The following is a 72,089-nucleotide window of genomic DNA, read 5'->3' as shown; positions in this document are numbered from 1 at the left end:
GCAGACTGACTGAAGAAGTACCTCGATCTTACAGAAGATCAAAGATCAAAGCTTAATAGTCTCAAGCAGTGTTGTGTTTCTGTGGTGAGTAAGGTGGCCGGACATCCTGGGAGGAATTACGAGTAGGGTCGATGATGCTTCTGGTTTTACAGGGGTCTACGCTAATCGCTTACCATCAGATGATTCGTACGCTTACTAGCCGACCTATTTGTAAAAAAAAACGTATTTCATATCCTTTGTTTCACTACTTAGACAGGTTTTTTCGCTATCAGAGAGATGTGCGCTGCGAGCGACGCAGAGCGGATTAACCTCCATATTCTCCTGGAACGTAATCCGATGTACCTGTCTGATATGTAAAATAAATAATATCAGTTATTAGAACTCATCCGAAAATTAAAAAAACAAAACAAAATTTTCGGTATTAAAGTGTAATGTTAAAAGAATTAATTATTCGTTTTTTTCATATCACATTCATTATCATATCAGCTGACGCCAGCGCTGAACATAGGCCTTCAAAATGCGCTTGCCATTCTGCCAGCCAACCCTAGGAATCATTAGTAAGCCCACTCAAATACGTTGAGTGTTTTTTAAATAATTATTATTTTATTACCCGACTGCCAAGGAAGGGTTATGTTTTTCGCGCGTATCTTGTATGTATGTATATTTGTATGTAATATTCTTTACTACCTCATATTTCCAGAACCACTGAACGGATTTACATAATTGAGGTATCTTTAGGTTCGTCTTAGCTGCCCAAGTGTTCTTAGATAGGTGACATTAAAAAAAAATCAAACATGGCGGCTGCGCGAAGCCATTGTAGTTAATGAAAAAAATTTTTTTTTCTCGAATACTACAATATGGGTATCAAATTGAAGGGCACAATACAAGGATTTTAAAAAGGTATATCATGATTATTATTACCGTAATACTAATAAAGAAATACAATATTAAAGTTTAAAAAATGTGGACTTTGCTCTTTCCCACGCCTATGCCATGCCAAACTCGCCTCCTAGGCGACGATCAACATCGGGGTGTAGCCTTTCTAATAAAATACAATGGTTAAAAAAACATACAATTAAAATTACAAATAAAAATTAATAAATGTCACACCAATTTACAATTACATTAATAAAATCAATAACAAATACATAATACCAAATACAAACAAATAATTTTAATAATAATTTCATTATATTAAAACTAATAGTTGTTGACTTAAGCAGTCACCTATTTGCTAAAGGTCAGGCTTACGTTGCTTTGAGCAGAGTGAAATCTTTCTCCGGGCTTGCTATCAGTTCTCTTGACCCTAAAAAATTACTTAATCAACCACATGATGTAAACTGTTTTAATGAATTGAACCGATTACGTAATTTGTCTGACTAAAAAGACATAAATAAAATAATAATTAAAAAAAAAACAAAAAACCCACCTGCGTGAAGAACAACTAATAGAAAAGCAACTGAAAAAGCTGGAACAAGATAAAAATTCAATATGCACACAAAGTCAGCGAAATAAATAGAAACAATATCAAACATTTTGTGCTGTACATTTAAAATATATTAATACGGTAGTCCTTCGAAACTTTATGCAACGTCGTAGATAATATGCAGTCGGAGGCATGAAATTGAAGGATAAGTCAAATCATTCTCTCTTTGTGAATGTCTCCGACAGCATGTTATGTACGACGTTGCATAAAGTTTCGAAGGACTACCGTATTAATATATTTTAAATGTACAGCACAAAATGTTTGATATTGTTTCTATTTATTTCGCTGACTTTGTGTGCATATTGAATTTTTATCTTGTTCCAGCTTTTTCAGTTGCTTTTCTATTAGTTGTTCTTCACGCAGGCGGGTTTTTTGTTTTTTTTTTTATATAATAAAGCGACTTAAGAATAAGCTTAATTTTAGTAAATAAATAAAAATCGTAAAAACGTTTTAGATGTCAAGTAACCTCTAAAATCTTGAAATCCATACCTTTTTCTTAGTGATAAAATCCTGTCTAATTTTTCCATTGTTAGACCTTTATAAAAGTGTAGAACTATTGTCCTTTAATTGAAACGCCTTTGAGTTCACAGCGCGCATGCTCAGAGCCGGGAGTAGCAATCACATCGGCTTTTCATTAACGTTCGAAGGGATTAAAAGCACCTGGTTGACCGACTTACAAGCTGGACTGTACTGAGTTTTTGCATGTTTTTAAAAATTGATGGTTTTTTTTTTCACCTGAACGTGTTTCGTATTTTGTGCCATTTTCATTACTGGTTTTGAATCTATTTCGTTTTTGAGTACATTTTTAAACGTTGTTCCTTAGTTGAAAAGTTTGTTTCATTTAAACTGTAGTCTCGAGAGTTATAAACCATATTCTGAATGTACTTCTTTTGATATATAGTTCTTTAATTGAAGAAAGATTTAAAACATCAAATAACGAAAAAAAAAAAATATATATATCATGTTAGTGATAGTATAGCTAGCCCGGCGCAGTTTGTAGTGACCCTGCTTTCTGCTCCGGGGGTTGTGGGTTCGATTCCCACCCCGAGTCTGGGTGTAATATGTATTTATTTATATATGTATTATTTATACGTAAGTTTATAAAAAAAATGTAGCTATAACAGTCGGCTGCTACCTATAACACAAGCATTAAGTTGCTTACTTTAGGAACAGATGACCGTGTGTGTATGTTGTAAATATTTATTTATTATGTATTTATATGTATATCGATACTAAGAGACCAACTCAAGGTATTGTTACGTGCTAGGGTTCGAAGGATTTGGAGAGAAAGACCTGCTGACTCTTTTCAAGACTTTATTCACAAGCACTAGGTCCAACACAAAGCACTAGGTTCAAATACTAAGCACTAACGATCACTAACGATGTCCTAAGTCGTAGCCAATGTCGTAGGTTTCGCTGGTACCACTCTTGATCACTAGTTTTCACTCTTGAAGTCGCCTCGAAGATCGCTCAAACTGAACCGTACTCGCTCGCCTCCCTGCGGCTATTTATATCGGCCGACACGAGGCCCAGACCATTCTGGAAAGTTCGCGCATGTGCCCGGTTTTCGAGACTATACTTCTATAAAGTTCCACAGTAGTTCCTCTAACGCCATCTAGTATTGAGTAGAGAGTTTCATGCGGTCTCTGTCTCTGTGTGGTTTCAATGGTTGCCGCTAGATGGCGCTAGTTTCTTCGAGTGTTCGTAACACTACTCCCCTCTTAGAGATGCTCGTCCCGAGCATCGTTGTTACTGCCATGGTAACGCGCCAAACGGTCTAGGTGTACCACTTTGAATGCCCCTCTTGGTTGCTTTTGAATCCTGTAAGTCACATCATTCAGTCGGGTAACCACTTTGTATGGACCGTCCCACTTGGTCTGCAACTTTGGAGATTTCCCTTTCCGGCGGGTTGGGTTATGCAGCCACACCAGTGACCCTTCCTTGAAGCCGCTCGCGTTCGATTTCCGGTCGTATCGGGTTTTCATGTTCTCACTTGACTGTAAACCATTTTCCCGAACCAAGGCGTGTATATAACGCATTTTTTCCCTTAAATCGCTGACATAGTCTTGTACGGTATTTGGTTCCTCCGGTGACCCTCCAGTCAATAGGTCTACTGGTATTCGTAATTCTCTACCGTAATTGACATACGCCGGGGTAGCTTTTATGCTCTCATGCTCGGCGGTTCGGTACGACAGAAGGAAGAGCGGTATATACTTGTCCCAATCCTTTTGTTTGTCGTCTACCAATTTCGCCAAATGCCTCTCAAGGGTCTGGTTAAATCTCTCAACCATTCCATCAGACTGTGGATGGTACGCGGTGGTCCTCGTCTTATGCATGCCCAAAATTCTGCATACTTCCTGGAATACTTGCGATTCGAAGTTCCTGCCCTGATCGGAATGGATTTCTAGAGGCACGCCAAAGCGACATATCACTTCTTCGACTAACTTAGAAGCGACTGTTGTAGCTTCTTGGTTTGGTATGGCGAACACTTCGGGCCATCTGGTGAAGTAGTCCATGACGACCATAAAATACTTGTTTCCCGATTCCGTTACAGGAAATGGACCCGCTACGTCAACTGCAATTCGTTCCCACGGTGCACCGACGTTATACAACCGCAGATTCCCACGGCTCCTGGTCTGTGGTCCTTTTACAGCAGCGCAAGTAGTACATTTGCGGCACCAATCCTGTACATCATCTCGACAATGCAACCAGTAGAATTGTTCTCGCACTTTTGTTAACGTCCTCTTGACACCTAGATGACCTCCTGATACGCCATCATGTATTTCACGGAGAACATCTGGTACTCTCGTTCTCGGGACAATTATCTGAAGATGGAACTCTCTGCCGTTAGTCTTCTCCCATTTCCGGTAGAGTATTCCGTTTTGAAGTATCAGACTGTCCCATTGAGCCCAGTACGCCTTAGTGACAGCGTCAGTGGGTGCAACCTCACTCCAGATTGGTTTTACGTCACCCCGTTTCTTCCATGTGATGATGTGCCGAAGGTCGTCATCTCTTTCTTGAGCTTCCCTCATAGCATCACTCTCCCAGATACCCAAAGGACTTGTTCTTGTGAGCTTTAATGTTACTTCATTAGATTCTTGCTTAACACAATGTTTACAGTCTTCCAAACACGGCCTTCGTGAGAGTACATCGGCATTCCCATGCATGTTTCCACTGTGGTGTTTCGTCTTGAACTCATACTCCTGATCCCGGGCAGTGGGCGAAGCCCCTTGCTTCTTCAGCTCCTCTATTTGTTCCTCGATCCTCTTCATCCTTGCTATCTGGGTCTTCTTCTGCGGACAGTTGAGCTGAAGATGGCCCCTCTCGCCGCACTTGTAGCACATGACTCTATAGCTTTTCTTCGTGGAAGCCTTCGCCTCTTTGACTTCCTCAGAAACCTCGCGGATCTTATGGGTCTGCCGTATGTCATGGCGAACAGCCTCGACCTCTAAAGCATGCGCCAATGCTTCCTTTAACGAGGTGTGGTGACGAAGCCTCACTGCAGCTCTGACCTCCAGGTCTTTGATTCCGTCAACAAATGCTTGAACAATATTCGTGTCTACCATCTTGGTATCTGCTCCTGGGTGTGCCTTTCTGACGAGTTTCTCAATTTCCAACGCCCATTGTTGTAGTCCTTCCCCTGAGCGTTGGACTCTGTCACGCAGTTGGGCACGGAATACGTGCTCCAGGTGTCGCTCCCCGTATCGGGATTCAAGTGCCTCCATCAAGTCTTGGAACCCGTTTCCTGTATGTGGCAGTGCTTCCAGAACCGATAAAGCCTGCCCTCTGAGCGCAACAGTGAGAGCGGTCAGGCATTGTTCTTCCGTCCATCCGTTGGCAATAGCAACAGCCTGGAATTGTCGACGATAAGCGTTCCACGAAGTAGTGCCGTCGTATGGAGGCACTTTCACTTTTGGTCCTTGCGCCACTACGGTAGTTCCGCTAGACATCACAATTGCCATGGTTTCAAGGCGTACTACTCTCTTCTGTAGTTCAGTGAGGCCGGTTTTCACATTTTCAAGGTCCAATCCTAACCCGGCAACTCGTTCTTCCACTACGTCGACATCTTTTCGAAGCTTAGTCACCGCGTCGCTAACATCTTTTACAGCCCAAAGCGTTTTTTCTTGGAGCTCTTTTTGTTGCTCTTGTAATTCTTGCAATTTGAAACTTGTTTGCTTTTGTAATTCTTGCAAAGCACCACGAATTTCAGCCTTTTGTTGCTCTTGTGATTCTTGCAATTTGAAACTTGTTTGCTTTTGTAGTTCTTGCAAAGCACCACGAATTTCAGCCTTTTGTTGCTCTTGTGATTCTTGCAAAGCACCACGAATTTCAGCCTTTTGCAGCTCCATTAATTTAATTAAACTTGCTAATTGAAGAGCCACTTGAGAGTCTGTAGAAGCTACGGGGTCAGCGGGCGGGGCTTGGTCCACGGTGGGTGGAGCTTGGTCCCCAGTAGGTGTGGCCTCCGCAGCTCGTTGTGCCCTTGTCCTGACGCCCTTGAAGTCCTTGGAGTCTTCTCTCGGAGTCAATGGCATCTCCAAATCTCACTTCCGACACCAATTGTTACGTGCTAGGGTTCGAAGGATTTGGAGATGCCATTGACTCCGAGAGAAGACTCCAAGGACTTCAAGGGCGTCAGGACAAGGGCACAACGAGCTGCGGAGGCCACACCTACTGGGGACCAAGCTCCACCCACCGTGGACCAAGCCCCGCCCGCTGACCCCGTAGCTTCTACAGACTCTCAAGTGGCTCTTCAATTAGCAAGTTTAATTAAATTAATGGAGCTGCAAAAGGCTGAAATTCGTGGTGCTTTGCAAGAATCACAAGAGCAACAAAAGGCTGAAATTCGTGGTGCTTTGCAAGAACTACAAAAGCAAACAAGTTTCAAATTGCAAGAATCACAAGAGCAACAAAAGGCTGAAATTCGTGGTGCTTTGCAAGAATTACAAGAGCAAACAAGTTTCAAATTGCAAGCACTAACGATCACTAACGATGTCCTAAGTCGTAGCCAATGTCGTAGGTTTCGCTGGTACCACTCTTGATCACTAGTTTTCACTCTTGAAGTCGCCTCGAAGATCGCTCAAACTGAACCGTACTCGCTCGCCTCCCTGCGGCTATTTATATCGGCCGACACGAGGCCCAGACCATTCTGGAAAGTTCGCGCATGTGCCCGGTTTTCGAGACTATACTTCTATAAAGTTCCACAGTAGTTCCTCTAACGCCATCTAGTATTGAGTAGAGAGTTTCATGCGGTCTCTGTCTCTGTGTGGTTTCAATGGTTGCCGCTAGATGGCGCTAGTTTCTTCGAGTGTTCGTAACAGTATCAATTATGGGATCTATCAGTATTTTTGAGGTATGGTACAGGAGTTCCTGCTCAAAATCTGGAGCAACCTGATAGAGGGAGTACCTCAATCTTACAAATAAGATCCTCGCTGTGCAAATTTTTGGATTAAATGATGTTTGTCAAGGTTTGATGACTCGTGCTTGTGATTTGTGTCTTTTGACTTACTGACTGAGGATAAGATCTTACTGGGATTCATTGTGTGACATTTCCTTATTTACTTCAAGCTGACCCGGTACACGTTGTACTGTCTTGAGAACTGTCAAACCTGTAAACATTGTATTTAGTGTTACGTTTACTAAAATTTGGCAATTTTCCTCATTTTAAATTTCGGAGAAAAAAAAATATTAGAAAGCTGGAATATTTAAATGAACCGAATCGAACAAACCGTTCTCGAGTTTTCACCTAACAATACATTTAAAGATGATTCTTTATTTACACATATGTACATAAAATAATTTATAAAGTTGTACACAAAATGTGTGGCCATCCATAAACATCAAGAATGAAATGTCTCACGTATATCAAGAGATAAATTGCAGTAATTTAAAAATGCAATGCACCGCGTAATATCGCTCTGAACACATATTTTTGATTAATAGCAGATACTTTCTACAGCACGGCGGACAAATTACTCGCTTTACGCTCATTTCTGCCCAGATACAATATTTTATAATACTTTCAAATTATATTATAAATGGTTATTACCGTAAATTACGGTACCTACAGAGGGTAGACAGAAAAATAAAATAATTTTGAACTTACTCTATGTGTATCATATCTTGTACATCTATACATATAATAAAATGGTAGGAAAGTCAAAACTGTAGATTGAATATTTTTTTTTAAAGAATCATCATCATCATTACAGCCTATACAGTCCACTGCTGGACATAGGCCTCCACAAGTTTACGTCAAAAATAACGTGAACTCATGTGTTTTGCCCATAGTCACCACGCTGGGCAGGCGGGTTGGTGACCGCAGTACTGGCTTTGTCGCACCAAAGACGCTGCTGCCCGTCTTTGGCCTGTGTATTTCAAAGCCAGCAGTTGGATGGTTATCCCGCCATCGGTCGGCTTCTTAAGTTCCAAGATGGTTGTGGAACCTTGTTATCCCTTAGTCGCCTCTTACGACACCCACGGGAAGAGAGGGGGTGGCTAAATTCTTTAGTGCCGTGCCGTTTAAAGAATACTTGGGGTGTAATCTACAATCGATACCGAAGCCAAAAATATAGTTTTTAGAATTTTTGTCTGTTTGTCTGTATGTATGTCCGGGATAAACTCAAAAAGTGCCGCATGGATTTACTTCAAATTTGGCACGAATATTATTAAGAAGTCGGTCTGTTGACCTACAGGCTACATACTATTCTACGGGGAACGAGCAGTGAACCTTTATTTCTTCAACGCATTCTGTAAAACGTGTAATCTAACGACGCATATTTGAATGTTGTTGTTATTATGTTAATAACCACGTTATAAGCTAGTTTCACACTATAAATAAAGACATTCTGTATATATATTTAGTATCAGCATTGCACGTCAACGCTGTCTTTTGTATCCGACCCTTGATCCAACAGTCAAGCGAGAGTTTTTAAGATGTTAGTCCGAATTCTTCGCTAATAGACCGTTAAACTAATTATTATTATTATTAATTGCTTAGTTTCGAAAACCTGACACAGGATATGCCTTCTATGTTTTGTATATATTTTTATAGATTTTTTTTTTAAATAACTGTGCATGTGATATCGATGTTGTATTATTTGAATAAAGCTTATAATTTAATTTAACATTTTAATTATAATACAATACAAATTCGATGGTTTAATATTATTTAAAAAAATTATATTTTTAGAATTCTACAATACTTACTATAATTTTCTTGGCGTATAAAAAATCTTTCTTTATTTTATTCCTGTGATATTTATATTTTTAAACATTGATATACTTATTTACTAATAAATTATTACAACCTTAAAGTTCCACACTTTCTAGGTTAAAAAATCGGCGGTCCTACGGTGGTCATGAATCAGTCAAGGCATGATATGTGGCCTGATAGCATCGAAGTCTAAATAAAGACTAGACTATTTTTGACGTGGGTACGTGTGATGATACCTACAGTAATATACGTATCATAGAGTAGAGAATTTCGATAAAATTGCTACATTGTCAAAGCAAATAAAAAAATTACATGTTTAGTGTAAGTAGAAGAAAATTTTTAAGATATTCATAAATTTTTCTGTAAAAACAGAAAATATCTCAAATTTATCATGGCGTCCTAAAGAACACACGACGGTACTTCACGTGAAACATACTTATTTATACATTTATGCACATGTGTGCTTGAGATCCTCATTAACTACACAACAAAAGAGTTTTTGCTACCTTCCGAACGCATGGAGTTACGGAAGCAAATAAGTCGGAATGAGAACATAACAATGGCACCCCATTTCATTCCAAAATCATTAATCAGTCCACCTTAATCACACGCCATTGTCACAATTCGACGCACGTGTCGCTGATGGGAACTTCTGAAATCAATTGTATGTGCTTCCGGCTACTGAATAAAATGCCGCTAACCATAAAATGTACAATTTTAAATTTGTCGTATGGAATACGTTCATTAACGTAGAAAGAACTTTCTTTTTGTTACGCAGTAACTAGATAATAATGTCTAAATTGCGGGAGTGCTTAACGGTATCGTCAAATTCTGAAGAGTCTGGTAATTTTTGTAATAATTTTTTCGAGGAGTTGGTAATTTAGATAGAAATGCTGAAGGTACGGCGTGGTCACTGTGAAGTGACCACGCCGACTGTGTGTCGAAGAGAATACATATATATATATATATAAATATATATATATATATATATACCGGGTGATTTTGAAAGCGTTTTGGAAACGAAAATTTTGAATTATTTATCAATAACAGAACCTATATATAACGTTAATTTAATAATATATGTATTTTTTTTTTCATCAAAGTCGATATTCATATCGTTTACAGATAAAAAGTGAGAACCAGTAGTAGCGCTACATGGTAGGTACATTCTAAAAATAGAAATACTATACGTTTTAATAGCGAGTCACAAAATCGTATTAGCCAATAAAAACAAAGCTACCGAGTTGCGCCGGAGTGGACCAATGACAGCGTTGCTCACTTGTCCTTGTAATCGTCGGCGTCCCGCGTCCCTGGCTTTCAGTCGGTCAGTAATACCATAGCGGTACATGCGTAAACAAGGTCAAGGACGTTTAAATTATTATTCGCCGGAGTTTGAAGATGTTCTTGAGTACTTCGAGCGCGATCCCTGGCGGAGGACAAGGATGGCAGCAAGAGAATTCGATGTTAGCCAAAACTTCGTACGGAAGATATTACGTACACAAGGATTACACCCGTATCATTTTCGTAAGGCTCACGTAATAAACAACGCACCGGAAAGAATCGCCTTTTGCCAGTGGTTGTTAAATAATACAAACGACAACATACTCTGGACGGACGAGTCACTGTTTACTCGAGTGGGACTATACAATGTGCACAATGAGCATTACTGGGCTCTAATTAACTCCCAGTTGATACGAGAAAACCATCACCAGGTTTGTTTCAGTGTGAACGTGTAGGCCGGTATTATTAACGACCAACTAATAGGGCCTATTTTTATTGAAGGTCATCTAACCGGCAATTCGTACTTAGAGATGTTAAGGAGAGTAATATCTGAGTTAGTAGACGATGTACCTGGACAGTGAGTTTAGTGATAGGTGGATAGGTCGAGGAGGGCCTGTGTCTTGGCCACCTGGAAGTCCTGACTTAACGCCCCTGGATTTTTTCTTGTGATCGGAAATAAAAAGTTATACACGTCAGTCAATATGAAAGCTGTGATGATTTACGCATTGCGATAGTGGACGCTTTTGATAAAGTGAAAAGTGATCAAGACACATTAATAAAATTAAAAGACAATTGTATTAAACGCGTACGTTTGTGTATTGAACGCAGCGGACTCCATTTTGAACAGTTGCTTCGATACAGAGAAGTGTAAATAGTGTAAATAAACTGTTAATAGGTATGTAAGTTAATTATTCTGTAGAAAACTCTGATTTTTTAAATACGCCTGAAGTTTATACCTACAGTCCGTTTATAAATTGATTTGTTGTGAAAAGAACAATCGTGGTTAATAATCGAAAAGAAGTTTAAATAAAATAGGTATTTCTGACGGTCCTAAGCCCGTGTAAAGTATGAAGGACAAACGAGTCTATCTACGTAAGTACTCGGCTAGCTCGCGCCTATAGGTATACTTTTATCAACCGAAACGCGCACGGACGTGTTTCATTCATATAAAATAATGAATGAATAATCAGTGCCTTACTACTTTCCAAGTCGATCGAATAAAAATGAATATTAAAATTAAAACTTTTTTTTAGTCAACATTACAATTGATTCATCCATTTTTATATGTACTATAGATGATTCCAAAGTAAAATATTTCGTTTCCAAAACGGTTATAAAATCACCGTGTATATATATGTATTATATTATATATTATGTATGTATATATATAAATATAAATATATATATAAAGAACATTTCAACGTACTTTAAGTCTTGATTGGCCTTAGGACTACTGTGTGTGTTTGTTAAACACAAAAAACAAGTTTTTTTTAATGGGCGGTAAATACACATTTCCTTGTAATATTCTAAAATAAATTGACTTAGCGGGCTTTTGGTCTCAAAATAAGCATTGTTAAGAGGCTTCAGGTCCTACAAAGGCGAGTGAAGGTCCACGGACCGTTCGCTTGCTCAGCACTCGTAAGAACAACTCGAAACTTACGTCTTCCCTTTGAATTATTTATTAGGAAATTAGAATTGTTAAGTGTTTTGTCTTTTGGTTGATAACTTTTACACTGCTTTATTCTTCGTTATATAAAATAATTTTTTCGATTTTCTGAAAAAGGTAATAAAAAATAATTTTACGTTTATTTAACTATCGCACGAACATTTTTTTTTAAATATATAGACTAGCGCTTGACCGCGATCTCACCTAATGGTAAGTGAAGATGCAGCCTAAGATAGTGCGCGCTTGCCTTGAAGATGCCTATTCACTCTTGATTTGAAAATACCCAAGTTGTAATTATTTGGAAAAACGGAAGCCGGAAGGACATTCCAAATTTTTGCGGTGCGTATTAAGAAATAGGAAGCTAAACGCTTATTGCGAGATCGTGGGATTTCAACCACGTAGCGGTGCACACTCAAGCGATGCCTAGCGGTTCGGTGGTAGAATGGTGATGGTGGAACCAAATTGTGCAGCTCTTGGGCACACTCTCCGAAATATATTCTGTAAAATACAGACAGACAGGCAACCTTACGCCGATGTTCAAGACATTAGAACATTTAAGGAATTCATTTCATGTCCTTGTTTTTTTTTTTTTTTTGTTTAAGGAAAATGTAAAGTTTCATTTTTTTTTATTATTTATTGAGTTATTTGAGTTTATAAAATTCCAAAAAGTTGTCCTTTTCTATGTATCCCACATTTAACTAATATTCGTTGCAGTGAGTGGTTCTCGATAGCAAATCTATGATGAGGAAATATAAGAGATGTATCCGTTATCCGTTAATAGCGTCCTCCATGATACATTCCCAAAGTTCTATCCGTACATTTAAATGCATACGTCGGTTTGTATCGCTTGTAACAAAGAATATAATTTACGTAAATACGTACAACCGCGCGCGCGGAACGCTGATTGTATCCTCGGTAATATCGTCTTGTTTTTAAAAGTGCCCACTTACTTTTGAACGAAATTCGATGGAATTTTTATGGGAAACCAGTTTTGTGCTACATGTGAACATTTTGTAATAAATTTTTTTGAAAGTATATTATATTATAAATTTTTCTTTTCGGTTTGGATGTCTGTTTCTATGGGTCTCCCCACCGTGCCTCGGAGATCACGTTAAGTCGTCGGTTCCAGTCGTTATCATAAATACCTGATAACGATTGTTACTCATAGTACATATCCGCCAACCTGCAGTGGAGTAGCGTGGCGGATTGAGCTCCTATCCTTCTCCTACATGGAGAAAGAGGTCTATACCCAACAGTGGGATATTAAAAACTGAATACAAGAATATAAAATTTTATTATTTTACCAGATATTAGAAGTAAAACAAAAATAATTTTAACACACTTGTTTCCGAGTTTTAATTTATACTAATATACTAACTTTTAAACTAATATACTAAGTTTTAAAAAGGTAACTCTAGTTATTTTGTTTAAATTAATTTTGGCTAAATTATAGAACTGACGAACTAATTCTGATAATTCTTTCACCTGTATAATGATTAAAATTTACAATTATAAGATATCCTTAAAAAAATGCACAAATATTTGAAATCATCAAACTCTACAAATATTCATTACTTCAATAGCCATCACAAATTCTGCTCCTTTGCAGTTAAACCATTTGAACTTTTGAGTTTTTAAGTTAAAAAATATTAAACTAATTCACTCCACGTCTCGGTTTCTATCAGTCAGTGCATTTTTTACCGAAATTATCGAAGAAAAGCGGTGTTGCAATTAAAAATCAAATTTTATTATATATTTCCAGTAACCTACCAACGCACTTCTGAATCACTTTAATTTATCCTGAGAAATGCTGGCAGTATCCTCGTCACAATTCTACGTGGACATAATTTACAAATATCTGTAAATAGTATTCTGAAATAAGTATGTATTTATGTATGACCCAGTCTATTAATATTTTTCTTCGACTCCGTGTAGGAGTGAGTTTCATTCGATGTCAGTCACCTGTCCCAAACATGTTGAATTATGTTTGAATCTCGAAGGCCTTCAATTTTATTTGAGCTTCGTATCATATTCCTAAGGCTATTATACTGTTTTTTATTCAATTTTTATTTCTATTTGTATTTTTCGACTGTTTGATATTCTTTTCGAGAGAAAGCTTAAATACAAGATGTTGTGAATAGCACATCAATTCTTTGCTTTCACATATTTTTAAAAGATCTCTTAAAATGGGATTAGGGTTCTCTAAAATTATGTCATCAGTTTATCCTTTTTCTATTTTGTGCTTATTGTTTAAGCTTATCTCTGTATTTGTATTTAATTTTTCCTTTATTGTGGATATTTAACTTACTTATATATCTTTAATATTTAGGTTGGCAGTTAGTTTACTATTTATTTATTTATTTATACAACTAGATCAGCAAACAAGCGTACAACTCGCCTGATGGTAAGTGACTACCGTAATATATAGACAACTGCAATACCACAAACACACTGCTTGAAAGCAGTATTGTTCAGCTGTGATCTTCTGTAAGGTCGACGTACTTCCCCAGTCGGGCTGCTCCATATTTAAGCAGGATATTACCTGCTGTGCCCCAGTTGTTGTTGTTGTTGTTGTTGTTGTGTGACTCAGTTGTTGTACATTGTTATATATATGTGGTTGATATGTCTTTTCCTACCATGAGCATAGTACTTCTAGAACAAATTTTTGTAATTGTTTTTGTTATTTACTATTATTGCGTATACCCTGACAATAAATATAAAAATATGAACACATTTAAAAGTCCTTGACATTAATAGCTTCGTGTATTTACGCTGACTGTACTATCGGTCTTACTGCGTCTGTGATTTTTATCACTAGAGTTCATATTAATTATACTCGAGGAAAGAGGCCTATGACCAGCATCGGAATATCACATGCTGAAGCGTAAATAAACCAGCATTGGAATATTACAGTCTGAAGCGTAAATAATTTTTGTATCATTTACTTCATTAATTATATTTGTTCATCTTTTGATATCTGTACTTTTAATTCGTAATTTTTTAATTTTACATTTCTCTTTGATGATTAATTTAATTTGTATTCTGATAATTAATTTGATATTTCGACTTTTCAAATGACATGGCTGTTTATTATTGTTAGTGGAAACTTTATTGATAAATGTTTTTTGTAAGTAATTCCATTCTATGTGATGTTTATATATATATATATATATATATATATATATATATATAAAATTTTTTGTTTTTCAAATAATTAAAATAAAATAAAAATTTTAACGAAAAAATAATAGCTGGAAATAATTCTTCTTCTTCTTCTTGTGCCTCTCCACTACTGGAGGTTGGCCGTCAGCTCAGCGAATTTTTCGCGGTCTCGTGCCAAGCGAAACAGCTCTTCCACGCTGGCGATCTTCATCCATTCGCGGATGTTGCGCAACCAGGACTTTTTTCTTCTTCCAACGCGTCGCTTGCCCTCTACTTTGCCCATCATTATAATTTGGAGCAGCTGGTATCGCTCGTGTCTCAAGACGTGGCCCAAATACTCGGCTTTTCTCTTCTTGACGGTTTGTAGTAACATCCGGCTAGTGGCGACGCGCTGGAGTACTCTCACATTCGAAACTTTCTGTGTCCAGCCAATACGGAGCATCCTGCGGTAACACCACATCTCAAAAGTTTCTAGGCGCTTCTGGGTGTCAGCTCGCAAGGTTCATGCCTCGCAACCGTATAACACTACTGGCCAGACATAGCAGTGGAGTATTCTTAGTCTGAGCTTTATGGATAGTTTGCGGCTGCACAAAACCTTCTCCATCCTTTTAAGGCTTGCTCGGGCAATTTCAATCCGGGTCTGAATTTCTTGCCCACAGTCCCATTCTTCATTTACCCAAGCACCAAGGTATTTGTACATACGCACCCGCTCTAGGTATTTACCTTCTACTTGAATTTTCGGCTCTAAACCCTTATCGCCCGACACCACCAGAAACTTGGTCTTGCTAATATTCATGCTCAACCCCGCCTTCACACTGCACTCGTTAACTCTGTTCACCAATGTCTGTAAGTCGTTTTCTGAAGAGGCGATAAGCACGGTATCATCGGCGTATCGTAGGTTATTCACGACTTGACCGTTAATCTTGACGCCCACTTCCAACCCTTCCAGAGCTTCAGACATTACAGCTTCCGAGTATATGTTAAAAAGCAGGGGAGACAATATACACCCTTGACGGACACCACGGCAAATTTCAACCTGATCGGTCTCCGAATGCTCAACTCTCACAGCCGCTCTTTGGTTCCAATACAAGTTCTTAATGACCCGTAAGTCCTTGCCATCCAGACCTATATCCCTCAAACGTTCCATGAGTATATCATGTCTTACGCGATCGAACGCCTTCTCATAATCAATGAAGCACAAGATAACATTGGTCTGCATGTCTTTGCATTTTTGTACTAGAACATTCAAGGCAAAGAGCGCCTCTCTAGTTCCCATGCCGGGTCTGAAACCAAATTGACACTCCCCAAGTTGTTCATCGCATCGAGGTCTTATCCTGTTTTGGATGATCGCCAGGAATATTTTAAGTACGTGGCTCATTAAGCTTATTGTGCGGTATTCTTCACATTTCTTTGCTTTTGCCTTTTTTGGTATAGTTATAAATGTGGATTTTAGCCAATCATCGGGTAAAGAGCCCGAGTTATACACCTGGTTGAAAAAGTTGGTTAGGGCGTTTAAGTGTTCTTCTTCCAACAGTTTGAGAATTTCTACTGGTATACCGTCAGGGCCCAAAGCTTTACCAGTTTTAGCAGATCTAAGTACTTGTTTCACCTCTGTTGTTAAAATTGGTGGTCCAGTGTCATCCGTGACGAAAACATTCGCGGAGCTCCTAGAAGCATCCTCAAACATTTTGACTATGTAGTCACTCCATAACTTTTTCTTGCTTTCCAGGTCATGAAGAACATTGCCCCGATCATCACATAGTATATTCAAATTGTGATTCCTATTAAGCCCCGCAAGTGTTTTGATCTCCTTGTGAAGGTTAAATCCGTCATGTAACTTTAAAAGGCCTTCGATACGTTCGCATTTGGTCTCATAGAACTTATCTCGAGCAGATCGAATTTTTCTAGCAATGAGCCTATCTAATTCGTCGTACCTCTTTGGGTCTGCGGTTTTATATGTTCGGCGTTCATCCATCAACTTCAGGATCTCCTCAGTCATCCATTGCTGTTTCTTGACCAGATGTTCAGGCTGTAGATAAGTCCGACAAATATTGCTGACCGCATCCTTGAGTGTTGACCACGCTGTCAAAGATGTTAATGGGCAGGTCAAGTGCTCATTAGCCCATTCGTTTATAGCGTTTGAAACTCTTGCTTTAACTATGGGTTCTTTCAACATATTTAAATCTATATATTATATATATAATCTATATATTATATATATAATCTATATATTTTATATTTAAATATTTAAATTTTTAATTGGAAATAATTAATAGGGCGTTATTTATAAGAAGAAGTCCGACACATATGTGGAACGAAATAAGATCACATGATGGGAGTATTATTTTCGTTAGCGAACGAAAAATGTTTACTCTCTACATTCAACAAAGCCCTTTGAAGTACCTTTGATAAAAAATAAATTGGGTTCGTGTAAAGCTATGTACGCACTGTTACGGTAAGCGCTTAAACACAATTTTATGCGAATGAAACTGCTATCTCGTACATAACGGTAACTTTTTATGTCTGGGTCTTCTGGAAGAAATGGATAATTAGCCTTAAAGTCCGCCCATTGTACTTCACTGTCTGTAACTGTCTTTATGCTTTGTTTGTAATATATTTGTGGTGTACAATAAAGTATAATATATATATATATATATATATATATATATATATATTGAGTTGTCTTTTATTCTCTTGTCATTGACTATTGCTTTGTTCCATAAATAATGTACCTATTTCAGTTTTATTGCCTGCATCTAATACGAGTATATAAATATATGTTAACTGTATTGCACGTGTTTCTGATACCTGTATGATGTAGTTTGTAAGTGTTTAGCTAAAATAAAGAATTATTTATTATTATTTATTATTCATATACAATGACACTGATGTACACCCACACACACACACACTCCCACTCAAACACAGACATTCACCATTTTGTTGCCTTAATTCTTGTATGTTCCAATACAAATTGTAAACTTTAAAAAGATGCCTTTTTGCTTAAACTAACGGAATCGTATTAAGCTAATGGAAGGGACTGGACCCCACGACACAGGGAATCCTAGTGTGGGGACCAAAGATATATTGTTTTTTTTAGTGACTAAATATAATTCATGTAATATGTGTTTATGTGATATGTTAATGTTTGAAGGAATAAAGATTATATATATATATATATATATATATATATATATATATATATATATATATATATATATATATCGGTATCCAACAGGCAAATGAGTATATATATTTTTATTTATGATTATTAATAATCTGATGATTTATTTGTTAGACATTTCTGATCGTAATCTGTAAATTAAAAAAGTCTTGAGTAGTTGAGTTTTTGTTTTACTTCCTCCTGATAAACACCAATAACTGTAACATATGTGTAGGATAAACTTAACCAGCAACTGGTAAAGAAGAACTTCAAAAATGGAGATTTACGTGGTATCAACCGCGTTCAACGCGCGCGAGTACCTACCGCCCAGGTAGATATGAAGTATCCGGTCTATCAGTTTGTGTACAGTCCACCTGTCTGAACATCTGTCTCTGGATTGTCTAAAATAAGATAAAGAAGGAACCTTCTCCTACATGGGGAAAGAGGTCTATGCCCAGTAGTTGGATATTACAGGCTGAAGCGTAAGATACAGGAGGTCACGTGGCAACTTTTGATGTGAAACATTTATAGGCGAGGGTAAACTTGATTGTTGGCGTGGCAACAGGCCGTGGGGACGCATCGCCACACTATACGTATGATGGAATATATGTACTATACTATAATATACATACTATAAAATAATTAAGTTGTCGCGATTTCACTGAAATTATTCAATTAAAAAATTTTGTACATAAAGAAAATAAATTTTTATTAAATGTTTCACATCTGCCAGACGTCACGTGGCGGCTCACATTTTTTTATCTCTTAATTCCCAAGGTTAAAAAAATAATGAATATGCAGATAGATTCTCCCACGCGAATCAAGTTGCGGGTGCAGGTGGTCTTGGTAAATAAGCCTATCACTCAGCTGTTACCAAAAAGACTGACATTAAATTGTACTTTTTCTTTCTAAGAATGTACGAGATCTCATCACGTTTAACCTATGGCTTAAAAAGTTCACCTTCGTCTCATGGCCGTGTAACACAGTGAGGTCAATGTAGGAGAACTCTCGAAGGACGTTTATTTCTCAAACTAAAATCGCTGTAATTAAATTTAATCTTTTAAATGATAAATGCCTTAAATGGTGGTATAAAATTGACTGTGCGATCACGATCGATCACGATTCAGCTTGTGACATCCCACTACTGTGTATAGGCCTCTTTCATTGATCCACCACGCTGCTCCACTGCGGTTTGGCGGATACATTCCCTACTATGAGGAACGATCACTATCAGGATTTATAAAAACAACCGGGGCCGATGGCTTAACGTGCTCTCTGAGGAACGGTGGGGAGACCCACAGGGACAGACATCCAAACAGAGAAGAAATATTTGTACAAATACAAATATTCATCCCAAGCGGGAATCAAACTCGCAAACAGCCGGTGTTTTTAGACAATCGCACCACTACACCAGACCGATTGTTAAATTTAAATTGGCTGTGCGTGTCTCTTAAATTACTGTACTAGTTGATACGAAGTACCGAACGCTACCAATGTTGACCTTCCCACATGCAATATAAAACCAGAAAAATTATTACACACGTAAATGTTATATTTACAATTACTTTATTATTCTCGCGAAATACAACTCTACGCTTAATACGAACATTGAGTCGAATTCTTAGAATAAAATAAAATGTAGAAATCAAAGAGAACTGCAGCGTATTTTTAAGCTTTTATTTGCGACGTCGAACTGTTATCTTAAAAACGGCTCAGCTCGGCTCACAGTGCTTTATGTGCACAGATTATCGGCATTGGGAAAAAGTGAATTTATTTTGTATTGTCACGGGAATCTTTGTATGGAAATTGTTATTTTATTGAGTCAATTATATTACGGCGTTCACGTAGTTTTTTTGAAAGATGTGTTTTTAATTTAATTATAATTTTCAATTCTATTAGCTCTAATTAGGAATTCAAAATATATGTTAGTAGTAGCTAGTAGACGTATTGAGCCAAGCAAAACAGGAAATATTTTGCTCAAAATCTAAAGCAGCGTCTCTGGGGAAGTAGCCCTTTTCTAACTAGGTCAGCAAACAAGCGTACGACTCACCTGATTATAAACGATTACCGTAGCTTATAGGCGCCTGCAACACCAGAAGCATTGCAAGCGCGTTGCCGACCCAATCTCCAATCTCCCCCCCCCCCGGAACTCCGGTCACCTTAATCACAAACAGGAACACAATACTGCTTGAAAACAGTATTATTTAGCTATGGTCTTCTGTAAGGTCGAGGTACTACCCCAGTCGGACTGCTCCATATTTTGAGCAGAAAATTCCTACTGTGCCCTACCTAAGATAGTAGCCCTCTTTACTTCTATACAATCACATCAAATGATACTCTTCTTAAGGTGCTTTGTGTTTCTGTAAGGAGTGGAGTAGCTCCTGGGGATGCACTGCGTGTACAGCGGAAATACGGTAGGCAACGCACTTATGAGTGTATTCCATTCGTCCATAAGCTTAGGTAACCACTTACCATCAGCGGGATGAATGTACGCTATATAGAAATACAGAACAGTAGCAAAACGGAATGTACGCAAACGACGCTTCACGACGCTTCAGCACGTAATATCCTACTGTTGCCTCTTTCCATCATAAGACAATAACATAAACATTTTTTTTAAAACGCTTCAATTTGAAATGGCATATTGTAGGGTTTTACAGTCTGTCTATTTTCTTACCCGCGAACTATGTGAACTGTTTTTTTGAAGTTCATATGTTCATATATAGACCTAGGACATACAAGATCATACGTAAGGAGCTGTGTTAAAAATTCACAACAAACCCCTATATAGTAGGTACATTAAAATTTAAATTTGTCATGACACGAACAAATCCATAATCTTAGCCTTAGCCTGTAGCTGTGACCACTGCGCCAAAACATCAAATAATACAATTTTTAAGTATCCATTCTTCACGCAACCAATTAATAATATATAAGGAACATAAACACAGATAAAGCGGATATATTTATTTTCTTTTACCGAAAATTAAGTGCAAGCAAAACGTAATTACTAGGCGTTAATTAATTGTTGACAGAACGTTTCTGCTCCTGAACGAATTCAAATTGGTTTCTCTTTATTAATTGCCATTAATAAGCCTGTTTCCTTTAAATACCACCGGGGAATAATAAGAGAAATTAAATGTTTCAATGTTTTTAGACGAGAAATAATGGCTGACCCATAAATTGAAGATTAAGAAGAGTAATTACAACATAGAACCCAAATGTATTATGATCAACGTTACAAAGAACTTGAGAAGAAGAAATGAAGAAGGTGATTCTGCCATAATTATGTGTAACAGGCGGAAAGATTAAAGTGTGCAAATTGTCAGACACGCTAATACTCTACGACTTTACATTGTACAAAAAGTATACTGGTAAACAGTATACTGTTTTCTACGGTGGTAGAAGCGAATTGTTCATCTCTATGATAACACATTGGTTCATTGAGATCGTCAGCAAAGCTTATAAATTAGCATCAGAATATATTTTAATACTATTGTCGATGACGACGATTACGTTTGTATCTTATATAATTCAGCCTGTAACATCCCACTGCTGGGCATATATATCTCTAGAGGTCCCGAATGTGACTTTATCAGTGTTAATAATTCTTTTATACACCTAAGAATATCGATTCTACCTGAACATCCCTGCTGAGCATAGGCCTCTTTTTACATGTAGGAGTAGGATCAAAGCTTAATCCACCACAATGCTCCAATGCGGGTTGGCAGATATATCCCCTACTATGAGTAACAATCGCTATCAGGTGTATATGATAATGACCGGGACCGACAGCTTAGCGTGCTCATCGAGGCACGGTGGTAAGACCCATAAAGACTAACAACCAGACCGGAAATAAATATTTGTATTAACACAAATATCCACTCAGAACAGGAATCGAACCCGCGACCGTCTGTGTTTAGGCGCCGCCGACCCGGCACACGCACCATTACCCCAAAGCGGTCGTCTAACTTATTGCAAATAAAGAATATATTTTTAGTTTTTTGGGGAAGATAATGTGTGGCATGTTTTAGAAAATTAAAGCCAGTTGTCAATGAGGAGTCGTTTGATTATATAACATACTTTTTAAAGTGACGATCAGAAATTGCTTTTGAAGCTGAATTAAGATGTTTTCGGCTTCTTCGACTTTAACAAAAATTTTGCCCGCAATGATTTTGTAACTTATATTTAGTGTGTGTAGAGTTACCACGTAAAGTACGCCTTATTTAAGTTGGTTAATGGTTATATAATTATCGATTTTTTAAATTTAGTAGTCATCACCATCATCATCATCATCATCACTTCAGCCTATCACAGTCTCCATAAGTTCACGCTAAAAATGGTGTGGGCTCATGTGTGTTACCCATAGTCACCACGCTGGGGAGGCGCGTTGGTGACCGCAGGGCTGGCTTTGTCGCACCGAAGACGCTGCTGCCCGTCTTCGGCCTGTGCATTTCAAAGCCAGCAGTTGGATGGTTATCCCGCTATCGGTCAGTTTTTAAGTTCCAAGGTGGTAGCGGAACTGTGTTATCCCTTAGTCGCCTCTTACGACACCCACACACTATATTAAAGCTTGACTAAAAGGAGCGGAGCAGTGACATAAAAAATCAGATAAATACGACTAAATTTACAATTCGTGAAAATACGAGAGATATCTGGATTTGATAAACTATAAATTATGGTAATGCAGCTTTCAGGCTTGATTTGCTTAAAATTCGTCGCGCGCTCAGCATGAAGAAAGCATCACGAAATTTTGTAAAAAGTTCGAAGCTGAGGTGGATTAAGCTCTACTCTCCCTTCTTAATAAATTTAAGGTCCGTAATTATTGTCATAGATTAAGAGATTTACAGGTCAATATAACACGGAACAATCGATCTAGTTTAGGAGTGGTTTTGTAAAAATGTTTATTTCCAGCCTGTGTGTAGAGATGTGTGTGTTGTAGAGCTCCCCGCCGTGTCTCGGAGAACACACGAAGCTGCCTGTCTCGATTGTGATCATAGATGATGATAATGATCGCTACTCATAGTAGAGAATATATTCGGCAAAACTCATTATTACAGCGTGATGCTCCAACGCTTTCCCTACATGAAACAAGAGACCTGTGACCATTAGTGAATCAATCAATCATGAAGAAACAAAGTCAAGAAACTTTTATTTTTGCAACATGTGATTAAAACACGCACGTTATTTTTGGATTTGATTGGTAACACGAGGCGACGCCATAAGTTTCCATGGTTTGGTACATTGTAAATTCGACGCCGACGAAACGTTACCCGGCTGACCCTTTTTGTTTTTATTATGAGTGGAAATTGACAATTTTTCGTTACAAATTGGTTGAAATATTTTAGCTCCGTATTGTTGTTCTTCGTGAGTTTTTTAACGTACTTTTGGACGACCGAATTTTAGTTAAGTCTAGCAATTAACGTACTATAGACGCCTATAGTGTCAAACTATGTTTAAATTCCATACCAATTTTGTTTTTTAGTCATCTATTTTACCCTATTTATAATGTAATAGTAGTAACAGATTTTATTTTATTTAGAAACTAAAAAGCTGTCATTCTTTACGACTATTTTGACTTATTCTTACTTTTTATTAGATTTATTCTTATTTTGACGACGCGTTAGCGCAGCAGTCACAGCACTGGCTGTTTCACTGGCGGTCACAGGTTCGATCCCCGCTCACGACAGACATTTGTATTGGCCATATATCTATATATGTTTATCATGGTCTGGGCGTTTGTGCTTGTGTATTGCTTATGTTTTCGGACCCCCAACACTGGAGAAAATCCTACTGGAGGCCGTTGAGTGTGAAGCGTTTGTGAAGCGCTTATTCAATTTATAGTTGAAAAAGTTACAATTTAAGCCAAAATATAAGTAGGGCCCCAACGTCAAGCGGATTACCGTAGCTTACAGATAAAAACTGTAATGACTACTTCCGTAGAAAGGCATCGTTACGACATAGTTTATCAAAAGGGCAAAAAGCATTTATACAGTAAGCGAGAGTAGGGTAAAACTTGAACAAATCGGCTTTACGCATCATTCCCAAAGCTATACATCCGAAATAGGGTTCACGGCTGCAAGGCAAGTCCGTATTCTCTAAACGGTATTCAATCAACGCCTGTTCTAAAGCTACCCCGATTGTGTGGTCCTGACAATAATATGACCGGAGTCGAGAGAGATCTCACTCATAAGATATATAGGATAGTCCATTGCGACGAATTTGAACAGTAACTGAAGTCCCTAAAGATGTGAATCTACGAGTATAAGTATATTATTTAATAATTTTCTACTTGTCTTTTAATAGTTTTCTACTTGTTTGTGGGTAGTCTGGAAGAGATAACTATCTAGTGATATGACCGCCCGTTGCTTGCGATGTAATTATTATTTTTTCCCTTTAAGCTTTATTCAATGCAATAAAGTTATTTATTATTATTATTATTGTCTCTTTTTATTATGCGCACTATCAGAGAGAGAGATATCGCGTGGTTAATTAACTCTTAATAATTTGTATTCATTCTTGTGAGATAAGGTTTTAAATTCATAAAATAATTTTAAAAAAATGTTAGGTACTTTGAAAACCAAAAAAAAAGTTATCGTTCGAAGGTTAATAAGATGAAAAATTTCTTGGCATTTTTGTTTATTTTTTAAATATATTACCAGAACAAAACTAAAGTAAAATTGTTATTTATGAATATTAAGTGAAGGTGTTTTTTTCTATTATCATCATTGGAATAAAATTAATCTCAGCAGGTTTTCAAAAATTTTCTTGACCGAATTAGTAATGCCAAAAGTAGAATTTAATGTACCAGTAAATTAATCTACTTTGAGAAGACCATGTCCTTCTGTGGTTTTCGTTAGGCTGAAGCAAAGTGCGACAAATATATTTTTAATTATTTGCCGCTTTCTAGTATTGGCTTAAAGACTGGCTTTAGGCGGTAACATGATATTTTAAAAACATTATGATCTTTCTCTTATGTGAGAAACATAGTGAAAAATTTTACAGTTAAAGATACGACGAAAAATCATCAGTTTAACGTTATTATATTTTGGGACAAAAAGACCCAGAAACCCAGTCTGTTTAATTCAAACTAATGCAGTAGTTTCGTCAACACACACACGCACACACACACACACACACAATTGAATAAATCACAGATTTTACTTTAGAATCGATTGTTATAGCCTCGAGAAAAATTTCGTATATCTTCAAAATATAGAATTAGACCTGTTGTTATGCCAAGTTACCAATATTTACCTGCAGTTATATACGAGATGCATATTCACATACTCTATTCTAAACAAGATGCTATTGAAATGTTATGTTGTTGCAGACATACCTGTTGTACTCGTCCACAGCCCGTAAGACAGTTTATGTATTAGATCCTTAGTTAACATACTCTGAAAGGCCGCTTTAACATTCGATGTCCGAACATTTCATTCAAGCTCGACGCTCGATCTCAAAGGATTGAATAATTAATTAGTGAAACAGTTCCCCGCTGGCACCGGCGCGATTTCACACGTTTATTGGACTAATCCTTACTTGAGTTCAGAAATAAGACAACGCTATCTGTGATTTGTATTAGTATTCATAAAGTATTTATTATCTATTGAAATTATCACGTGTTTAATAACGTAAGTATAATTTAAACCAACTTCAAAAATAAGAAAGCTCTCAATTCTATTGTATTTTTTTATGTATGTAACCTCAGAACTTTTGACTAGGTGAACTGATTTCAATTATTTTTTTAATTGAAAGGCGTTGTTTACTTATGTCGGTATAGTTGAAGTCGTTTTTTTTTCGTTTGCGAGAAAACACAAATATTTTAAATCGTTTTTATGTAGTCATTAAATAAGAAATAAAAACACTCTTTACACTCATCGATCCAGTCACGAAAATTAAGTAGCAAAAAACTAGCTGAATTTTGATGCGGTTTTGCTTAAAAGCAATCGTTTAAGCCAATGATTTAGAATCTAGATAACAAGATCATAATAAAATATTAGATATATATAATTAAAAGCCTACAGGCTTTCTGATGGTAAGCGACGTGTCTGAGATATACGAAACGTAACTGGTTATGAGGGAAAGATAAAGAGAATGTGTTTTCGGGGATCTCTCTCGCTCTCCGTTTGCCTAACCCGATCACACTTTTCGTAACTCTCTCGTCACGTATTCACCAGCTTACCCTCCAATTCAAGCGTGCGTAAAGAAGTTTTGCTTCAAAAAATCATAAATGTTAACCGCTCCAGCGGGGATCGAACCCGCGTCTCCGACTGACCGTGTCGGCGCTCTAGCTAATTAAGCTATGGAACGATGTACCCGCTAGATCGAAATCCTTGATATGATGATTTTTATATTCGGTTTAAGCGAACCGTGGCGCCGTCTATAGTGAGTTCTTTACAGAAACTCTTAACTATTCAAAGTTTCATATTACAATGAAAATCTTTGACAGGAGACGACACCGTCAATTTTTATATGATATTCAAAAATGTTTAGAATTCCTAATGTGTGGGTAACACAAAAATAAAATCGTGCATATCATAGATGTTATTGAAAATGGTGGAGTATGGTTTTTATCTCAACATTGTCAAGAGATAAAGAGTTACGAGAGAAAAACCGCGCGGCAAATTTAGTACATTATATATTTCTAAACATGATATAATCTCCGAGTTCCACTTCAGAGCTGTTACCAGTAGAACGTAATAGCATTAGCGTCGTATGTTACACGCTTAACTGTTTCAGATCCGATTTCAATGTTAATGCACAATGAATTATATCTAAAAGGCGCATTAAGCGTCATATTTAAGCTTAAATCCACACCGTCAGCGCGATTTGCAGCCCCAACACCTGAATTGTTTTGATCTAATTATATATCGTTACGGGCTTGGAAAAAAAATTTTAAGTAAACATTAAATTACCTGGGTTTTTCTGATTCTGCAATAGAAAACGAATTTTACAATCCCAATTCCTGAAATTTCTGCCGTTATTACTTATGTGAAAACGTACCTTAGTCATTCTTTCTTCTCGATATTCGTGGCTTGGAGTTTGAAGTAACATTTATATAGAGTATTTATTTTTCATTTATTGGTCATTTAAATACTGAATTAACATAGCTGTATATTTTTACAAGTCGGTAACTTTACAATGAACATTTCATTACAATATGTGTTTGTAATGTTATATGCTTAGTCAAGTATAATGGTCTCAGCTTCCACGAGATTTGAACGCGGTGATTTCGTCTCGTCGACGTTATCAAACTTGAACGTTTTATCAGACCACCGTCACTCCGTGTAATTTGGCGTGATAAATGCTTACCTACCGTTGAATTCACAATTTTGGCGTCATCATCTCATAATTTAGACAGTCTTTTTATGATCATTACTATTATTTTAAAGACTTAATAATATTAATAAATGCTATAATGTTTACAAGAATAGTAAACGGGGTTTTTTATTTAAGTACATAAAGTTAATTTGATTCTCTATCGTAAGTGTACATTTTTAGCGGTAAGTGATATATGAGTATGTTTTAATCCTTATTACCAAGACTGATCAATATAAATACCAAATGAATGATTTCTTCAAACGTAAAATATCTATGGGATATCTTTTATTTTTGGGACAAACAAGAATGACAAAATCCTCAATTTCAGCACTTTTAGGAATGTAAGTTGCAAAATGCTGCATAAAATGATATTTTTTCGTGGAATTCCGAAAACACAGTTTCTTCCTTCTAACTTCAATAAAAATGAACTTTCGCACAAAATTTCTTCTCCCATTTCACCTCTGTGGATCAAACGTTCAATTTTATTGAAAAATAACGCTCTTCTGTCCGAAGTTTTTAGATTTATATGCTCAAGGTTTTTGTAAAGTGCTTTGATTCCAATTTTGGTTTTTTTAATGTCTTTATTAGTATACTCGCTTTCCGTTTGCGTCCTCGCCTACGTATATTACACAAGTTTACTTTTCTATTTTCATCCATTAAAATATAACCTGTGTTTATGTAAACAAAAATTATATATTATTAGATTTAGTACTTTTTAAGTTTATTCAAAAGAAAACAAAAGAAAGTCGTAGAAAACCAAAATAAAAATGTATTTATTCAAGTTGGCTTCAAAAACACATTTAAAATGTCACTATACCAATTAAAATTACACATTTTGGAACGAAGTTAGAAGAAGAAAAAGCTTTCATAACGTTAAAAAAAGCTTAAGAATTTTATGTATAGTCTATAAAGTGTCTAAAGTATAGTCTACGTGATGACTGTTATTATTATTGCAGTTTGCTATTATTATTATATCATTCGATAATTATTTTTATATATCTATTATTATAAATCATTGTAAATAAAATAAATATGTTTCGATAATTTTGGAGAGTAGTTTTTTTTTAATTTTTTTTTTCGATAAAAAAATCAAAATTATAATGTATACCCGAACATTTATTTTCTTTATACATACCTCGAATATAACTTGAAAAAAATATATTTTATACTAAGAAACTTTGTTCCTATCTGGTGTCCCACGACACTACACGTTTTTTTTAATTAATTAATTGTGTTTAAAGTTAAGTTGCCACCTATTCGTGATGTAGATTCGTGTATATGTATATATAGCTAAGTATATACTGCGCTGACAGTCTGTACATTATATTGTTACTCGACCATTATCAATACACAATCGCAACAATAATTATGCTAACGTCAATTAAGCTGTCACGATTGTGTCCACCATGTTACCACAGATAACGGTTTTATGATGTGCTGAGAGCTAATTACATGGCGACATGTTAGTCCATGAGATTAAATTTGATTTTAATACTGACACTAGCAGCGCGGCTTCGCACGGTTGTAAAAACTATCAGTGTTCGTCTACCATATTATGCATGTATTATACATATGAACCTTCCTCTGTCACTCTATTTACTAGAGAAAACCCCATCAAAATCCGTAGCGTAGTTTTAAAGGTACAAGCATACAGACAGCGGGAAGCGACTTTATTTTATACTATGTAATGATATTCTGAACAATTTTACTAGCCTGTTAGCAAATTTGGGAGTAATTCTACATTCTAATCCAGAGTTCTGGTCATCTTATCGGTCGAGGGATTTCCCAGTCTGCTCCAGATTTAGAGCAGGATATTTCCTGCTGCGGACTATCTCAATGGTAATTTATTTAAATAACTACAAGTACAATTTTTTTATTTCTTAATGCATATTTGAAAATATGGCCTAAGCTAATTACTTATACAATTAGAAACAAGTTGTCTGGAAGAGACCGCTCATTAGCGATAAGGCCGCCTTTTGTACTTAACTCCTGTTTTTATTTTTGTAATTTTGCTCACTCTTGGTGTACAATAAAGAGTATTTATTATTATTAATTAGATATATTCGTGATTTTTCGTTTAGTTTGTCTTACATATGTACTCGAGCAGTGTTATTCAAAGCTGGCTCGATCAATTTTACGACTCTCCCTCGTTAATCATTCCAGAGTATTCTCGCTGTCCTGTAAAGTCACGGTCGCCGCTCTTTTGTCTAAATTCCTTTCATTTGAACATAAATTAAATAAATAAATACAATGTTTTGGTAATTTCGTTTTTAATAATACAAAACGGTCGGTCGGTCCTATTCCATAAGCATAGCATTTTTAATCTAAATTTATATTTGAAAATTTAACTTTCTTACTGCACCAGTTGCGAGAAAATTGTTGAATTAGCTTTAAAATATATATCTATACTGTCATGCAGACAAGTTTGAGTAGTTATTATTGATACTAATAATTGTGTTTGCTCGCAAACGAAAAAAAAACCGACTTCAATTACATCGAAGAGTCATACAACGTAGATCGACGAAAAAATAGTCAAGTACTACGCGTTATCAAAGATTACTCAAAAAGTAGTTGTCAGATCTCGATAAAATTTATATGTGACTACATGATAAGCACCAGCTTTTGATTAAATTAAAAATTATCAAAATCGGTACACCCAGTAAAAATTTATTGCGGATTTTCGAGAGTTTCTCTCGATTTCTCTGGGATCCCATCATCAGATCCTAGTTTTCTTATCATGGTACTAAACTAGGGATATCTCTTTTCCAACAAAAAACAAATGATCAAAATCGGTACATCCAGTAGAAAGTTATGCGGTATAATACAACGTAGGTCGGTTAAAAACATAAAAAGTGAGAAATATCTAGCCGTAATATATTTATTACTAGGAACAAAGGAAACACACGTTAGCACTTGATTGACCGTTTATTGCGACTCCAAAAAGCAAGTTCGACATACCCCCTATTTATACAAATAGAAAATGTGTTTCTACCTGAAATCTACATACATTACACCTCCCCACTTAAACTACAACTATAAATAATTACAAGTACATATTAGACTTAATACCTAAATAATAAAACACAAATACAATCAATGAACAGTTCAATCAAAAACACAATCATTGAACTTAAACATCTATTCCGTATCTAATAACAGGTTTTCTTTGGCGCTTAGGACGGTTCAGCGGTGACTGGGGTGAACAACCATTAGATGAACAAGGTTCATTTAGTGCAAGGTCATCTACCTGCTTATCAGCCCTACCGTTATCATCCTCCCCACCGATACAATTTTCTGGTATTCCATTATTTAATTCCAGGTTATCTTTATCATCTGGTTGTGCGACGACCTCCCCCTCACCTGCCGAGCTCAACCTTCCCGAATAACGGGATTTGCGCTTTATTTGATCAATATGTCTATGGAACTTCTGACCGTTACCGCTTTCGACAATGTACCTTTGGGACCCCTCTCTACTTATTATCGTACCGTCTAGCCATTTATCATTACCGCCATAGCCCCTAGCCATAACTTGGTCTCCTACGTGTAAGTTACGTGGCACACCCCCCGCATATTGTACTTGGCGCGCCTGTGCGTCCCGCACGCTGTCCTCACGGGCACGTTCGCCTCTTAGGAGATCCAACCGAGAACGAAGAATACGCTTTTGAAGCAACATGGAAGGGCTTTCACCGGTACTACTATGCACGCTATTTCGATATGACAGCAGAAAGGTTTGAAGAGCAGCGTCTACATCGACTGCCTCCCGCATGGCCTTTTTAATCACCCGCTTGCAAAGCTTCACTGCATTTTCCGCGGCCCCATTGGATGAAGGGTGATAAACCGGTGAAAACGATTGACGGACACCATTTCTTACTAAGAAGTCTCTGAACTCGTGACTCGTAAAAGGTGGCCCACGGTCCGACACGACCTCGGTCGGTAAGCCGAAACGTGCAAACGTTGCCCTTACCATTTTTATAACCGATGTAGCGTTCATTCGAGGCATTTCAAATATTTCCAGCCATTTACTACTGGAATCGATTAATATTAAAAATGTTTTACCCCCTAAAGGGCCTAGGAAATCTAAATGAATTCTACTCCACGGACGCAAATCGTAAGTCCAAGGACTTGGAGGAGCGCGTGGAGGTGCCTGGGCCTCTGCCGCGCACGTTTCGCATTGCCTGCACACCGTTTCCACATCGACATCTATGTTCGGCCACCATACGTAACTCCGCGCTATACCCTTAGTTTTAACTATACCCATGTGACTAGCGTGAAGTTGCTTCAATACTACACTACGTAACGCTGCTGGTACTATAACCCTATAGCCCCACATTAAACATCCTCGATCTATATATATTTCATTACGCTTATTATAATATGGCTTGTATTCTTCACCCTCCGGGCAGGTCCAAGGCCATCCAGAATGAACGTAATAAACTATTTTACTAAGTAATGCGTCCCTGCTAGTAGCCGTTCTTATATCGTCATTAGTCACGGGCAAGAATGTTTCCACAAAATTTAAGTACGTACTTTCTTTGATCTTTTTATCCGTGACACCGCACTGCGGCAGCCTGGACAACGCATCCGCACAGTTTTTTTGTGACGACACGTACTCTATCTCATAATTATATCCCGCCAACAACACCGCCCATCTCTGCAACCGCGAAGCAGCCATGATCGGAATGCCTGTTTTATTACCAAAAATATAAGTAAGTGGCTTATGGTCTGTTCTTAATGTGAAACGCCGACCATACAGATATTGATGAAATTTTCTGATTCCATATACTATTCCTAAAGCTTCCCTATCAATCTGTGAGTACGCCCGTTCGGCTGCCGTTAATGAGCGCGATGCATAAGCTATAGGCCGTTCGCCCTCGGGAGTACTGTGTGAGATGACGGCCCCTACCCCTACACCGCTCGCGTCCGCCGTCAGTATTAGCGGCAAGTCGCTTGAGTAATGCACCAATACTTCGCTAGAACTTAGTTTTTCCTTTATACAATGAAAGGCCCTTTCACATTCCTTAGTCCATATGAATTTGACATTAGCTCGCAGTAAATTGTATAGCGGTGCTAAAATAGTACTAACATTTTTTATAAACTTAGCGTAATACATGACCATACCTATGAAAGACCTAAGCTCAGATACAGTGGTGGGTGCGGGAGTGTTAACAATAGCCTTAACCTTTTCAGGGTTAGTATGTATACCTCGTTTATTAATAACATGCCCCAAGTAACAAATTGACTCTTGGAAGAATTCACATTTATCTTTCTTTACCTTGAGACCGCTAACTTTTAAACGCTCAAATACTTTATGTAAATTCTCAACATGTTCTTGATTATTCCGTCCCGTTATTATAATATCATCTAAAAATACTCCTACGTATGGTAAATCAGAAAATAATTGCTCCAACCGTTTTTGAAAAATGCCTGGGCTAGACGATAACCCGAAGACTAAACGATTAAACATAAAAAGTCCCTTGTGCGTATTAATTACTGTATATTTCTTACTATCATCTAATTCAATCTGTGCGTAGGCCTGTGAAAGGTCTATCTTAGTAAACAACTCGCCCCCGTGTAACCGTGCGAGCAAGTCTTCCGTACGAGGTAGCGGGTAACGGTCAATCTCGATTACCTTATTGAGAGTTAATTTGTAATCAGCGCAAATCCGTACATTACCGTCTTTCTTCATAACTGGCACTATCGGCGTGGCCCAGTCCGAGCGCTCGACAGGTGTGAGGATGCCATCGCGCACCATCTGCTCAAGCGCGCGCTCCACCGGCTCGCGCAGCGCGTACGCCAGCGGGCGCGCACGCATGAACACCGGCCGCGCTCCCTCGCGTATGTGAATACTCGCCGCGCCACCGGTGAACCGTCCGAGGCCCTCCGCAAATACTTCACAATATTTGGAACTGAAATCATTCATATTAAAATTATTATTTGTTATATAATTCACTGCATCAATTTTTAGTTTAGGTAATTTTATATTTAATTCTAACAACCATTGCCTCCCCAATAAAGCAGACTTAGCATCACGTACCACATATAGGTCCAAATATTTTTCCTGCTCGCGGTATTTAACCAGAGGTCTAATGACCCCGACCGGGCGCACTGTCTCCCCCGTATAGTATTTTAAAATCAATTTACAATCGTTTAATTTTAAATCATATAAATATTTTTTATAAAATTCACTACTTATACATGACACTGCACTACCCGTATCACATTCCATGGAAATGGCTTTATTTTGAACATTCAAGGTCACCATGAATGGTTTACATTGTTCTAAAGCTAATTGGTTTAGTTCAACTACTATTACCTCATCACTCTCTTCGCTATCTGTAGACGTTGCCGCTTTCATCGTATTTCCCGTCTCGATGTTATAAGCGCCCGTCACATTAGGACAGACCCGCTGCAGGTGCCCTTGCTGCTTGCACGCCCTGCACACATAGCGCGTAAACCGGCACGGTAACCCGCCGTGCCGACCGCCACAGGCGCGACAGCGCGCCCCGGCCGCCGCCTGCCACCGCGACGACTCCGCCGCCGCCGCTGTCCGCTCCGCGCGCCGGCCGAGCTCTCCGCTCGTGGCCGACGGTCTCGCCGCCGCTGTCCGCTCCGCGCGCCGGCCGAGCGCACCGCTCGTGGCCGACGGTCTCGCTGCGGCCGCTACTGCCGCCCGACACACTGCCGTCACCGCCGGCACTCCGCCCGACGCCACAGCCTGACTCTCCACTGCCGCTGCATCCTTCTCAGCTGCCTCCATGCTGACGGCCAAACGATACGCTTTCGAAAAATCGAGATGATCCTCTTGAAATAAACGCTGCCGTATCGCTTCACACTGTATACCGCATACAAATTGATCCCTCAGGCTTTCTTCCAACCACGTCCCGAACTCACAGGTTTTAGACAGTTTTTTTAACACAGCTACATATTCCGCTAACGATTCACCGCTCACTTGCTTCCTATGTCGAAACTTAAAACGTTCTGCTAAAACACTCGGCTTGGGTTGCAAGTGTTTTTCTAGAATTTTAGTCAACTGTTCGAAAGTTTTAGATGACGGTTTGTCTGGGGTACACAAATCTACCAATAATTCGTAGCACTCTAATCCGACTACGGTGATTAGCGTTGGTACTTTTAGCTCGCTCGCTATCTTATTAACAATAAAATACTGTTCTAGACGCTCCACATATAACCGCCAATTGTCCGACCGCACATTAAATTCCGCGATTTTACCGATCGACATTTTTATATTATAACACTAATATGTAATAATTTTATAAGATGCGTAAGTCCACTCGTCGCCACTGAGAAATATCTAGCCGTAATATATTTATTACTAGGAACAAAGGAAACACACGTTAGCACTTGATTGACCGTTTATTGCGACTCCAAAAAGCAAGTTCGACATACCCCCTATTTATACAAATAGAAAATGTGTTTCTACCTGAAATCTACATACATTACAAAAAGTATTACGAATAATTTGAAATCTTAAAATAATGTGAAGTGGGTAGAGCAGAAAATGTCTCTGAAAATCTGAAACATCAAAATTTAGGTGATCTAACTGTCGAAGTGCCTTGATCTTGCAGGAAATTACAGCCATGTAGTACGGGGCGGAGCGACAGTTGGTGTGGAGTCGGAAACGCATTTGCGATGTTTCTGGTTTTATAGGCGTCCATAGGCGACGTCACTTACCGTCAATCTATATCTGTAGTAACTTATTACAAGTTATATATTTTTAATTTATTCGTTTAGATAAACTTACATGTCACTTTCAATTTTAATTTTAATATGATATACCTTATAAATTGTGGCATTTCTAAGATATGCTAACTATTTATGTGCAAAACATTAGAAATATGAATTGGAAAACTTTGTCTGGTTATCAAAAATGTGACATGTTTTTTAACAAAATCTTTATTAAAGTTCATTTGTGTATTCGTCAGTGTTTATTGAGAAAAACCTCACTAGCAGTGGTCGGTCGAGCTGGTTTCCGGTCGGCGAGCTTTGCATTTAGACGAATCGATGGTTTGGATTTGATACAGTCCGAACAGACAGGAAGAAAGAAAAAATGTGAATACAGAGACACAGTTCTGTGATATTTTTCGTGAATATTTCAAAAAATTAATCGACTTGACGATTTGTATCAAAATCTTGCTTCTTAAAGACAATAAATAAATAAATAAATGTCTTATAACATACACACACGGTCGTCTGTTCCTATGATAAGCCAATTAATGCTTATGTTATACTTATGTTATTACTTATACTATATTTTTATACATATATACATAGAAATAATACGTATATAAATATAGAAATACAAATATTAAACCCAGACTCAGGCGGGAATCGAACCCGCAACCCGCGGAACAGAAAGCAGGGCCATTACAAACTGCGCCAACGGGCTACACAAAGAACATAAACTAAACGCATAGTTCGTTTTTACTCTAATGCGGGTTGGCGGATATATTCCCTGCTATGATTAACGATCGCTATCAGGGGTACGTGATAACAACCAGGATCGATGGCTTAACGTGCTCTCCGAGGCATGGTGGGGAGACCCAAAAGGTGTGTACAAAAATCTAGACTTCGGCAAACACCTGTATGTCTAATATAAACGTTCGTCATGTGCGGGGATCGAACCCGCAACCGCCAGCGCAACAGCCAAAAACCCATGACCGTTGCGCCAACGCGTATGCGTTTGTATTTACACAAATATTTATTTCCTGTCTAGTTGTTATTCCCGAGTACGAGTTACACTTAACCCACAGCTCCCCGGGGCCGTGGTATATCTATAATGGATTTGACCTTTTTTTTTTGTTTTTTTTTTTTTGTTTTTTTCTTTTTTTTTTTTTTTGACGTGGGGAAAATCCATCATGGATACCCTCCAGCGCGGGAGCGCCAGAGGGTTATGTCAGACTCCTACTGACTAAAAACCACCACGTGTTAGCAGTCATCCGCCTGGGTGGGGCGAGAGGGGTCGCGCTAGCATTCGCCACCTCATAACGGATTTCCCCTGGGTCAACAAAAAAAAAAAAGTATATCTCGAAGAAAATTAAGTAATGTAAGTTCGAATACTTTAATTCCAATTAATACGCGATAAAGAGTTGTTTGCATTCGAGTGTGAGAGCTCAAACTGGACCATTTACATATAAAGCAGTTATTGCAGCTCGCCGGGCTCAAAGAGCACTCGCGCGAAGAATTCTAGATTGAAATATTAAACAAAGAGATCTTGTGAAATATAATGTGATAAAACGAACGTATGCTTGTGTCCGAATGTGTATGCGTGTATCTATTATTGATAAAGCGGTGTTAAAAGAATGATACATCACATCATGATCGTCTATCTCCCTCTGTTCTGTTCTTGTTGTGTCTGTTCTCGTTTGTGTTTCTAAAGTTATTTTCGATTACCTTAACGCTTGTGTTTTAGGTAACGCCCGACTGGTAAACGTATATAATATTTGATAATAAATATCTTATCGCAGAAATGTTTAATTCAGACATTCTATAGAACGCTAATTACGTTGGGTGCAGCCGGAGGATCCAAAAAAATGCAAATTAAATTTAAAATTAATTTATTAACTGTTCTACAAAAAGAAACTATGACTAAATTAAATTAGTGCCAATTGGTCGATGTTTGTACCAAGGGTGTCGCTTCCACATTTCAGGCTTGAAAGGAAATCTTCGATTGACGTCAATCATTGACGTCGATGCTGCTTGTAGTTGCTGCGCTTGTAAAACGTGGAGCATAAGTAGGTCGTAGGTGCTGCAATAGGCAAGCAGGCTGATGCAGCGATCTACTGGCTATGTGTAACACGCTTAGGAAATGAATGAAAATATTTTGTTTTAAATTTCATTCCTGGACGTGTTAGGTATTTTATAAAATATCGATAGACTCACGTTTACCAGTAACATATGCATAATATATAAATAAATATTAGATATAAATATACCCAGATTGGAGACGGAAACCGAACCTACAGCATTACAGGGGACAGCTATTTAAGTGAAGACAAACTCACGCTTGTACCCTAAATTTGTTTGTAATTAGTTGAATAAACCTAATTTAAATAATTAAAAAATAGATACTTCTATTCTATAAATTTATACCACAAAGTTTTCAGGGTTGTGTGTCCGGAAATACACACAACAGAAACACAAACGTCCAGACCACGAGCAACAATATACATCTGTTTGTCTGGCCTACAGCCGGTTATTCAACATCGCTAATTCGTTAACTACGGTCGTCACGTCCTTCTTATGTAGTATTCATTATCAAATTTATATCACACTCTGATCCTTAATATATCTGCGCATAGAATTTACATTAGAATTTATTGTTATAGTGAATCACAATCAAAACGATTTTTGAAGTAGGCTTCTAAAGCTTTTATGAATCGCCACATTTCGGAGAATACGTCCTACTGAGAATTACCGGTAAGAACTGTTTTAAAAGTTTTCAATACATTGCTCTGTCATTATAAATATAACTATATGTCAGCCATAAAAGCCAGCGTTACTTAATCCACATATATTTAACTTCGCCGTCTAGTAAATCAATTAAGCAATTCATCATCAAACACAGATAATCCCTAAATGGAAAGTCATTTTTTTAAACTTTTAGTGGGAAACGAATTCAGACAAACAATTACTCAGATTTTTTTTTAATTGAAATTGTTCTTATACCGATAAATGAGGCTTAAAGGGGATAGGGGGCGAGGGGTGATGGGGGTCAGAAGTAATTGATCTTAAAGACGGATGTGATTTCTGACGTGAATTGCCTCTTGAGATATTCAAGCAACGGCGAGCGCCCTCGGGCGGAGTTTTGGCAAACTAACTAACTGTATCAAACAAGAATAGTTTCTGTGACGGCTTATCAAAGTTCCGCAACAGTTCCACTTCAACAGAACGTCTCTTACGACTTAGAATATAATGTACATCCATAACTGTGCATCAATATTATACTAAAAGAGCTACTTCAGCTTAATACAGTCCACTGCTGGACATAGGTTCCATAAGTTCCACAAGACTCATGTGTTTTGCCCATAGTCACCACGCTGGGCAGGCGGGTTGGTGACCACAGGGCTGGCTTCGTCGTACCGAAGACGCTGCTGCCCTCTTCGGTCTGTGTTTTTCAAAGCCAGCAGTTGGATAGTTAGCCCGCCATCAGTCGGCTTTTTTAAGTTTCAAGGTGGTAGTGGAACTGTGTTATCCCTTAGTCGCCTCTTACGACACCTACGGGAAGAGAGGGGGTAGCTATATTCTTTACTGCCGTAACCACACAGCATAAATAAAGCAATATTAAAAGAGTAACGGTGGAATTGGTTGTCGATTGTTCTCAGCAGAATCAATATTTTGAAATATCGGTGATAACTTCACATAAACCACAATATATTTTTTTTCAATTAATACTATGTTAGATTATAATTTGCAAAATAACGATTCAAATGATCTTTTGCAGTCTACTTTACGCTTCAGCCTGTAATATCCCACTACTGGCCATAGGCCGCACAAGGACTGCACAAACACCCAAACCACGGCAAACACCTGTTTGGTCAATACAAATGATTGTCATGTGCGGGGATCGAACCTGCAACCGCCAGCGCAACAGGTACAATCCATGGCTGTAACCGTTGCGCCAACGCGGTGTTGTAGTCTACTTGCATTAAGAGATTTTTATTGCGACCTTTGATTATGGATACAAATATGACGTTAATATTTTTTAATATCATATCAAAAATCGACCGTTCCAGCGGGATCGAACCTGCATCTCCCACTTACCGTGTCGGAACTTTGGCCAATTAATCTATGGAACGATGTACCCGTTTGATCATAATTTTCGTTATGATGATGTTATTCGGTTCTAAGCGACCGTGGCGCCGTCTATAATGAGTTTTTTTACAGAAACGTGGAACTATTCAAACTTTCATATTGCAATGCAAATCTTTGACAGGATAATGACAGCATGGTATTTTTGATTCGTACGATTTTGTTTTTGTATTACCCACACATTAGGGAATTCTAAACATTTTCATTTTAACCCGCGACCGCCAGCTCAAGAGCCGGTGCTGTGACCTCTGTGCCAACGCGTCGTCTGACCGCTGAACATGAAAAATATTTCTATAAGTTTAAAATTATTAATGCCATTTAAATGTTTTGCAATATTAAGAAATATCGATTACCGATATACTTACCTGTTTTAGAATAAATCCCTATCATACATATAATTATGTACAGGACAGTTAACGATGCCCCGCATCGCGTTGTACTATAAATTATAATAATATCTGTTATATGAAAAAACGGTATTTTCACCCATTTTTTCATAAACTATGACAGTAAACGGCTTCATATCTCCCGTACGAAGGTAGACCGATGTTATTAAAGACACTGTGAATATAACGGCGGAATAACTTAGAACATTTTTCGCACAAAAATATGTTATAACTTACACACTGTTGACACAAGTGAAAGGCATAAAACACATCTACTAAATATTATTTTTTAGCTATATAAACATATATAATAATACGCAGTAGTTGGAGTTCATGTCTGAATATATATTATGACATTAAAGTACTACTCATATTTGGCTATTTCTTTGTATATATATATGTATCTTAGTAACGATAATAAACTTGATGCCTTGCCCTTGTATGTACCTTATATCAAGTGTAAACAGGACACTGGTATATTTTGGAATTGACTTTTTAAATAGATGCTTGAACATAAACGGAGTTCTTATTGAATATCTATTGCGATAGACATTCTCAAGAGAACGATATTTGGACCGCCGATCTATTAAGTTTGCCCGTACAGGCTGAATGAGGATTGCGAAAAACCGAGACGTCTGGCGCTAACGTGGGCTACTGATATATATGTAAATACCGACTACTGCGGGTAGTACGAAATATGTTTGTTAATGAGGGTAACTTAGTTCCACATTAAATGTTAAATAGCAACAAGTCCTTTCTTCTTCTATATTTCGATATTATTAAATACTTACGTGCTGTGTGGCTACGGCACTAAAGAATTTAGCCACCCCCTCTCTTCCCGTGGGTGTCGTAAGAGGCGACTAAGGGATAACACAGTTCCGCTACCACCTTGGAACTTAAAAAGCCGACCGATGGCGGGATAACCATCCAACTGCTGGCTTTGAAATAAACAGGCCGAAGACGGGCAGCAGCATCTTCGGTGCGACATAGCCAGTACTGCGGTCACCAACCCGCTTGCCCAGCGTGGTGACTATGGGCAAAACACATGAGTTCACGTTATTTTTGGCGTAAACTTGTGGAGGCCTATGTCCAGCAGTGGACGGTATAGGCTGTAATGATGATGATGATGAAATACTTACATATTTATCAACTACGATAGGCAGAAAGTTAGAAGTGAAGTGATGTCGCTCGAAAATTATTTCTCATTTCGATCCCTCTTCACTATTCCATTTTTAATAACTATTTTTATACTATATTTATACTTAACATTATATGTATCATTTGTGTCAAAAAATCGTATCTGAACAACGGCTGTCACCGGGTGTTTATCTTTGCAAGTCTCGTTGTTGTCACAGACACATGATAGGGATCGTTGCTCTTGGTAACGTGTACAGTTTATAAACGACACCCTATGAAAGTCAATCTAACACTGTTTATTTAGATAATTGTAAGTATATATAGGCAACTTAAATCTCAAAATTACTTGGATATACTTACATTACTTTAAGAACTTAGTTATTAAGGTTAAATAATAAAGGCTTTTTTATGCTTTACAGTTTTTTTGGTGGTTTAATTTTTTGTTAAAGGTTTTTTTTTAATTTGTGCTGGTGTGGCTTTTATTACTAATAATTAAATCATTAATTTTTTAATAATTTTTAAAATAGCTACCTACCTTATCAATTTATCGTCATCAATCATGACCACTCTTAAGAGTGAACGGCTAAGAAGAGACTTACCTTATAGTCTAGTCGACAAGTTGAAAATGGTCGAAGATAGAGATCCTGCTCTTAAAATTTTGCGCGATAGCTTATTGGATCCGAATTGACGCCTAGAAAAATGTGCCAAAAGCGTGTATTAGCACGTCAGTCGATAATATGAGTCACTCTGTCAAAACAACCTTGACGCCTCCATGTGCCAATATTCAATATAAAAACTTTATACAATTACGCACGCCGTGCTTTCTTGCTCATTCTAGTAGTAAAAAAAACTTCTATGCATGTATGAACTTTGGAAATAAATTGTTAAGTTTATGCTTTTACTAGCTGACCCCGCAAACGTTGTTTTCCCATACATGTTATAAACCCCCTAAACTCCCCCTCCCCGTATAACTTAGGGGGATGAAAAATAGATGTTGTTCGATTCTCAGGCCTACCCGATATGCACACAAAATTTCACGAAAATCGGTCAAGCCATTTCGGAGGACTTTAACTACAAACACCGCGACACGAGAATTTTATATATTAGATTTCACCACTTCTATGTATTACTTGCAGTCCTAAAACACAGGCTTCGAGCCTAGCTCAGTCACCAGTCTACCATCTTAATACATATATAATAACGCGTCACGTTGCTTATTAACCGACTTCCAAAAAAGGAGGAGGTTCTCAATCCAACTGTATTTTTTTATGTATGTTACTTCAGAACTTTTGACTGGGTGGACCGATTTCGACAAAATTTTTTAATTGAAAGGTGGTGTGCTTCATTTGGTTCCACTTAAATTTATTTGAGATCTAACAACAACTTTTGCGCTATATCTAATAATGCGTTTTTACTTGACAATTTTTTCATCGACCTACGTTGTATTTATAACGCATTACTTTTTAGTGAATGTATTGATTTTGATGATTTTGAATTTAATCGAAAGCTGATGTTTATCATGTGGTCACGTTTAAATTTCATCAAGATCTGATTACAACTTTTGGAGTAATCTTTGATAACGCGTATTTACTTGACTATTTTTTCGTCGACCTACGTTGTATTTACTTGTCGATGTAATTGAAGTCAGTTTTTTTAACCGACTTCCAAAAAAGGAGGAGGTTCTCAATTCGACTGTTTTTTTTTTATTTTTTTTTATGTATGTTACATCAGAACTTTTGACTGAGTGGAGCGATTTCAACAAATTTTCTTTTAATCGAAAGGTGGTGTGTGCCAATTGGTCCCATTTAAATTTATTTGAGATCTAACAACTACTTTTCGAGCTGACGGGTGATGGGATCCCAGAGAAATCGAGGGAAACTCTCGAAAATCCGCAATAACCTTTTACTGGGTGTAAAGATTTTGATGATTTTTAATTTAATCGAAAGCCGATGTTTATCATATGGTCACTATTAAATTTCATCGAGATCTGATTACAACTTTCGGAGTAATCTTTGATAATGCGTATTTACTTGACATTTTTTTTTGTCTAATTACGTTGTATTACTTGTCGATATAATTGAAGTCGGTTTTTCTTCGTTTGCCAGCAAACACAATTATTTAATATATGTAACTATTATATTTAAGACAAAAAACACGGCGATACGAAGTCAGGTCAGTTAATGACATAATTATATAATTATACTAGCGATCCGCCCCGGCTTCGCACGGGTGCAATGCTGATACTAAATATACTACAGAATGTCTTTATTCATAGTGTGAAGCTAGCTTATAGCATGGTTCTTAACATAATAACAACAACATTCAAATATGCGTCGTTAGATTACACGTTGTTACAGAATGCGTTGAAGAAATAAAGGTTCACTGCTCGTTCCCCGTAGGTGATAGCGTGATAATTTGTAGCCTATATGTTGAGCCGACTTCTTAATAATATTCGTGCCAAATTTGAAGTATATCCATGCGGTACTTTTTGAGTTTATCCCGGATATAGACAAACAGACAAACAGACAAAAATTCTAAAAACTATATTTCTGGCTTCGGTATCGATTGTAGATCACACCTCAAGTATTCTTTTAAAAAAATTTTCAATTTCAATGTACAGTTTTGACTTTCCTACCGTTTTATTATATGTATAGATAGATACCTGTATTCGTTTAAGTGAATGACCGTGAATAAAATATATATACACAATATATATGATAAAATATATAAACACCTAAATCAAGCGGTTTTTATTTTCATTATTATAAACGATATATTTCTAGTAATTGTATTCGTTCTCAAAGAAAATAAAAATGACTTCAGTATATTTCGACCAGTATAGTACATTACACATTATTATAACTCAAAAATTACTAGTCAGGTCACGTTCGAATTTCCACAGCCAGGACAACACGACAAGCACTAGGATTCCCCTCCTTTGTTTGATATACAAAACGTAAAATATTCCATTTCATAGTACTAATATTATAACGTATTTTACAGGTAAAACTATTTCGTACATTTTACAAATTACGCTAACGAGCCATCCGTTACTCGGTCTCGAATTCACTTGAATTTGATATGCAAACTCAGCTAAATGTGAATTTTATATTTAAATAATTTTTAATTAGTGGCGAGAGGTATGTTCACGTTAATTTCTGAACTAACTAATGTAAATTAACGCAATATTACTGACGGAATATAAAACGGATATCCAACGTAAACGATACTACGGGTGTCACAAGACTGTCTTTATTCGAGGCTATGCTGGTGAATGCGTGATGAAAGCGTTATGAAAAGTGCGATCGGGCGAGGCGAACGGAAGTTGAGAGGGAGATATACGCTGGTGAAGATAGAAAGAGAGAGAGTTACGTTTCCTACATTACTGTAGGAGCTAAAAAAGTTTTACTTCCATTGTGTGGTATAAAGCACACTTGTTTTTGTTAATATTCTTATCTTTGAAGTCTCCTTCAAGAATCCCCTAAAAAAGATTATAATTGCATTTATAATTATTGCTATACTTTATACTTTAAATTATAATAAATTAAATAAAGAAATATAATTAAAACCGACTTGTGAAAATAGCACGCGCTTAAAACGTTGTAAAATGACTGTTTTATTTTTATTTTTTAACTTATTTAAAATATAGTTACGTTTAAAGTATTTTAATGAGACTTTTAACGAGTTCTTTACAAATTATAATGCGTGAATTATAGGGAATTCACAACGTTAAAACTAACAACCACTTGTTGGAGTTGTGACAAACATGCTTCAAGGTTTTGTCGCGTAATTCAATTGTGAGTCAGCGAGTGCCTCTTAGCAGTAATGTTATTAATATTTTTAAACCTATTATTATAATGTAATATTATAGTACTGGAAATTTAATACTCAGCTCAGCTCATACTTTACCTCAGCTGTACAAAAACGAGAAGAAATCTTTCTTTTAGAGAAGAGCAGATAAAATAAAATGAAAAAAAGAAGATGAAAATAAATTAGAAGCAGATAAAATACAAAATACATTTATTTTAACACCAGATATTTTATGGATTGGATATAACCTCTTAACGAATCAGGTCAAACCATTTAAACTGCATATTTTTGTCTAATTTATTGTTGAGAAATAACATAGCTGTTTTTAGAAAATAATTTAAAACAAAGAAGTAAGAAAAATTATAAACAGAAATAGTTATACAAAAAAAAATTATGAATTCATAATAATATGTACATAATAAAATCTACGCCGCAGAATTCATAGCGTAGCACTTGTAGCGGATCACGCGTAGCAGATATACACTACGCTACGAGCGCGCTACGGCGTACTAATAAAATATCATGTAGACTAAGGGCCTGTTTTACCGGGTGTGGATAAATTTATCCTACAAATAATTTACGAATAGACTAACAGCAGGAGGTAGAATAGGCCATTAGGATCGGCTTCACTTCAATTAATAAACTAAAACTATGAGATTAGTACAGTATAGGATAATAATATATAAGAAACTTTTACCGCTTGGATATTGTTATCCGTCATTAGCATAATCTACAACTAGTGAATCAAACCAAGCGCTAACTCTTAGCCCTCGAGCAGTCAAGTGCAGTGTGCGGTTGCTCTCACACTAAATGCAAGTTTAAAAACAAACTGTTCCGGTCTTAGTTCAAAAGCCATACAAATAGAGAATATGACCGAGTTTTAGACGCCGTCCTGAATTACTGTATTACTTATTCAGCTTTGTGTAAAGTGCTCCCACTGTATATATAACTTAGAACAAGAGTGGGATTTTGAACAAAGCGTTTTTATTTCGAACTTTTAGTATAATATTTCTTTTGATTTAATTTCTGTTGTATCTCAGAAAAAAATTGGAGATATGTCTATTCACCAAACCACAGAAGAGCAACGGAATAAATTTAATAAATGGGTTAAATAACGCCCCTACTTTTACAACATCAAACATTTACAGGCAGCCATTTTTAGTACAGCTTAGCAAATAACAATAAAAAAATATTTTGCTTGTTTTAATTACAATATAAGGAATAACAAAATGTAAATCATTTTATAATATCATATCAAAAATCGACCGCTCCAGCGGGGATCGAACCTGCATCTCCGACTGACCGTGTCGGTGCTCTAGCCAATTAAGCTATGGAACGATGTACCCACTAGATCGAAAATTTTTGATATAATGATTTTATATTCGGTCTAAGCGACCGTAGCGCCGTCTATAGTGAGTTTTTTACAGAAACCCGTAACTATTCAAAGTTTCATATTACAATGAAAATCTTTGACAGGAGACGACGCCATGCTATTTTTAATTTGTACGATTTTATTTTGGTGTTATCCACACATTAGGAAATTCTAATTTTGATTATGATTGATTTTATAGTGTTATCGAGTTATATCTAAGAATGCGTTTTTAATTGACGCTTTTTTCGTCGACCTACGTTATATTATACCCTATAACTTTCTACTGGATGTACCGATTTTGATAATTCTTTTTTTGTTGGAAAGGATATCCCTAGTTTATTGCCATGATAAGGAAACCAGGATCTGATGATGGGGTCCAAGAGAAATCGACGGAAACTCTCGAAAATCCGCAATAACTTTTTACTGGGTGTATCGATTTTGATAATTTTTAATTTAATCGAAAGCTGATGTTTATCATGTGGTCACATATAAATTTTATCGAGATCTGATAACTACTCTTTGAGTAATCTTTGATAACGCGTAGTTACTTGACTATTTTTTCGTCGATCTACGTTGTATTACTCTTCGATGTAATTGAAGTCGGTTTTTTTTTCGTTTGCGAGCAAACACAATTATTAAAAGAAAAATTAAAAATAGCGTTACTTAATGACGTTAACTGTATTCATCATTATCATCATTACAGCCTATACAGTCCACTGCTGGACATAGGCCTCCACAAGTTTACGCCAAAAATAACGTGAACTCATGTGTTTTGCCCATAGTCACCACGCTGGGCAGGCGGGTTGGTGACCGCAGGGCTGGCTTTGCCGCACCGAAGACGCTGCTGCCCGTCTTCGGCCTGTGTATTTCAAAGACAGCAGTAGTTAACTGTATTATTCTTTTATAACCTGTATTTAAGAAATCTTAGAAAGTTAATTTTACCGGTTTAATTTGTCAATTAAAATATTACATAATCTTAGTTTAAGGTTTAACTGTTGTGTGTTAATCGTACAAAATGTTTCTACCAGATATACCTATAAGTATGTAATCTATATAAATAAAAATGAATGTTGCTAAGCGCATAACTCGAGAATGACTGGACAACTTCCTTTAATTTATTTTTTTATATGTTCCTTAAGTTCCACGGAAGCTTTTAATAACGAAAAAAAAAAAAAAAAAACAATAAAGTCAATAAGTAGCTCGAAAAACGTTACATTTATTTTACTACTAGCGACCCGCCCCGACTTCGCATGGGTGCAAATCTGATCATCACTTCAGCCTATCGCAGCCCACTGCTGGATATAGGCCTATATGGCTGGATACAAGTTCGTACCTAAAATGGAATATACTGTCATTGTGTGTTGCCCATAGTCACCACGCTGGGCAGGCGGGTTGGTGACCGCAGGGCTGACTTTGTCACACCGAAGACGCTGCCCGTCTTCGGCCTGTGTATTTCAAAGCCAGCAGTTAGACGGTTATCCCGCTATCAGTAAGCTTTTTAAGTCCCAAGTTGGTAGTGGTATCCCTTAATCGTCTCTTACGACACCCACGGGAAGAGAGGGGGTGGCTATATTCTTAATGCCGTAACCACAGAGCTATTGCAGCAATAGCAATGCTGATACTTGATATAAAGTAAATATTTTCAATTTAAGCGTAAAAAATGTGTTTATTTACGACATCACATTAGAAACCTCTAAAACTATCAATGTTTATCTACTCTATTATGTCTTATACATATAAATCTTCCTCTGGAAGATTTAAGCATACAGACAGCAGGAAGCGACCTTATTTTATACTACACTAGCGATCCGCTCCGGTTTCGCACGGGTATAAAATATAATTATGGCCTATGTCATTCACTGAAAAAAATGATTGAAATCGATCCAGTAGTTTTGATCTATTCATTACTGCCCGTGGCCCGCACGCGTTAACTTTAGAGTAAAAAGCCGTCCGGAACCGCCAAAAACGCTACTTACCGCAATTTTTAAATCTGTAATATCTTCGAAAATGTTCATTTAAATCATATGCTGTAAAGTGCCATATAGATCTATATTAAATCAACAATGTATTTAAGGTATTTAATTAGATAAGGATTAATGCTGTATTGGTTAAAATCGCTTCGAAAATTAGCCATTATTTGTCGTGAAAAGTAAATAACAAAAAAATGTTATTGTGGGATATCCATAGACATATACCATAACGGAGTTTTCTGTAGACCTTTTCAATTCGTACAATACTTAGTACATTATTTTGATAAATCTCGTAGGGTTCAGCCTGCGTTTGAAATGTAAGCGGAAAAAAATTATTATTTACGACATTACATTAGAAACCTCAAAAATAAGAGTATTTCTCCACTATTTAATGGATGTTATTATACATATAAACCTTCCTCTTTAATTACTCTATCTATTAAAAAAACCGCATCAAAATCCGTTGCGTAGTTTTAAAGATTTAAGCATACATAGGGACATAGGGACATAGGGACAGAGAAAGCGACTGTCCGGGCAGCTAGCGATATATATATTTATAAACTTAAGGAATGATGACTCTTGTATCATATATACATGTAATTTTTTATGTGGTTCATATAATAAAGAAATAAATTCAATTCATTAATCATTTATTTTAATCATTCATTAAATCATTCCTGTCAAGTACCGTCAAACAAAGAAGATAGTATTCGAAGATCTCTTGATAAATTAATTAAAAAGTTTTAGTTTATTCGCGGCAAAGTGTTAGTGATTGATTTTCATTTCATTGTGAACTTATTTGTGAACGAAGTATAAGTTAGTGCTAGAAAAACTACGTATAAAAGTTGATAAAAAGGAACATTTTATATACATTTTAAAACTTTTTCTTTGTGTACCGCCGTATCGTGAACATCTGATTTGCGCTCGGTCCAGCAAGCGAGTTTCGCCTTTGGGCGATACACGGAGGGATAATAATCAACTGCGCTCGCCTTAACGTTCCGTCGCGTCACCACTGCGTCACTGGGCAAAGATTAGAGCTCGCCAGACGTGGCATCTACACGTTTGCCTCCGAGAGGACGACTTCACTTTTGCAGCGCTACTTATTATTTGTTTTCGTTTTTACTTTTTATTTTAATATAAAAAAGGAGAAATGATCTGCTTTGCTTGTAACACCAGAGTTGATAAGGGTGAAAAATTGTCTTGTATGGCCTGTAAAGGTAATTACCACTATGCTTGTTTGAATATATCTGCATCCGTATATAACGCAAATCTACGTAACATCCAGGGAAAATGGAAATGCCCGTCTTGTTCTAATATAACAAGTCGTAATAGAAGTGGTAGAGGGGATGAGACTCCGACGAGGTCATGCCTTAATACTGAGTTCCTCGACGTAGATATGTCCTGCGACGATTTGTCTGAGCAGACTGGCCAACATTATCCAGTAACCGAAAAAAGTAATATTTCAACTAATGATGACAATAAATTTGACATCTTACGGGAAATAAGAGCCCTTAGAGCTGAATTGTCGTCAATTAAAAATGATATCCACCAAGTGACAACTGGAATAGCGAACCTCAACGACAAATTCTGCGAGATGGAGACCAGGTTTTCAGCAATAGAGGACCGACTGACGGTAACTGAAAATAAGATATCTTTAGACTCAAAGCTCCAAGTTGATCTGAATATTGCCAAAGATACAATAACCTCGCTTCAAGAGCAAAATAATAAAAACGACCAGTTCGCACGGATGAACAACCTCGAAATCTCAGGTATACCCATCACATCCGGCGAGAACCTTCATACCATACTGCACACTATCGGTAGTAAAGTTGGAATTCAAATCGACGACCGCGACGTGGATGCCATTCGGAGGGTGAGGCGATTTGAGGTGAGCGATACTTCCGTCAGCAAGACTCCGACCAAAAACTCTAGGCCATCCGCTATTGTAGTTAAGTTCACACGTCGCATTTGTAAGGATAAACTCTTGGCAGCAGTTCGTGCTAGGCGGGGACTTACAACCGTTGACGTCGGCATCTCTGGACCTGCTAACAACATTTACGTATCCGACCACCTGACCCCTCAGAATAAACTTCTTTTGAGACGTGCCCGCCAAGTGAAATCAGACCTTCAGTATTCCTGAGTTTGGATTAGAGACTGTAAAATATTAATGCGAAAAAACGATCATTCTAAAGTAATAGTAATTTCAAGCCAATCAGACCTCTCTAAATTGAAGTGACTCTTTGAGCTGCAAGTATCTATATATTATTTCTCGAGAAAGGAATTGTTACCACTTGTACCATTTCTATATCTTTGTATTATCTTTTTTTTGAGGCAACAAAGTATCTCTTATATTTGCAGTAGCTTTACCATTGTAAATAATGTTGAAAACATATTTAAAATTAATCCTTATTGCTTGCGAGGAGCGGATACCGTATATGAGTATATATCAGACTCAAATATTCATTATTTAAAGGGATGGTGGCTTTTAAATCACTGCTAGGTTACTACCAAAATGTTAGGGGCTTACGGACTAAGTCGTACGAGTTCTTAAGTCAAGTCGCTCAGGTTGACTACGATTTCTTATTTATCACCGAAAGCTGGTTAACATCAGATTTCTATGACAGAGAATTTTTTGATGCTAGATATGCTATATTTCGTTGTGACCGATCACACGTTGAGAGTGGCACGACGCGTGGCGGTGGTGTTATTGTGGCTATTCGCAATGAACTGCAACCATTGCTTCGTAATTGGCCGGGACCATCGCCTGCTTGTTGTGAGTACATTTGGATATCCATACCATTGTGTAACAATCATGAAAAATATCTTAACATGGCTTGCGTCTATATACCACATGGTCCTGGTTATCGTGCCGCTCTAACCGACTTTTTTGAAAAGACTAGTCATATAATAAACGACCATCCAGATGATTTATTCTTGATAACGGGTGACTTTAATATTTCTGATGCCATTTGGATTGATTGTGACGCATCGTCGAACAAAAAACTACTAAATAAAAATAATAATTACGCAGTTGAATTATTGAATGACTTCTTAAATTTTACTGGACTTACTCAATCGAATGGTGTACTTAATGCAAAAAAACGTATTTTAGATTTAGTCATGAGTAATTTTAATTGTAAAACTTCAGCCGCCATCGAATATTTACTACCTGAAGATGCACACCATAAAGCTATAGAATTAGATTTCGCGATTAATTTAACACCCCCTTTGAAATCAGTACCTTCTTACACTTTTAATTTTCCTGCTGGTGATTTTGACTCTATTAACACACAACTAAAAAATATTGATTGGCATACACTGTTCGATTCGTCTGACGTAGAAACTTGTGTAAAGATTTTTTATGACATTTTAGATGATTTAATTACTAAATTTGTTCCTCGTAAATTAATAAACAAATCGTGTTCCTTTCCAATGTGGCACAACAAACCTCTTAGAAAACTTTTAAACGAAAAAAAAAAAATATCACAAAAAATGGAAAATTTATAAAAATCCACTTGATTATGAAAGTTTTAAAATTTTAAGGAAACGTGCCAAATCTATGCAAATTAAATGTTTTACAGATTATGTTAGTTATGCAGAAAATAAAATTAAATCACATCCTAACTTCTTCTGGTCATATATAAAAACAATAAAAGCCTCTAAGGGTCTGCCACGGACTATGACTTACAAGGGAGTAACGACGTCAGATGAACAGCGGATATGCGATTTTTTTAATGAACATTTCTATTCCGTTTTTGAGAAGCCATTGGGTAATTCAACTGTATGCCTAGATACAACTAAAAACACAGTCATTGAAATAAGCTCACTTGATATTACCCAAGATCTAGTGTATAAAGAGTTGAAAAATGTAGATGTTAGTAAAGGTGCTGGTCCTGACCGTGTGCATCCTTTACTTATCAGTAAATGCTCCAGCGGACTAACTCTCCCAATTACTCTTATTTTTAAGAGATCTTTGAGCGAGGGTTGCTTTCCATCTGTATGGAAAAATGCTTGGATAACACCAATACCAAAAGGCAGTATAACACAAGATATTGTCAATTACCGTCCTATATCTAAGTTGTGTCAATTTGGTAAAATACTTGAAAAGATCATAGCTGCTAAGATGTTCAATGCAGTTCGACGAGTGCTTTCAATAGATCAGCATGGTTTTTGCAGGGGTCGTGGCGTTGAAAGTAATTTATTATCATTTACTGAAATGGTAACTGAAGCCATGGATCGAAATCTTCAGGTTGATGCCATTTACACTGATTTTGCTAAAGCGTTTGATAAAATCTGTCACAATACTTTGCTTTCAAAGCTTTTCTATCTCGGAATCCACGGAGATTTGTTCCGTTGGATATCTTCTTATATAAGAAATCGTAGTCAGGCTGTTGTAATATCGGGTCATCGTTCTCGGTATAAGGATATACCCTCTGGAGTTCCACAGGGTTCGCATTTGGGTCCGCTGTTATTTACCTTATATATTAATGATCTTTCTGACTCAATCAGTAACTCTAGGATCTTTTACAGGAAGATCTCAATAGTTTCGTTGATTATTGCCATAATAATAATCTCTTCCTTAACATAAACAAGTGCTTTGCAATAACATACACTCGTAAAAAAAATCCCATCCATAAAAATTATAAGTTATGCGATAATGTTTTGTCAAAAGTTAATGAAATCCGGGATCTTGGCGTTATTTTAGATTCTAAATTAAGTTACATATCTCATATTGAAAATATTTTAAATAAGGCATATAAATTTTTAGGTTTCATTTTGCGTGTGGGTAAACCATTTAAAAGTGCTTTCACCTATAAGATTCTATATAACAGCTATGTCCGTAGTCGTTTAGAATTTGCTAGCTGCGTCTGGAATCCTTATCAAAAAGTACATGTAGAGAAAATAGAGAGATTGCAAAAGAAATTTCTTAAGTCGTTAGAGTATAGAGTTGGCAATAATTATATAGACTATAGCAGTTCTTTAAAAGTACACAACTTGTCAGACCTTGCTGAAAGGCGAGACTGTAACGATGCAATTTATCTATTTAAGATTCTGAATAATATGGTTGATGCCCCTTTTCTGCTTTCTAATATCTACTTCCGCATTCCTCGCAGGCAAGAAAGAAGTGTCCGCAAAAAGGATTTGTTTACAATACCTAAAAGTAGGGCACGCTACACCGCCAATAGTTTCATACGACGTACATGTAAATTGTATAATGATAGATTAAGTGATATAGATATATTTGGTATGAGTAAAAAAATCTTTAAAAGAGATCTAATTAGAGTATTGAATTAATAAAATATTTTCTTCTTTTAAAAGTGTAACAATCTAGCTGTACAAGTTTCATATTATATTATATTTTATTTTATTTTCATTTTGTATGGTATTTCAGGGAGCTATAGGTTTAAAATTATTATCATAAATGTATTTTTATTATATTGTATGCAACTGTTTGTTCCTAAATAAAAAAAAAAAAAAAAAAAAAAAAAAAAAAAAAATAAATAAAAACCAGGACTAAACTCCGTTATATTAAAAAAGAGAAAAAAATATTATATAACTTGAATCCACGTCATAAATAACTGTACTGATTATATTCCACTCAAAGTGTTAACTAAAACAGAATTACTATCGAACTACTTTGCATTTGTTGAATTCGCTCAGTTCATGGACTCTAGGGGAAATCATATATATTTATTAGATATTTATTCACATATATTTATTAGTAAATTGACAATTCTGTTTCATGACGATAAACACTAATGATAAAATATGACATCTATAAATTGGAGCGAGAAGCAAAAACTTTGTACCCCTTTTAAGGAAAATTGCGCGGACGGAGGGATAAGAAATTTTGCACACTTATAGTATATATAGAGAAGAAGTGCAGATTGCTAATATATTTTTGAAGTAAAATTTCTTTAGGCGCATGAGGGTAAAATTTTTTACGGATAAAACGTCACGAAGATGTGCAACGTTTTTTAATTATCCTCTCGTATGATACCGCGTACTTCGTCCGGTACAGGCGTCACCCGCCTCGTGTCCCGCTTCACCTTAGTTTTCAATTAGTTTTTAATTATTTAGTTATTTATTTATTTTCGGTTAATTTGCCAAAGTAGTTTCACTTCTGACACGTGTCCTTTGTACGCACACACTTTTTTATTTTTAATTATGCATAAAAATACATTTAATCAATAAAAGAAACATTACACTCACTACCATGTCTTTGACACGCATACGCACTTTTTTTAAATGTTCAAAATTATAAATTAAATTAATTATGATCGAGTTTCGACCATTGGTTGACCTCTAGTTAGACTAAATTTTACCACACCAGTTTTTTTAAAGAGTAACCGCGGAGTTCTTACCTTTACGTCTTTGCGGAATATAAACTCCGAGTCGGTGTTAGCTCCACTTTTAACTATAATCAAGTAATAAAAACAAACATAATTTTATTTTGTAAAATAACGATTGAAAGCTATTGAGCTTTTGAAGCCTATTTGAATAAAGTAATTTATTATTTTGATACAATAAGACGCGCCCATGAATACTAGTTTTAGTGTTATTCAGTAAATTGTGAGCCATGGGCGTTTATCTGCGGAGCTCGTAACTCATTGGAGGCAAATATTTAATATTTGCTCAGACGGCGCTCCTCTGTACGTGGTTATGCAGTAATACAATTTTCTTTTCACAATATTATTCTTGTAAATGAGGGTATGAAAATCGTTCTGATGTAGTGGCCTAAGTTGTATAAATCTACCGTCGGTTCGGTTCAAGGTTCGGTTTACGTCTTAGCACACTACTTGGAGATTAGGTCAGTCTGCAGAAGTCAATTTACGGGCGAGTCGAACTCTTACCTTTAGTTAACAACAGAACATTTCATAATTGAGAAGTTTATAAATACAATTTTAACTAATATTTTAATAAGTCTATCGAACTAAGATTGTATATATTAATCGTAAGATACGTGAGTGGATGGGAATAATAAAGTTATTAGGAATCAGGAAACGCATGAAAGAGCGATAGAATTAATTAGACGCTCTCAATAAGTCATTAGGACGGAGAGATAGGGATTTGATTTAGTTTACGTATACGGTATTAATGGGTACTGTTATGGGGAAAAGTATTTTCTTAATATATGTAATACTGGCGATCTCTGTCCGTCCGTTTTTACAGGATAAGTAATCACCAATATATTATGTATTAAAACCTTCTTTAGAATACGCTGCATCTTATGCTATTAGTATTATTCCGATCAGTTCAATAGTTTTTACAGTGTAACTAAACACTAAAAACCGGTTATCTATTTATTAGTATATAAGGTTTGAAGAGTACCTTTTTTTTGACATAGGTAACCTAAATAAATAAACCATCGCTTCACACTCAACGCCCCCCAGTAGGATTTTCTCCTCTGTCAGGGAAACACACACAATACACAAGCACAAACACACACAATACACAAGCACAAACACTCAGAATACAACATACTACTAATACGGACTACGTACAAGTTGTACGAATAAAAAATTAATAAAGATGTCGCACACTCAACAGCCACTAGTCGCTCCAATACATACTATACATACATATATATATATATATTGGAAGTCTAAAAAGTATTCAGATTTTTTTCACATGCATAAAAATAAGTTTTTTTTATAAATAATCTTTGTTCCTGATTGTACATTCCCATCTATAGTAGATATATAAATAAATAGGATATTAAGTTCCTTAGTCACAATAAGATAACATACGAAATTGGTGTCTGCTTCATAGATATTAACGTATATTTTCGTTTACCCTAAATACATTTTATTCGATTCTTTTATGTGGATATCTCTGCAGGCCGTGTCTCATTATGTTAATGCAGATAAGTTTTTGAGTTTTTCGAGAGTTGGACGTGATACGGCTTGAATGCAGATCTGCTCTGTGAAGTGTTTTAATTATGCTGATAAAATTGTATACTCGTATTAATTTTATGCAAAATTTCTGATCTCGTGAAAATATAGGCATTATAAATAGCCTATGTGATATTCTGGGCATCCAGCTGTCTAAGTATCAAGTATAATAACAATCCGTTTAGTAGAATTAATGAAACCTATGTTGTACCGATACAATCTAGAAATCTTCGTGCAGTCCTTGTGGCTCTCCCCACCGTGCCTCGGAGAGCATGTTAAGCCGTCGGTCCCGGTTTTTATCATGTACGCCTGATAGGGTTCGTTACTCATAGTAGGGAATATATCCGCTAACCCGCATTGGATCAGCGTGGTGGATTAAGCTCTGATCCTTTTCCTACATGGGGAAAGAGGCCTATGCCCAGTAGTGGGATATTACAGGCTGAAGCGTAATCTAGAAACGTCCCAATACTATTGCGACTAAGCGTAATCTAGAAACGTCCCAATATTATTGCAAGGGTCTCATCTATTGTTTCTCATCTTCTATTGAAGAAGGATTGGCGCAAAATCTACAAATACGAACTACATAATTAAAAGAATTATTCAAAAGAGGTACCTATATGATAAAGTTGTTAGTAATTAATAATTATGACATATTCATTATTAATATTGACATATTCTTACTAGAACAAAAGACTTTCAAGAATATCTTTTCAATTTTTTTTTAAAGAAACCCTTGAGTAAATAAAATGAAATAATAAAATTGGTTTACATCAAATGAAATTGTTCTATATAATAAATATAAAAAATAATGAATTGATAAACTCAATTTTTCTAAAGTCTATTAAGTATTAAAAAATATTTTAGTTAGCTCAGCAACAATGCCATACAAAGGACGGCCTTATTTCTTACTTCTACTTAACAAATGATATACGAATAAAAATACCTTACTCTGTTTCTTTGTAATACTATTAATATCTTCGCAGTTGTGGGCAATAAATTTCAGACAAAGACAAAACTTCGGAACGGAATAAATAAAGGGCCTTCAGTGTGTCTGGACGTAGACTATTACATCTATGATAATAAATTTATCATAAATTCATGTATACAGAGAAAATTTATAAAGGACCAGCTGTGGTCCGCGGTTTCACACGGCTTAATTTAAGGAAAAAGATAGCTATATAGCTTTTCTCGAACTCAATCTGCTGTGTTTTTACGGCAGTAAAGAATATAGCCACCCCCTTTCTTCCCGTGGGTATCATAAGACGCGACTAACATACCACTACCATCTTGGAACTTAAAAAGCCAACCGATGGTGGGATAACAATCCAACTGCTGGTTTTGAAATACACAGGCAAAAGACGGGCAGCAGCGTCTTCGGTGCGACAAAGCCAGTGCTACGAATACCAATCCCCGCCCAGCGTTGTGACTTTGGGCAAAACACATGAGTTCACGCCATTTTTGGTGCGAACTTGGGGAGACCTATGTCCAGCAGTAGACTGCGACGGGCTAAAATAAAATTCGAACCGTCTTGAAAACAGCTTGAAGAGGCTAGCTGGTAGTGTCTTGATGGCTAAAGTGACTGAGTACTGACTGTAATAGACTGATGATGGTAAACATGTCTAATGATAATACGTAAATCTAATCTAATAAGGGTGACAAAGGAACGATCTTCTCAATTTCCTATCCCATCTGACGCCCAGGGTGCAATTTGTTCACACGCGTTTAACTGAGGTAGGGCACAGCAGGAATTTCCTGCTCAAAATATGGAGCAGCCCGACTGGGGTAGTACCTCGACCTTACAGGAGATCACAGCTAAATAATACTGTTTTCAAGCAGTATTGTGTTCCTGTTGGTGAGTAAGGTGACCAGAGCTCCTGGGGGGATTGGGGATTGAGTCGGCAACGCGCTTGCGATGCTTCTGGTGTTGCAGGTGTCTATAAGCTACGGTAATCGCTTACCATCAGGTGAGCCGTACGCTTGTTTGCCGACCTAGTGACATAAAAAAAAAAAACGCTATCAGTACTTTTCATGGACAACCCGTCAGTTATTTAGTCCAAAATCATCTTTTCCTGTTAATTGAAATATTGGATAATTGGATCTAAATTAATCAACGATATTTATAATACTCTTTATAGTACTTTTACTTACTTGCTGAGGCTTCGGTTTCCTACTTATTAATCTTTCATTCGTAGTTAGCGCGACTTTGATAGGTTTCATTTCGCTTCAATCCGCTTTTTTTAACTGCGAAGATTCTTGCCGATTCTTCTCTGCAGAATCTACATTCCGAATCGGTGGTAGCTTTACTTTAAAAAAAAATAATAATCATTTTTAAATTTTCAATTTTTAAAATGACGATTCGAAAGTGCTCACGGGGCCTATTTTGATTTTCGAACAGAACTTGTTTGAAAAAAAAATTCTTTTTTGAAATTAGATTGTTTGATCCATTTGTGCTTATTACTTGATGTGAATCGTTCAACTTAATTTTTCAGTATTTACAACGCATTATTAATCTGGCATCTTTTTTATTTAACTGCGATATCAGAATCGATATTATAACCTAAATATGGAACCTACTTACCATGACGTAAAATTAATTATTATATTATTAATTATAAAATTACCATCCCTTACTACACCTAAACGGAAGGATGCCAGTTTAGCACTTTGGATGTATTTGAGTTTGGATGACAATGCATGCTGCTATATGATACAGCTGTGTGACGTCATTTTAAATCCAACATGGCAAAACATTCAAGATGGCAGACTAGTTATTTTTAATGCACTCCTACTTTGTTACTCTCGGAAGCCATTAATCTGAACAATTCAAATAAAAGTACGGCTACTAATATTACTTTATGAAATCTTTCCTAACATTGTTTGTTCGTTCGTAGTGACTCGCGGCCTCTCGATCCTTTGTCACACTTCTTTTCGTAATGGGAATGAAATGAAGCTTCCCGCCACTTTGAGCGTTACGTCAAAGCAAGTAAAGAACTACAAATACTAGAACAACTTGGTTTATTACTTGGTACTTGGTTATACTGTAACAGTTGAATTTAACTACAAAAAAAAAATATAGATTATATATTATTATGTAGTTTTAGAGTCTAAGTTTTCAAGATTAAACATTTCTGATTTGCGGAGCTTTCGACACACACGATTGTCGTTTTACGCGACGTCGCCGAAATATTAGGAGTTACAAAATGGCAATTGCGTTGTCTCTTAGAATTAAAAATATTGCATGTAGCATTTATAATGAGAAAATAATCTGTTTACAATTTTTCTATAGTTTTTATCATAAGCTGTATTATTTTATAATTTCATTGTTAACCTTTTTATTCACGTAATTTAACAACCACTACTTATATAAGACACAGTTCAAAACATGACTGAAATGTGAAATCCTAAAATAATGTATGTTCTACGTCATTGAGTAAATTACCATGCGTATAGTTTTAAATCATTCACTAATCACATCGAAAGCACTGAATATCCGCTGATACGCCAGTGTCACCCGTGGCCGCGCATTAGGCGCTAACAAACGGTAATTGATTGTTTTAGTCTGATTTAATTAAACATAATAATCCCATATTTGTATAAATCCCTACTGATTTTATTAAATGTTGCTGTCAATGTGTTATTTAGGAGTATCATGGAATGGTTTTTTGATTGAAATATTGGGTCTCATTTTATTTTTACCCGACTGCCAAGGAAGGGTTATGTTTTTCACGCGTATCTTGTATGTATGTATATTTGTATGTAATATTCTTTACTACCTCATTTTTCCAGAACCACTGAACGGATTTACATAATTGAGGTATCGTTAGGTTCGTCTTAGCTGCCCAAGTGTTCTTAGATAGGTGACATTAAAAAAAAATCAAACATGGCGGCTGCGCGAAGCCATTGTAGTTAATGAAAAAAAATATTTTTTCTCGAATACTACAATATGGGTATCAAATTGAAGGGCACAATACAAGGATTTTAAAAAGGTATATCATGATTATTATTATTACCGTAATACTAATAAAGAAATACAATATTAAAGTTTAAAAAATGTGGACTTTGCTCTTTCCCACGCCTATGCCATGCCAAACTCGCCTCCTATTCGACGATCAACTTCGGGGTGTAGCCTTTCTAATAAAATACAATGGTTCAAAAAAAAATTAAAATTACAAATAAAAATTAATAAATGTCACACCAATTTACAATTACATTAATAAAATCAATAACAAATACATAATACCAAATACAAACAAATAATTTTAATAATAATTTCATTATATTAAAACTAATAGTTGTTGACTTAAGCAGTCACCTATTTGCTAAAGGTCAGGCTTACGTTGCTTTGAGCAGAGTGAGATCTTTCTCCGGGCTTGCTATCAGTTCTCTTGCCAGCCAGCAGGGGCCAGTTTCGTTCAGTTTCGTAGCGGCATGCGCACGAGTAAGCCGTGTTTTTATAACGCAGAATGTTATCGCAGTCCTTTGTTTACTCGGTCGATGCAACTATTTTTTTGCGCCTCGCCTCAGCGAGCGAGGTCTGACCCGTCCTACGGGCCGCCATGCAAATTGCTTACTTATTCGTAAGGCATTATGAATGAAAATGAGAATAACAATATGAATGTGGAGGACGTTGTTATTATGAACAAGACGAGCAACGATATAATAAACGAAAAAATGTTAGCGACGGAGACAGGGGCGTATTACCAAGATGAAGACGGCGAACAAATGGAAAGATCATTTAAAAGAGTAAGAAATGAGAGTGAAAGTGAATGGATTACAGTTGAAAGAAAGGGAAAAAAATTGAAAGAAAGTGAAACAATTCAAATATATATATCACACACGGAAGCTATGCCAAAACAGTTTGCTTTTGCTAAAATTTTAAAAGAAAATAGTATTCAAGATATTATTAGAGTAAAATATATTAATCCATACAAAGTAAGAGTAGATCTTATCAATGAAGTTAGTGCGGATAAGTTAGAGCATTGCCAAGTACTCTTAAATAAGGGATGGCGAATGCAAAGGTCGATGGAGAGAAGTTTGTCGTATGGTATTATAAAATATGTTGATTTGGATTTAACAGATGAAATGATTTTGAATAATATATCATGCAATGAGCCAGCCAAATTAATTGCTGTAAGTCGTCTGAATAAGAGAGGTCCAACAGAGGATAAACGCTGGATACCTAGCGAAGCCGTAAGACTATGTTTTAAAGGTGCGTATATTCCACCATTTGTATTTGTAGAAGGCCTAAGAATAAAAGTCGAACGTTACATATTTCCAGTGACCCAGTGTGCACAGTGTTGGAAGTTTGGTCACATTACAAAAAGATGCCTATCAAAAAAAGTTATTTGTCCAAAATGTGGCAATAATCACCCTAATTGTGAAACTACTTCATTCAGGTGTGTGAACTGTAAAGGGAACCATATGGCGCTTTCCAAAACATGTTCCCACTATTTGAAGGAGAAAAAATTGAGAGAGATCATGAGTGAGTTTAATTGCACCTATCGGAAGGCCTTAACTATTTATGTTGCCCCCTCACAAGAAGATAGTGAAGAGATGAACTTTGAACACTCAAAACAACAGGAATTACCCCAAAACCTACCCCTAAGCACTGATATACCATTGCCTTGTGCTCAAAGTACGCCTACTCCTGCATTTTCATTCGCAGAAGCATTAAAATCTAAAGGACATAAATCGAAGCCAACAAGAAAACTTACAAATGATCACAAACAACAACAGCAACGCAAACGTCACGATTTCGATTACACTTCTCAATGTGAAATAGTTTCAGACAACGAAGAACTTCTTACGAACCAGGACTTCAGAAACTCAGAATCTGAACCAAATAGATCAAGGAACGTTTCTTTCGGTGAGCTCATTTCTCGTGTCAAGGATATGTTGTTTATAAGAGATGTCACAATGCCAGACAAAATAAGAACGATAATTAAGTTGTGTATTGAGTGGTTAATTTTATTAGTTGTTGATAACGTTGCGGACTGGCCGTTGTTGAAATGTATTTTAGATTATTTTAAAGATGGATAACACGATTAAATTGGTTAAGCTAAATATAATCCAGTGGAATGCCCAAAGCCTCCGGCCCAAATTGCTATCATTTGAAAATTTACTAATACAGGAGAAAATTCATATTGCTATTGTTAGTGAATCGTGGTTAGTTCCTGAAAGTACACTCAAAATTAAAGGCTATAATATTGCGCGCCAAGATCGTGCTGACGGATATGGAGGTGTCGCAATTTTTACTCACAGGTCTATTAAATCTCAAATATGTGTTATTAATACGTCTAACCCAGGAATAGAAGTTGCACACATTAGGGTTTTTAACTGTGATAAAATTGAAAACGTAATTTCTCTATATTGTTCCCCTTCTGTTAATACTTCCCAGGCTGATTGGAATTCTGTGTTTAATATATCGAAAATGAAAACCTTAATATTAGGCGATTTTAATGGTCACCATACAACATGGTCAACCAAATCTGATCAAAGAGGCATTCAAATATTTGATGCAGCACTAGACAGTAATTTCGTAAGTCTTAATAACCTGGAAGCAACCCGAATAAAATTAGTTAACGGTACCTTACAATCAACTTCTCCGGATGTATCTTTTATCTCTTCAGATGTTGCGTTAAATTTTAAATGGAATGTCTTAAATGAAACTTTAGGTAGCGACCATCGTTTTATTAAAATATCCACGATTATTAAAGCAATTTTTAATAACACTAAACGTAGAATCTATAAAAATGCGGACTGGCAGTCATATAGAAATATGTTAGAAAACCTTTTTTCAAATTTTATGATCAGAGATAATTTACAACATTCTTACGACGCTTTTATTGACCTTTTGAACCTAGCAGCTAATTCGTATATTCCATATATAAAGACTAATAATAACCCTAGTACAAAATTCATTCCGAGACATTATTGGGATGTGACACTTTCAAAATCTGTAGCAGAACGTCGTCTGGCTCTTTCGAAATTTCGTAAAAATCCAACCCCAGAAAACCTAAAAGTTCTTCAACAAAATATTGCTTGCACTCAGAGATTAATGCGCCGATGCCTTAATAAATCGTGGAACTATTTTTGTTCTTCTTTAGATGAAACGTCTACTCAAAATGAAGTTTATTGTAAGATGCGTTGGTTTAAAGGAATATCTAATGATAAAAGGTTTATTAGTAGTAATTTGGCAACAGAACTGCTAAGCTCTTTAACTCCTGATTATGTTAGTTCACAAGCCCCTAGTTTTATCTCAAAAAATACAATTTTAGAATCTGAAATTACAATGCAAAAGTTAGAAAAATGTTTAAAACGTAAGGACACTTCTCCCGGATTTGACGAAATTACATATTCTATGCTTAATTTTTTACCAGAAAACGGAAAAAGAATCTTATTAAAGTTATATAATAGAATTTTTAGGTCAAATTTCATACCGAATCAATGGCGGGATATTACGATTATACCGATACCAAAACCCGGACGAGACTGTCGGTTGGTTTCTTCTCTAAGGCCAATATCAATGATATCGTGTGTATGTAAAATTTTTCATAACATTCTAGTCAAAAGACTAGAATGGTTTATTGAGAAAAATAAAATCATAGCAAATTGTTCTACAGGTTTTAGGAAAAATCAATCGACTTTACTGAATCTGTCTGCTGTTGTAAGCGATATTCAATGCGGATTTACTGAAAAACAAACTACTGTTGCATGTTTTATTGATTTAGATAATGCTTACAATAATATTGAGTTGGTTAGCTTAGTAAAGTGTTTGGATGGTTTGAATATTGGTGCTAGGATTAGCAGCTATATTTGGAATTTTCTTCAGCAAAGATGGTTAACAATTCGAGGGGATAATTACACGATCAGTAGACAGACCAACCGTGGCTTGGCACAAGGTGATCCTTTATCTCCATTGCTATTTAATATTATAACAGCACATATTTGTAAAAGGCTCTGCAATGTAGTTTCAATTTCACAATACGCGGATGACTTTGTGTTGTATACCAGATCTAATGATATTCATCAGGCGGCCGAATCGTTACAATTTGTTCAAAAAACAAACAATAATAATATTTTTATGTTCATTACCGAGGCTGCTACAGAACATAACGCTTATAGCAAATCACTTAGGAGATATATCAATAATATTAGTATGCCCATACGCTATAAAATAGGTGTACATCTTCCCGATGTAACAAATTATTTACTAAATTACGATAAAATAGTTATTTACCACATTACATTATTCCACAAACTCTTAAAACACTAAATAAAATTTAGACAAATGATCGATTGGTGTATTTCTTAAACAGTACGTTAAAGTACTGAATGATCGGTATATCCATATCGAGGTATTAAACGTTAGCACTAAAAGATAGACTAGTAAAATTGTGTTCATTACATGAAGAGATATTTCGATACTTATACAAGCTGCGAACATAAAGCAACAAACAACAAATTCAGCTACATTATGAACAATACATAAGAAGATAATTGAAAAGATTTTAAATATATAAAATGGCAAAAATGATTAAATATATATATAAAAAAATCAATATGCATTGCACAATTTCTAAAGCTATGTTTAAATTTTTTATTTTTTTCGCAGTTCTAGTAAAACGAATGTTAAAAAATAATTCCACTGCAGGTAAAATTGCTCAATATTGTTTCAATTCACATTAACTCGTAGCACCATAGTACCAACATTGTAATATAAAAATGCGTAAAATTGTATTAAGTGATGCCATCTAAAAAAATAATATTTTACTTTAATAATTTATCTTTAAAAATATTTTATTTAAATTTCATTTAAAAACATTGCACAAATATAATGCACATTTAATAAGTATTAGGAAAAATATTTTAAAAAAATGTTTTCTACTAATATACTATACATACCTACCTAACCTAGCTATACCTATAACCTAATGACATCTAAAATTGACACCCCGAGTCGTAAATGACAATGTCAAATATTGACATGTAAACTTGAACAGTAAAAGAAGTTAAGTTACTTTCTCAAATTGGTCTTGACATATCTGTATCGAAAAGTAAAATATGTTTGTTTAGAAGAGGATTTAATAAAAATAGTGTTGATATAAAAATTAATAATCAGAAGTTACAAGTTGTAGATAGTTTTAAGTATTTAGGCGTTTGGATGGATCACTCACTACGTTGGGTTAAACATATAAACGAATTGGAACGTAATTGCGTAAGATTAATTAATGTATTTAAAATTTTAGCGGGACCAGGTTGGGGGGGTGCACCCAAAATATTTGAGGCGTCTATATATTTCTATAATAAGGAGCAGAATAGACTATGGTAATTTTCTTTATGACAATAGTGCTCAGGTACATCTTAACAAATTAGATAGAATTAAAAACCAATGTATGAGAGTAATTGGTGGGTTTTTAAGAACTACTGCTATTCATGTGATGGAATGTGAGGTTAACTTACAGCCTTTACGCGTACGGAGATATTTTTTGGCGGGAAATTTTTTGTTAAAATTAAAGTCTTTTGATAGCTACGGCTTAATTCAAATCATATCATCATTAAATGATCATTGTCAGAGTCCTTATTGGTTACATAAGAAAAAACCGTTACTAGTTTCAGTTTATCAAACATTGCTCGAGTTATCTAAGATTTTTATTTTTGTGTTACCCACATTAGGAATTCTAAATATTTTTTGAATATCATATCAAAAATTGACCGCTCCAGCGGGGTTCGAACCCGCGTCTCCGACTTACCGTGTCGGCGCTGTAGCCAATTAAGCTATGGAACGATGCACCCGCCCGAGCGAAATTTTCGATATGATAATTTTTAATTTCGGTTTAAGCGAACCGTGGCGCCGTCTATAGTGAGCTCTTTACAGAAAACCAGAAGATAATGTGGGTAACACAAAAATAAAAATCTTAGATATTAAAAATAGCACGGTGTCGTCTCCTGTCAAAGATTTTCATTGTAATATGAAACTTTGAATAGTTACGGGTTTCTGTAAAGAGCTCACTATAGACGACGCCACGGTTCGCTTAAACCGAAATTAAAAATTATCATATCGAAAATTTCGCTCGGGCGGGTGCATCGTTCCATAGCTTAATTGGCTACAGCGCCGACACGGTAAGTCGGAGACGCGGGTTCGAACCCCGCTGGAGCGGTCAATTTTTGATATGATATTCAAAAATGTTTAGAATTCCTAATGTGGGTAACACAAAAATAAAAATCTTAGATATTTAATTAGTTGTACGTATGGAGGGCGTGGCATTCCATTGGCTTATACTATTTTAAATTTACTATGTAAAATGAATAGCAAAAGGATAAAAGTTATTATACAATGGATACCTGCTCATGTTGGTATAGAATACAATGAGGTGGTGGATGTACTGGCGAAGGAAGCTTGTTCTGAGGGTATTGTTTGTGATTGTTTACCACTATACTCTGACATGTTACATGTTATTAAGAAGAGATGTCATTACATTTGGAAGGAGTATTTTGATGAACGTTCGCGGACAAAAGGAGTATGGTATAAGACGATCCAACCTAGTATATTTACTCGCCCATGGTTTGATGATGCAAAGATGAGCAGGTCTGATCTTGTTATCGCCTTCAGACTTCGATCGGGACACATTCCCCTTAATGCATTTGCTTTTCTTATGGGAAAGATAACTTCACCAAATTGCACGGAGTGCGAAAGAACAGAAGATGTCCATCACATTTTGACTGAATGTGTCCGGATTGAAGCCGAGAAAGAGGTTTTTTATACAAAATACAATGTAATACGTAGTAACATAGGGGTTTATAATACTATCCTAGCTTTTCCTCTTAGCGAAGAAGCAAAAAAAAAATATATAAAATTGTACAAATATATCTTAAGCGTCGTGTGTAAGATTTAGTGTGTAAAAATGAGGGTGGCATGTTCAACCTGTGAACAAACACTCTATAAAAAATAAAGATTTAAAAAAAAAAAAAAAAAAAAAAGTTTCGAAGGACTACCGTATTAATATATTTTAAATGTACAGCACAAAATGTTTGATATTGTTTCTATTTATTTCGCTGACTTTGTGTGCATATTGAATTTTTATCTTGTTCCAGCTTTTTCAGTTGATTTTCTATTAGTTGTTCTTCACGCAGGCGGGTTTTTTGTTTATTTTTAATTATTATTTTATTAAATCTTTTTTTTTAAATTGAACGAAACCATTATTTTCATATTGCCTTCACCTGGAGACCATTTTTTACTTTTGTTACATATTTGATTTACATTTTAATAACTACATGAAAGAACGTAGAGTGACAGAGAAAATGAGGAGCAATAGGTTAGCGTGGTATGTAATGAGGAGGGATGAACTCTATGTTCGTAAAATAATATTAGGGATGAATGTCGAAGGACGAAGCAGACCGAAAAAGGGATGGATGGATTGTGTGAGTGAGGATATGAGAAAGAAAGGAGTAAGCGCTGAAGTGACGAATAATAGTGAGGAATGGAAGAGGAAAACATGTTGTGCCGACCCTACATAAGTGAGATATGGGCAGGAAGATGATGATGATGATAACTACATGAATGCGAAGAACTTTACTAACAAATAGTTCAATAAATTTTAAAGAAATATCGCTATTATTACGAGGCACAGAACCGCCGTCATTTCACAGCGAGCTCGGTTTATTGAATAATTAATAACAAAACCTGCTCAATTAAATTGTGACCGATTTCGATGGATCTTTTTTCATGTTTTAATGTAGATTGAAACAGTGTATTTACTTTGTTAAGTCTTGAGCTCATTAGCCGACTTCAAAAAGGAGAAGGTTACTCAATTCGACCGATATATATATACTACTGTAACACTATATATATTTTAATAGGCTAAACTTGCATGAAAAAAAATATATAAAGCGTACGAACACGTCCGCGTTGATACAGAAATTGGAAAATTAAAAATTCTTACACAAGTACAGAGGTGACATGACTACATTCATTCACCTTGCAACTACAAAAAAAATAATAAATATTTTTAGTTTTATTGTAATCAAAGCATTCTAATATCTAAATGAAATTGCGTATTAATTTATTGCTGTCGAGTCCTGTTTAAATGATAAAATAAAATATCAATACAAATAAATCAACATACGAATAAAATGTTCACGAATTGTTTAATTTAAAATATCTAGTCGTCTAGACATCAAGTGTTGTTGTGCAAAGGTCACGAGCTCAAATCGAAGCAGATTTTAATGTGCATGTTTATTTACAGCTTAGAAAAATAGCCAAGTGTGAGTCGTACTGTTACGTACGTAGGTCTTCAACGTGTATCCAAAAACGGTCCTTCAGCCGTGTCCTGAGATCCAACCGTAAGCATTGGATGTCTTTAACCTCCATAAGATTGATTTACCCGGAGCCACCTTACCCACCAGGAACATAACGCTTGAGACCAGCATTGTTGCCTGTGATCTTCTATAGCGTAGTAAGCGTTACGTAAAGTGTGATCGGGTGAAGCGAACGGAAGTTGAGAGGGAGATATAAGTTAATGATGATAGCAAGAGAGAGTTACGTTACGTTTAAAGAACACTCGTCTTTTATGTCTGTCGGGTATTTTATTTACGCACCGTGTTTATGATTTATTTACATAATATAGGACAGCTTCTATTTCATAGTCGCTAACAAGGACTATAAATTGCCGGGCGAGGGTCCTGAGCCGACGCGAGCTGAGTTCAGATGATTTAATGTTACCTAACGATCGTAAATCTAATATTTTTTCACCTCGTCATCACCTCTATGTGCTCGCGTATCTCTCAGAAAATAATAATATCTTTAAAGCCTTATTGAAATAAATTATTATTGATGATATATTATATAAAAATATACAATAATATAAAAATACATTTGAATACTTTCGATTTTATGGGACGTTCGCTTCAGCCTGTAATATTCCATTACTGGGCATAGGCCTCGTTGCCCATGCAGGAGAAGGATCAGAGCTTAATCCACCATCTGCTCCAATGCGGTTTGGTGGACATATTCCCTACTATGAGTAACGATCGCTATCAGGTGTACATGATAACAACCAAGACCGACGGCTTAACGTGCTCTCCGAGGCATGGTAGGGAGACCCACAAAGACAGCACAAACACCCAGACCATGGCAAACACCTGTATGGCCAATACAAATGTTTATCATGTGCGGGGATCGAACCCGCAACCGCCAGCGCAAAAGGCATAATCCATAGCTGTGACCGTTGCGCCAACGCGGCGTCATATGGCGTTTTATGGGACTTACCCTGATAATATTTAAAAACTCCAAAAACACCGAGGTAGAGCAACTCGCGGTCACGGCGCCTGCAACGTCACTGAAATATTGGGAATATCAATATAATAAACGCGGTAAGGCTCGTAGAATCAAGTGTTCATAGTGACCGTCAAAGATTAAAAACGTATAATAAATGTGAAAGTACTTGTGGCGACATCTATCGCGCGACTACGAACTACGTAGCTAGAGAAAAACTAACGTATCCTACATCGCGATATCAAAGTTATCAAAGTGATTGAGTATATATACAAGAACCCGACAACAACCGTCGGGGCGTTAGCCCACCAGACACTACACCCGTCTGGTCGGAGGATCCTTCCTTTACGATGGCGGACGCAGAACTTCACAACCTATACCATCGCACCCCCAAATACTCATGTGTATTGCTAAGAAATCATAATTCAAACACAAAAGCTCAATTCTACTATAACCGAACCCGATTGACTATTATCATTGTTATTTAGTTGCAATAATATAGCAAGATTTTTCTGGGTAGAGTGGGCAGTGACAGCAGTGGAAGAGGCAGAAACGCGTTTGCGTTGTTGATACTCCTAGTACTGCAGACGTCTATATACTACATAACTACAGTAATCTCTTATTATTAAGCTTACGTGCACTTGTTTAATATCCTAGCGGTATTTTTCCAACAAGAAGAGCTCAAGATCGTTTGGTACCATCTGAAGTTAAGCGGCTACGTCCTTGAACATTTGCAACTTTTGAGCCTTTTGTCCGTCTTCAGAGAAAAGATGCCTTTGCAATCGACACTTGAAAACCCCAAAAATTATCAAATATCTATATTATTATAAATGTAGTTGTAGTGAAAAGGCTTAATAAGATATATATCAATTGATTCCATCATATTTCCTAAGACGTCCCAGCAAGCGACTTGCGGCTCTTGACCCGATCTCAAGAGCCGCTGTCTGCTGATGGCGTGATGTGCTTGACCCGCGGTATTGCTAACTTGCTGTTTATAATGTCGCTGATAGCTTACAAAGATTGTTGTTCACAGGTCAGTTTCTATGGGATATAGTCTTAAGAACGGAATAAGAAGACATTTTATTACAAGAGTAATCTTCTGAATTAAACCAGTAGATCCTGATAAAATAAATAAATGAACGTTTAAAACTCAACGACCCCCTGTACGATTTTGTCCTGTGTCGGGGGTCCAGAAACACACATTGCACAAGCACAAATGCTCAGACTATAAAAAACATCTATATGGGCAAACCAAATGTCTATCGTGAGCCGAGAATGAACCCACAGCTCAAAAGCCAGTGCTGTGACCGCTGCGCCAACGTTTCGTCAAAAAATAATACAAACAGGAATGGGATAAATTTGTTTATTAAAAAAGTTTAAGCCTTTCAAATTTGACAAACAGTTGTCACAAATATAACAATGTAATATTTACGACAAAGCCATTATTACGAAACAAAGAGATATAAATATTAATACATCGTAATTCTTAACCTTAAATATGTCTTTGTATATCTGCGTTTATTTCTATACACGAAATTATTTTTTTTATTTTTACCGAGTCACAAATATAAATATGTAATTATATATTTACAAGTATACATACAGTTGAACTAATTAATAATAAATACGTAATTGATGTAGGTTAGCCAAAAAAGTGTATTATATTTTTTTTATACTCAACTAAATATCTTATAACTTACATACACGGTCGTCTGTTCTTTTGGTAAATAACTTATTGCTTGTGTTATTGGTAACAGCCGACTGATATACCCAAAGTTTTTTTATATAAATATGCATGGAAATAATCATTACAAACTGCGCCAACGGTCAAATTGATTCGTTGGGATACTCGTATTTAGTAAAAGTCGAAGACACGATAAATCTTATTTTATTACATACCAATTACCATTGCTTAGGTATATAACCTCTAACACCCTCTCTGCTGTAGTAGTGCATTTAGACACCTTAATACCGCCGGGTTGCGGGGTCGATTCCCGCTCGGGATAGATATATATTTGTACAAATATTTGCTTCTGATTTGGATGTGTCCTTGTGGGCCTCCTCACCGTGTCTTGGCGTCACGTTAAGCTGCTGGTCACGGTTGTTATCATATACACCTGATATGATGGATTGAGCTCCATTCCTTTTCCTATATGGAGAAAAGGAATATACCCAGCAAAAGGATGTTACGGGACGAATCGTGATATAACCTCGTTAATAACATTTCTGAATTAATATTTTATTAATAAAATACATCAACAAATAATATTATAAACTTATAAAGTAAACCCATGTGTTTACATTTATATCCACCCTAGTTGTGGCCCGCGGTTTCACCCAGGTTAATTTAAGAAAAACGAGATACTAAAATATTATATAGCCTATAGCCTTTCCAAATAAATGGGCTATCCAACACAGAAGGAATTTTTCAAATCGGACCAGTAGTTCCTGAGATTAGCTCGTTCAAGCAAACAAACAAACAAACTCTTCAGCTTTACAATATTTGTATTGATTATTGACATTTTAATGATTGATAGCTTCTGTTCATAATTTTCTTCTCATAACAAAAAAAAAGAAAAAACTAAGAATATAATGAAAAAACGTTTATCAAAACTCTCAATTGTCGAAGTCATTACTACACAAAGGCGCGCGAGCTGTCAGCGGAAGAATTTGATATCGAAGTGATTTCCTCGGGGGTTGTATTGTGTCCGAACTTTTGCGGAGTTTAACAGAAGCTTCCAAATTATAAAGAACATCATATTAAAACTTTCGTAAAAGCGGTTTCGAACCTACGTCTCCTTAATTATGACATTCAGAGCTTCCTTTGTTCTGTTATAATACACTGGTTATAATAGACTTGTTGCAATATACATCAGTCGAGTATTAAAAGATACAGTTTAAACAAATTAAGATGACTTATAAATTTTTCTATCATGTATTTTTGTGTACTTTAGGAAGATACTGTTTAGTTACATATTCGTTAGTGTTTTAAATAAATTTAATTATAATTGTGTTTGCAGGCAAACGAAAAAAAAACCGACTCCAATTACATCGACAAGTAATACAACGTAGATCGACGAAAAAATAGTCAAGTAACTACGCGTTATCAAAGATTACTCAAA

The 72,089-nt window shown here is 36.3% G+C and overlaps 1 protein-coding gene and 1 long non-coding RNA gene across 2 annotated transcripts; one reads left to right on the top strand and one right to left on the bottom strand.

Moving 5' to 3' along the window:
• Positions 1 to 30,428: 30,428 nt before the first annotated feature.
• LOC123661765 (uncharacterized protein K02A2.6-like) lies at positions 30,429 to 33,218 on the bottom strand. The gene has a single exon (XM_045596705.1). The coding sequence runs from the start codon at positions 33,216 to 33,218 to the stop codon at positions 30,429 to 30,431; it is 2,790 nt and encodes a 929-aa protein (XP_045452661.1).
• Positions 33,219 to 33,903: 685 nt separating this feature from the next.
• Positions 33,904 to 62,010, top strand: LOC123661551. Its single transcript, XR_006744354.1, has 4 exons — positions 33,904 to 34,407; positions 45,885 to 45,890; positions 59,539 to 59,551; positions 62,000 to 62,010. It is a non-coding gene; the product is annotated as an uncharacterized LOC123661551 (long non-coding RNA).
• Positions 62,011 to 72,089: the final 10,079 nt, after the last annotated feature.

Source organism: Melitaea cinxia, chromosome 17 (assembly GCF_905220565.1).
Source record: "Melitaea cinxia chromosome 17, ilMelCinx1.1, whole genome shotgun sequence".
In the NCBI taxonomy this organism is placed as follows: domain Eukaryota; kingdom Metazoa; phylum Arthropoda; class Insecta; order Lepidoptera; family Nymphalidae; genus Melitaea; species Melitaea cinxia.
The sequence above is the reverse complement of the archived record's forward strand: the minus strand, read 5'-3'. Positions and strand labels throughout refer to the sequence as shown.

What these genes read in the sequence shown, in the direction of transcription:
- LOC123661765 (XM_045596705.1), bottom strand. Translation starts at nt 33,218, where the DNA reads ATGAATGATTTCAGTTCCAAATATTGTGAAGTATTTGCGGAGGGCCTC.